At 38.1% G+C, this 72089-nt stretch overlaps 1 protein-coding gene across 2 annotated transcripts; it reads right to left on the reverse strand.

The window, feature by feature from the left end:
• Window positions 1–9778: 9778 nt before the first annotated feature.
• Window positions 9779–59207, reverse strand: LOC101422232 (zinc finger protein 596-like). 2 transcript variants are annotated; one of them, XM_023582638.3, is made up of 6 exons: window positions 58990–59187; window positions 46204–46315; window positions 18149–18233; window positions 13604–13730; window positions 12672–12767; window positions 9779–12151 (listed from the first exon to the last, which is right to left on the reverse strand). In XM_023582638.3, the coding sequence occupies exons 3-6, from the start codon at window positions 18158–18160 to the stop codon at window positions 11196–11198; spliced, it is 1191 nt and encodes a 396-aa protein (XP_023438406.1). In that variant the 5' UTR covers window positions 18161–18233; window positions 46204–46315; window positions 58990–59187; the 3' UTR covers window positions 9779–11195. The 2 variants fall into 2 exon arrangements, with proteins under 2 accessions (XP_023438406.1, XP_012385873.1); XM_012530419.4 differs by lacking the exon at window positions 18149–18233 and having other exon boundaries at window positions 58990–59207.
• Window positions 59208–72089: the final 12882 nt, after the last annotated feature.

A 72089-nucleotide genomic window follows, 5' to 3' on the forward strand; every position in this document is an offset into this window, starting at 1 on the left:
ATTCATGGGAGAAGTGGCCATGGTAGTTACTGAGGGCAGGGAGAGAGAAGAAGAGATGTGATGTGGGGGCATTTTTGAAACTTGGAGTTGTCCTAAATGATATTTCAGTGACAGATGCTAGATATTATATATCCTGCCAAAACCCACTGAATGTACTGGGGGAGAGTGTGAACTACAGTGTAAACTATCATCCATGTGGTGGAGCAGTGCTACAAAATGTGTTCCCTGAGTGTGGTGAATGTGCCACAGTGATGGAGGTTGTTGATGTTGGAGGAGTGGGGGAGGAGATATATGGGAACCTCTTATATTTTTAATGTAACTTTTTTATGATCTATGTATCTTCAAAAATATACAATTTACAAAAATGATAGTGTGGAGTGTGGGGGAGTGGGTTATATGGGATCCTCATGTTTTTCAATACAACATATTGTGTGATCTATTAACTTTTAAAAAAAGATAATTAAAAAATAAAGAAAAAACAACAACAAAATACAGGGAAGCAGATGTAGGTCAAGCATTTGAGCACCTGCTTCCCATGTATGAGGCACCAGATTTAATCCCCAGTACCTCCTAAAAAAAAAAACTACAAATGAGAAAACCAATTCTCTTTGGGGAGTGGATGTAACTCAATGGTTGAGCACCTGATGCCCATGTATGAGGTCCTGGGTTCAAACCCTGGTATCTCAAAAATAAAAGCTAAAATAATATAAAAACAGAAAACAAGTGTTGGGGAGGATATGGAGGAATAGGAATATTTATCCACTTCTGTTGGGAATGTAGAAAGGTGCAGCCACATTTGAAGACTGTTGGTTTTCAGGAAGCTAAGTAATGAATTGCCATATGATTTGGCAACTCCATTACTAGGAATATACCCAGAAGAATTGAAAGAATTATATAAACATATACGTACACACATGTTCATTGTGGCATATTCACAATTGTCAAAATTTGGAAGCAACCCAGGTGTCCATTAATGGATGAATGGCTAACAAAAGGTGTATGTTAAATGGAGTATTACACAGCTGTAAGAAGAAATGAGCTTTTGACACATGGGACAAAAAGGATAAACCTCGAAGACCTTATGTTACGTGAAGTAAGCCTGTCACTAAAAGATAAATACTGCATGATCTCACTGATATGAACAAGAGGTATTGAGCAGACTAAGTGATGTAGAGTGTGGAAGATAGGTTACCAGGAGATAGAAAGGGAGCAGAGAGTAGTCAGCTGATACTAATTTTTGGCAGAACCTATTATAAGGTAGAGGGTGGCAGTTTGGCAGTGAATGGGAGATATTGAAGTGCAGTGTTCTGAGTGGGGTTGATGGTGCTGGAGTTTGAATGTGAGTGGGCTTGAGGGATTGGTTGGCCCATCCATGGAGCTGGGAGAAGGGCTGGAGGAAGGAACAAGTGAACTCTGGGGAGGATGCAGACTGTGACTGAGAATACAATTGTGCAGCTGTTTTATGGTATATATGGCAGGAGACAGTAATCAATGCAGAGTATCAGTGACAAGGGAATGTGTAGGGATGGGCACACCTAGGGCATGTCTCCATGGAATATGAATGTGTTCAAGTTGTCATAGAGTGTTATTCCAGTGGGTGGAGACCCACACAATAACCAAGAAAATATTAAACTTCCATCCTGGGGATGTTCTCAATTTGATGGCAAGAATCTCTAGGCTACATATGCAGTGCTTAAGAAAAGGAAAACAGACCAATATGGCAAAACTATAATATTTAATTGATTGTACTTAAAGACCTTATTCTTGTAAAACTGAAACTTAGCCTAATAATAACTACTGCCTAAGAGTTACTTCCTCAAAACCTAAGCTAAACTCAGAAAATTAACTCATTACCTTCCCTGTGACATGAGCTATGGCTCCTGGCGATGAGCCTCCCTGGCACCAATGGATTAATACCAAACACCAACCAATGATGCATTTGGAAAAAGACCTTGACCAAAAGGGGGAAATCATTAAATACAAAAGTTTCTATGGCTAAGAGGGTCCAAAGCATGTTGGGAAGGTATTTCAGAGGTTACACATATGCACAGCTCAGGTAGATCTCCCTAACTGCCACAGTAAACAAAACCAAAACAGGGGAGCTCCCAAGGGCCCTAGAGACACCCAGATACTATAGGCAAGGCACACAACCCCTTAAAATCAGCACCCCTTGGGTGGGCTTTATAATAATCTATTTCCCCAATGTAGCATTGTTAGACTCCTTTATAATTACCCTGTGATGATTTCTCTACCCCTCTTACTTGAACCTACCATTAGCAGGATACCATTAAATATATATCCCAGAGCCTTACATCATCAGTCTATTCACATGCCATTTGAGCCATGAATCTCAGCAAATTTGCAGCCAACACCCACCCTCCAGTTTATTGGACTCACCCAGCTAACAAAATCAGGATGATGGATAATCCTCATCTCTCCCAAAAAAGAGTATCTAGAACTGCAAGCAAAGCAGTTCCTTCCATCTGCCTCTTAAGATCTAACACCCCTCTCATCTAAAGCAGAGTGGACATCACCATTCCCAAATTCCCAAGTTTTAGAAATGAACAAAATTAAGAGAGTGATATAACCATGGACCAAAATCGACTTACTATTATTGTTGTAATGGAAGAACTTATAACACTGATATAAAGATAGCAGTGACCTGAGTGTATAGAGAGGAAGGAAAGAATAATTTGAATATAGGGCCTTTTTAGGGCATTGGTATTGTTGTTCATGATATTGCAGTGATGGATACAGGGCATGATACATTTTGTCAAATTTTATAAAACTGAACAATCAAAAGTGTTAGTAGTAATATAAACTATAGACCTTAATTAGCAGCAATTTTTCAAAGTTTGTCCATCAAATGAAACAAATATATCACAATGATGTAAGATGCTATGAATAGGTAAAATTGTGTGTGACAGTGGGGTATATGGGAAACACCTATATATTCAATGTAACTATTATGTAACCTAAGAATTTTCTATAAAGTTTATTCTAAGGGAAAAAGTATGATAGCACCATCATTGATTATACTTGCTTGATGGATTTTATTTGTGTAAATATGTCTGTTAAACCACTATTTAAAAATAAGAAAAGAAAGCACAACATGAATGGAATATCCATGCTGAACATCCATATATCGAAGTTACCATGATTGCTGGATCCACCAAAGAACAGGACACAGAAGCCCAACACAAACGCAAGAATGAGCCAAAACATGAGGACTCACTCTAGAAGATGCCTAGGGTAGAGACACAAAGCATTCATGCTATTCCTGACAGTGAGCCAAGACCATACAGCATGGTGTGTTGGGCCATATCAGTTGGGGCTTAGGTTCTGCATGGGAGTGGCAACTTGACCACATTGGACTTCATATCAGTCTTGGGTTCCAACGGTGTCTCATGACACCTTAGACACATACTCCAGATATGAGACACCAATTCATGTGTATCATATAGATGCCAGGATCACTGATGGAGAAACAGCTAGGCTACATGATCTCAAATACAAGACTCCAATCATATAAATGTATCTTGTTTACAGTGCATGATACCCAACAAAGTACATGTTCCCATTGCCTGATATTGGCTGAAATAGTCCTTATGACCTTAAAGTAAATGGAGTGGTAAAACATTGGAACAGATGACTGAAGGAACAACTCTACAAAGTTCTTCAGGAAAAACAATTTATTGGCTGGGGCCCATGTCTTTAAAGTTATTTGGACATTTGAATACTGCATTCTGGTGGAAGAGAAGCATGGCACTGCAACATATGTGGGCAAATACTGAGCTCTGAGTTGGTGGAGTTGCAGGCACTTGCCTGGTTAGGCTACACCATTGGAAAGGAATCCTAATCTCAGTGTACTCTATTGAGAACACAATCCCTGGGCATGATTTGTGATTTAGGCAGTAGTTACTTCAAGGACCTCCCGATTCAAACCTGGAGTTGATATAGGTGCCTCCCTCTGTGCTACATGTGAAACAGGAACAGAATGCCAAGACACTTTGTTCCTCTGGTTGCATATGGGACTTCTGGCCTTTCAGTACAGGTGACAATATCATGGACTATCAAATTTGTTCAAGATATGTCACCCTCCCCCCCAGATTGGATGATTAAGGCTGGAAGGTATGGTTTAAACAAAGGCAATGGATCCTGAGAAATTGTGGTTCCAGAGTTCTGACAGACAGCCTGGGTGAACATATCTTGCCAATCCTCTCCTCAAAATATTGGGCAAGATTATCTTGACCCACAGAAGTTAAGGGGAGATGTGTTAAATGATATTTTCTCTTTCTCTCCCCAGGTTATCTCACTATGATGGGCAACACTCTCACCCACTGGCACCAATGATACAGACTTTTCTGGAGCCACAAACCTAAGCACCTCTCAGTTGTCAGCATTTGGTCGTCATTTCAAACCCTTTCAAGCCAAACTGTCAAATAGGTGGACCACACAGATCTGATGGTACAAACTAGGGTCTCAAGGAAATCTCTCTCTATAAACAGGTTAGACTTCACTGGCCATAGGAGATGTCATCTGAAGACAAACATCTCCCCATTGAGTGCCCCAAACTTGGCGGAGAAATGCTTCCTATAGTGAAACCCTAAATTTTACCAGGGCATCCTTTGGAGAAGTTCCTAATGACTTCGTTAATAAAATGGTGTAGCTTGATCCTGAGAATTGTTTCTTTTGAGCCCACCTATATTTAATGTTACTATGGTCAACAAAACTCTTGCAGGACATACAAAAAGTAGTCAAATATACACTAACTGCTGCCTACAGAAGGTGCATTGGAGAATGCAATATGCTGAAGAAACAAGGACACACTTAGAGGCCATCTCCAGCTCTTAACTACCCATAAACCTACACTGGAACAGAGTTGGCATCCCTGGAAGATGGGCCATAATGGAATTTTTCACATGCTCTTTGGACCCTTTGTGTTGTGCAGATAATAAAGTGTTCATTTACTAGAAGTTAATGTGCCAGAACCTGTGTTTGGTGATGCCCTGGAAAGCAACTTGCTCCACAGAGTGCATGGGGAAATATGAAATAAAGTGGGTTGGTTTTTTCTCTATTCTTTTTATGGCACTTGCATTCCTTTTGTACAGGTGCATCTTGGACAAAACAGTACTGGTGTCTTTGTAGGCTACACAGAAGTTTAACCATGCCCTACAGCCTGGGTAGAGCTAATGGCCTGTGGGAAACTAGGTGGGAAACTAGGGCATGCTCTCTACATCCTTTGGAGGAAGGATGACAATAAATTGGACTTTAAGAATCCCCTCATAAATTACAGGAAGTTGGCTGGCTGGATCATGCTGAAACCAATGAGGGTGATTTTCCACCACCTGGTGTAAACTCTGCTGGTTCATGACTTCTTTTGTCTCTTTTCATTCTGTAACCAGGCATACCTTCATTCATGGCACACAGAATTACTTGTCATTATTCAGCAGATTATTAGAACTGAAGATGGAGATCCAGAGGCAAAAATGAAATCACGTTTTACAGAGGAGACATGGGATATGAAAGATAGGTATGGAGAAAAGCCTCGGGAGGATCTTCCCTCTTATTGTTTTAACTTTACAATATTGGAACCACTACAACCCTTATCAAAGAGATTGAATGGAGGAGCATTGACTGGTTTGCATCTAAGCTATTCCTCCAACAAACTCTCAGACAGTTGAAGTTAAGGGGGGAAGTTGGGGGTGGGAAGGGAGGAAGTCTCTGTGTAGCTGCCATCTCCATTTAACAGTCTTTTAGGGAGTCAAATCAGCATTTACCACTTAGGGTGCCTTCCCCGACTGCAAACCAATACAGGGAATAGTGAGAAGGAAGCTGTTATCGTGATCAGACAACTGGGTTTAGGTCTTGAATATTCAAACTCTGGTAAGGGATTTAGCCCCTACCAGATTCTTAGTTTATGATAGAACACTGATTTTATTAGAAAGAACCCTCCTGAGTGATTGTCAAGATGGTTCTGCATTGCACCCCAGATAGTCCCCTTGGAAGTACTAATGAACAGGGCTATCATGCCCTTCATGCTCCACACTAAGAGTGTGGCCACTGAGGTACCTGAAAAAGAGGATAGATTTGTGGGCAGTAGGATCATGCCTATTAAACCAGCAAGTAATGAGATGTGCAGGATGGGTCAGCAGCAGTCATTTCTTGGGACCTTCAATTACCAATCAATGTTCTTGTAGCTACTAGAGCAAAGGGACCCTACTGCCTACCACTCTAGCTTCTTTTTCAATTATGTCAGTGGCCATACTCTTAGTGTGGAGCAGGGGGAGGCATGATAGATGTGTTCAGTAGTGCTTCCTAGGGGAATCCCTGGGGTGAGGAGAAGAACCATCTTGTCACCATAGCTGTGATCTCCAATGGAGAACTGTGGGAAAAATATCAACTAGAAATAGGGTCATTGGCTCAATAGAAACAATCTTCCCCATGCTGTTCCCTCCTCTCAATCCCTGTATATGAACAGAGGAGGGGGAGAAAATTGGAGATCTCATGCTTCTACCTTCAGTTCTGACTGAGGATTTTGAACCCTGGGAGAGACCTCTCTGCCAGCATTTATAACCAAATCGAAAATAACCTATGGTTGGGGACAGGAATTCCAATCATCCCACAGGGACTCTTGTCTATTTGTCCAAATGCAGTACTATTTAGGCACATCAAACAAGCTTTACAACACTTTTGGATACAGGCCCCCAGGTCACTATTATTCCAGATCCAGAAGGGAGGCACTGTGAGGTTTTGGGCATTTTACAAGGGTACGGGGATGGAAGGTTACTGCTACCCTGTGGGTTTGGTCCCTCTGGCCTGGGGTCACATCTGTGCTATTTCCCACTAGGAAATACATTGTCACAATTAATATCCCACAACATTGCCCATCCAAGTATATGTTCCCTAATCCCAAATAATTCTGGCCAATGGTTGGGGGAGATAGGCCCTGCACCCAAAGTGCTCCCACAATCTTGCACTGCCCATCAGTGGTGATACAGTTTTCCTATGGAGAAAAGGACATTTCAGAACTCATAAAAAAGAACTCCCATCTGCAGCTGTCCTCTACTCCATGATCTCTGCCTAAAATTACCTGGTATGGCCGGCAGAAAAGATTAGTAGAGCATAGTGGCTAATTATAGACTGCTGGTGCTTAATGGAGAAGTTCCACCTTTGGGACCTGTGGTCCCAGACTTTGTGACTCATACGAAAGACATAATGTCCTCCACTGGTGTTTGGTATGCAGTTGATCTGGTGAATACCTTTTTTGTCATCCAACTCCAAGAAGACATGTATCGAATTTCTTTCCAATGTCAAGGCCTATCTGAAAGTCTTCACACTTGTGCCAAATGAGTATTTATCCTTGCCCACTATATACCTTGTAGTAGTCAGGGTTCTCTAGGGAACAGAATCAACAGGAGATACCTGTCAACAGTAAGAGATTTTATCAGGGTCTCTTGTGGAAACATGGAGTTGGACAAGTCCAGGTTCCACAGGCAGACTGCAACAAGCAGCTCCAATGAAAATCTAAGGAAAGTTCTTGACACATTCTAAGAGATGGTGGCTGTCCAAAGATGAGCTGGGAAATTCTCTCAATGTTGGAATCACTTCCCCTTTTAAGGCATTCAACTCATTGGGTTAAGCATCACTCATTGCTGATGGCAATCTTCCTGACTGATGTAACTGTAATCAGCTATCTACGATTTGCCACTGCAGTAAAGTCAATAGTGACTAAAGTTCTATAAATGCCCTTGTATTACAGTTGGCCCAGTGCTTGCTTGACTAAACAATTGGGCACAATTACCTGGCCAAGTTGACACAATAGTCTAACCATCACATGCCCCCAAAGGGTGGGTCAGGATTTGAAAAAGCTACCCATGCCCAAGTGACTCTAAGTGTTCCATCATATTGAGAAAATAATGTTAGTGGGCCTGTGTGATGAAGAAATTGCCCAGGGAATGCATGTTTTGGTAACTGGGCCTCAAAATATGGTTGGGCCATAAATTCCAACAAGATACAAGGCCCTGCCCAGAAGACACTTTCTTAGGTAGTAAGTAGCCAGAATTCAGTACTGGACCCCTGACACAATACAAGAAAAATCAATGTCCCGAAAGTCACTCAACTCCAAAAAGGAACGCTGCAGGTTATTAGGAAACACACTTATTGGTGCCAACATATTCCACATTTTTATATCCTTTTGCCACCTCTTTCAGGTCATTCAGAAAGCAGAGCCTCTGATTTTTGGGCCACAAATTTCCCAGACACATCATAGCACTACTCTGTCAAAAATCAACTTCTGGTGTTATCAGACCTTGGTCTAAATAGAAAGGATTACAAAGAGCTCTCAGGTCTACCTTAGGCTAGGAATCCCCATCATATCCTAGGTGCTGTGTATTCAGAGTACTTCCAAAGGCAGTCCCCAAAGACATAGTAAATTCAGCATCATAACTGCCAAGGACACCAGGAAATGAAACATTTTCATGAGTGGGTGGCAAAGATGCCTGTTTTAGTTTGGTAAATGCTGCCAAGGCAATTCACAAGTGTGTTGGCTCTAAAAACATGAATTTATTAGTTTAAAATCTTATAATTCTGAGGCTGTGAAAATGTCCAAACAATCTATCATTGGAGATGACTGAAGGTCAGCTGCTAGTGAACCTGGACTCCTCCCATGTGGTAAGACAAAACAGAAGCTCCACTGGTGTAGGTCTCTGCCTTTGCCTCCAGGCTTACATTCTAAGTTCAGCTATGGGCAATCAGGCACATGGCTTGTCTCTTCCCTCTCCTCAGACCCCTGTCTCTTTCCAACTCTCATTGTCCTCTTTCTGTACCTCTGTGCTCTGTTGATTTCAGCTTCTTGGGATTACTCTGTCTCTGAGCTATTTCTGCATGCACCCTGTTTTCAGTTCTCTCTATATGAAGGACAATGCCAAGGTGGCCAAGATCTTCCCTGGGGATGCCTCATGAAGTAATGGAGTCAATGGCTGCCCTAACTGGATCCAGTGCATTCAAAGGTCCCAAACCCACAGGAGTGGATTAATCTCAAGGTGATATTTTCTGGGATGAAGAAAAAAACCTTCACATTGTCACAACACCCATCAAGGAAGATCCTAGTGCAATACTAGATGAAAGGCCTTCCCTGGGCATCCTGAAGACCCCTGATACTCAGTGCTGGCTCACTGATGGACCTACCAAACTTAAGCCAAATGGCATTATAAATATAATGGAAATGATGAGAAGATATCTTCTTTCTGTTCTCTAAAGTATAGCATTCTGTCTCGATTTAGAGGTGGAGAGGGCATCACCATCCCAGGATCTTCAGGATGGAGGAATTATAGATTAGAGTAGACGTACTGGTATTCTACTATAGAATTACTGTGATTCTAGCAATGGAAGAAATTATATCACTGATATGGGGACAGTGGCCATAGGAGTTGCTGAAGGCAGGGAGAAGTGTGTTATGAGGGCATATTTGGGACTTGGAGCTGTCGTGAAAGATATTGCAGGACACTACATATCCTGCCATAACCTACTGAATGGACTGGGGGAGAATATAAACTACAATGTAAACTATAATCTATACTGTGTAGTAGTGCTCCAAAATGTATTCATCAAATGCAATGAATGTACCACACTAATAAAAGCAGTGATGTGGAAAAAGTGGGGTTTGGGGGAGGTGGCATATGGGGACCTCCTATATTTTTTAAAGTAACATTTTGTGTGATCTATGTACCTTTTAAAAATAAATAAAAATATATTTTAAAAAAGAAAGAAAACAAAGTTGTAGGTACTTACCCTTCTGGTATTTAATCACTGATCAAAAGAAATGCACATAAATTGACCCACTGAACTCAAACACAGGATCATATTCATTTACCCTAGAAAATTCACAAATCAGAGTTTGCACATTCTCCTATCCCCAAGCTCATAACATTTCCCAAACTGATGTCTATAAGAGCCCACAGATATCCAATCCTTTGCCCAAATGCCTCAAATACAATCACTCACAGAAATACAACAGCTGATTCACACAAGCTCCCTAATCTCCTAATAAATGATTTTCCATGGAATACATTTTCCAATATATATTTTTCTGAAAATCCCCAATGGATTTTCCCTATCCTTTCATGCTTTGTGGTTATTCCCAGACTGAGTTTTCTTTAGCATATCAAGGCATGTGTTTGTCTGAATGATACTGCATAGTGAATATGGACCTGGTGTTGCACTCCTTTTATTTAAATGTTAAAATGAGTTTCAGTCATTTTATTTAAAGGTTAGATTATCAATTTAAGATACTACCTTATTCAATTCAGATATAAAATAATTCAAATGTGATCTCTCTGGTTTGTTTTATAAGTTAGAGTGAGAGATGAGAATTATCCACTTTCATTACAATTATAGTCTGAATTCTCCCATGTGGTATATCATGAAATACTCTACTATAGTCTTTACTACATAGACAACATTCATATGGATTCTCTAATGTATGACTTTACCTAACTTAACTGCAGTAGTATGGATGACTACAAGAAATTCCATATTGATTACAAAGATAGTGTTTCTTCAGTATGTGTGCTCTCTGGGGGAGGTTTAAAGTAAAATCTATGGATGGAGTCTCTTCTATATCCAATACCCTTATAGCCTGAGGTCTCTCATTTCAACTAAGGCCAGAATAATGACTGGTGGCTTTTTTACATTGCTTAAATTCATAGGAATTCTCTCCAGTCTGAGTTCTCACATGTTGTCTAAGGTCACAAAAATTAAGCTTTTGCCATGTAAATAATATTCCAATGGTTCCAGCTGAGCATGTATTATCTCATGTTGCCCGAGGCAGAACTATGAGTGATAGCTTTCCTACAGAGTTGACATTCATAGGGTTTCTCTCCAATATGAGTTCTCTAATCTTGTTGAAGATGGGAATGTGAACTGAAAGCTCTTCTGCATAGATGACACTAGCATGGTTTCTCTATAGTATGAGTTCTCTCATATTCTCAAAGATAATTTTGAAGGCTTTCTCACATAGGTGACATTCATTTTTTTTTTTCTACAGTGTGAGTTCTCTCAAGTCTTCAAAGACTAGAACTTTCACTGATGGCTTTCCCACAGAGATGACTTCATAGGGTTTTTCTCCAGTGTGAGTTCTTGCATGTATTCAAAGACTATAATTTCCAATGAAGGCTTTCCCACATAGATTACATTCATGGGGTTTTTCTCCAATGAGTTCTCTCATGTCTTCGAAGACTAGAATTTGCCCTGAAGGTTTTCCCACATAGATGACATTCATAGGGTTTCTCTTTAGTGTGAGTTCTCTCATGACATCGACGATTAGAACTGCGATTGAAGGCTTTCCCACAGAAATGACATCTATAGGGTTTCTCTTCTGTGTGAGTTATCTCATGTTGTTGAAGTTGGGAATGTTCAAAGAAAGCTTTACCGCATAAATGACATTTATGGGATTTTTCTCCAGAGTGAATTCTCTCATGTCTTCGAAGACAAGAACTTTGACTGAAGCTTTTCCCACATAGATTACATTCATGGGGTTTCTCTCTAGTGTGAACTGTCTTATGTATTTGAAGATGAGACCTATGACTGAAGGCTTTCCCGCAAAGATGGCATTCATGGGGTTTCTCACCAGTGTGATTTCTTTCATGTGTTCGAAGATGAGAACTTTGACTGAACATTTCACCACACATACAGCATTCATAGGGTTTTTCTCCAGTGTGAGTTGTCTCATGTTCTCGAAGACGAGAAATTCGACTGAAGGCTTTCCCACATAGATGACATATGTAGGGTTTCTCTCCAGTATGAGTTGTCTTATGTCGTTGGAGATGGGAATGTCGACTGAAAGTTTTTCCACATAGATGACATTCATGAGGTTTCTCTCCAGTGTGACCTCTCTCATGTCTCTGAAGATTAGAAATTTGACTGAAGGCTTTCCCACAAAGATGACATTCATACGGTTTCTCTCCAGTGTGAGTTCTTTGATGTATTCGAAGGTGAGAAGCTTGACGGAAAGTTTTGCCACACAGATAACATTCATAGGGTTTCTCTCCAGTGTGACCTTTCTCATGTTCTTGCAGATAAGAACTTTGACTGAAGGCTTGGGTGAATATCATTTCTATCATTTCTTGATTTTTAAAGGCATGTTTCCTGCCTATAATAATTGGAAAAAAACAATTATTATAGTAAATAGTTCCAGTAGAAATAAGGGAATGAATATGTAAAAAAGTTTCAAATTTCACTGTCATGTGAAACATTCCCACTTAGCTTGGAAAAAAAATATCAAATATATGAACACTCTGGTAAAAGTAAATGGTATAGGACATAATCAGAAAAGATTTTCAGGACTGAAATATGAGAAAAATAAGAAGAATTTGGGATGTCTGGGAGGCAAAAAAAAAAAGGGAAAATATTCCCAGAGTAGGATCAGCATCAGGATAATTATTGAAAGATTAATTGCATTAGCAAATGAATATTCTTTTCCCAAAGTAAGCACCCTTGAATAGAACTTGAGAGTTATGGAACAATGACCACATATGACGTAAATTTCACCAATATGCTTACCTACAGTTCAGAGATCATAACTCACTTAAGGAAAGCAGAAGGTGATACTTTCAAGCATTTACACAGTGTCTTAGACATTTTCTACTGGTGCCCAGGTACTTAGAACTCACCTGGGCTCTGGTTTGGGGGAAGTCCTATACCTTTTCTCCACACTTCTTCTACTTGATCCAATGGGGAAAGCACATCTGATTTGCAGACCTGATATCCTGTTTATAGGAAAAAAATATACCTGAATCTTGAATTCCATTAATAAGAGAAAACTATCTTCAAGTCCATGACAGGTTACCAAAGAACAAGATAAACATGAAAGTCTATAGTTTAACAACACCTTGATCATGGAATACTGACAATATTTCAACAGGAAAGGCTTTAACCTTGATCTTGTGTCCATTTCATTGGGGATCACTGGTTGTTAATTGCATATGCACAATTTCAAAGAGAGATTGCAGAATGCTCTATATTCTAAAAGGGGAGAAATTCCATTATTAATGTATTATGATAAAAAAGAATTATTACAATTCTAAAAATAATCCAGTCATCATAAATTACACAGAATGATCTAAATTCTATGAGAAAAGATATATGTGTTGTTTTTACTACTGTGTTCTAAAGACTCAGTATCATACATGGAGCAAAATATTTATTTCAAAATACTCATTTATTCATTCAAAAATTCTTCATTGATTTTTCAAAGGTGCACTGAGTGTTGGAAATTGAGATTCAAGAAATAAATTAAGTTCTGGCTGGGAAGATTAATTTCTATTGGGGTAAAACAGATGTAAGTAAAAAAGTGAGAAAACAAATTCTACTTAGGCAGTTGTACGCACTATATAATAATATGAAATATTAAAATAAAAAAATAAAAATTTAATATTAGAGAACAGAAAGATTATATATCAATATGGAGAAACTGAGTTAAATAATTGGATAAATAGATAGAAGATGATATATGCTAAATATATAGGTAGATAGCAGATGAATAATTTAAAAACAAGGTAGAGAGAGATAACTATATATAGATGACAATTTTTAAGAGACTCACCCACTGCGACAAGATGGTTGACATTCTCCACCATCACATCTCTGAAAAGCTTTCTCTGCGATGTGTCTAGGAGGGCCCACTCTTCCTCAGTGAAGTCTAAAGTCACATCTTTGAAGGTCACTAACTTCTGAAACAGCACAGAAATTTTTGGGCTCATACAGGGCCATCTTTATGCATTTCCTAAGTGTGATTCTTAAAATGTCAGAACAGAAGAAGAAACTATGTATATTAAGCACAAAATTTTTAAGTTAACTCTTGATGCTGAACTGCAACCTGCCTTTTTGATACACTTACAGACACACATAAACTCAAAATACATCAAACTCCATTGTAAAGGAATATCACATTGCATGTTGTGTGCTATCCACCTGGAAATTTTCCAGTAATTCTGTAATTATGACTAAATGATATTGATTATACAACTTGAAATTGACCATTCACTACTAAAACACTTTTTTTTCCACCAATTTCAAGTAAATCTACAGACTTGTCATAAGGCAAGCAATATACATATGTCATTTTTAAAAATTGAGTATAGATTATTCCCCTGTATAAATGACTTCATTTCTCTCTCATTTATAAAATCACTTAACAATTACCTATGCATAATTGAAAAATCCAATCAGCTAATGTGTGACATGCTCTCTATCTAAATTCAATTCACAGTGCTGTTAGGAAAGCAGTATTAACACCCAGGATAATGTGGATGAATCTTAAAGAATTTATGTCAAGTGAAAGAATACAGTCCCAGAAGGACAATTATTACATGACCTCACTGATATGACTTCAGCAAATTGAACAGACTTCCAGAGATAAAGTATGAAGATAGGTTAAAGACACAGATGGGAGTAGATGGTGGTGACCCCATACCCATACGGGCAAAATCTATGATAAGTTGAAAGGGTGTGGTTGGGCAGTGGATGGGCATGAGAGTAGTGCTGTGATGTGATTGGGTATGACAGTGCTGCTCTGTGAGAGGGAGAATTGGTAGTTGGGTTGGACTACACTTGGAACTGCAGGGAGGGTTAGAGGAAAGAGCAGGTGAACTCTAGCAAATTGTAGGTGTGGCAACTTGAGATTATTTATGAATTCCAAAAAGAGATTATGTTTTTAAATAGGTCTGTACCTCTGGGTGTGATAACACTTTGATTGAATAGGCTTCAGCTGAGATGTCCTTGATTAAATTTTGTTAAGATTTTTGTTTGAAATGATGAATCCCTACCTTCTTTGTTAGCTGATAAAACAGATTCTCACACAGAAGTAGACACACAAGGAGATACACAGAGGATCCTGCACTTGAAATGAGAGATGAGCCTGATAGTTTAGACCTGACCTTGTGAAGAGAATGGAGCAGCTGAGCCCAGAAAGAAATGAGCCTTGGGAAGAGAGATGAGCCTTATGTCAGCCTACAGCTGAAATTGGAAGATGCTGAGGCCACAGAGCATTAAGAAGGTAGAAGGAATGTGGAACCCTCACAGACATTGCCCACCGTCTTGCTTCAATATGTGGAAAATCACTTTGGGTAAGAAAGTACATCTTATGGTACCTCAATTTGGACTATTAAGGGTCTTGTGATTAAGCTTCTACCCCAAACAAATACCCTTCATAAAAGCCAAGAGTTCTGATATGTTGCATCACACCCCTTTTGCAGACTAATGCAGAATTTGGTACCAAAAGACTGTGGTCATGTTTTTTTAAAAAATACAATGGAAAAAAAAACTACAATGGTGGGATGTTCTTTTGACAAATATGGCAGGGAAGGGCTATTGGTATAGGGCATCCATGTGGGATAAGGCACACATGGGGCAGGTCTTTATGGAATATGTAAGTGTTCTTCTCATAGTGTTTTATCTCAGTGGGTGAAGAACCACACAATAATCAAGAAAGTATCAAAACTCCCATCCTGGGGAGTCCAGTTCAATTAGAGGGACAAGAACTCCTTGAGAATATAGGCACTGCATAATAAAATGAAACAGACAAATATATCAAGCCCTCAATATTACTGAAAGTAACTATGAATCTGATTCTTCAAAAATTGGAACTTAGCAGTTGCCATAGGTTCAGAAGGTGGGGGGGATTAAAATACATGGAAAATAGGGCAAATTTAGTGCAATAGAATTGTTCTGCATAATCTTGCAGTAACAGATACAGGCTGTTTTAAATTTCATCAAAACCTATAAAAGTAAATGGTACAAAATATAAACCATAATGCAAAATTATTGACCATGTTTACTAGCAATGCTTCAATATATGTATATCAATTGTAAGAAACATATCATACACATGTAAAGTGTTATTATTATGGGAGAGTGGAAAATGGTGAAGGTGTTGGATATATGAGAATCTCCTATATTTTCTATGGGACTTTTTTGAAACCTAAAGTTTCTTTGAAGATAAAATGTAAAAAATAAGACACTGGGGAAACATACAGAAGAAAATCTCACTGCACATACAAGATAACAGATCTTATAGTGATGAAAGACACAATGTACTAAAAGTTTTTCTTTCTTTTTTCTTTTTATATTGTTATTAAATTATTGTTTTATTTTGTTTTCTTAATAAAAATGGATGAAAGTGAGACATTATTATTCCATTATAGACTTACTTGTCTAGCAATGGAAGAACTTTTACCAATGATGCAAAACTACCAGAGGTTCTGAGGAAAGGGAGAGAGAAGAATATGTAACATGGGGCACTTTTGGGACTTTGGGGTTGTCATGCATGACACAGCAATGATGGATACAGGCCATTATACATTTTGTAATACCCTTTAAAATTATGTGAGCAGAGTGTAAATTATAATGTAAACAATAGTCCATGGATAGTAGCAATGCCTCAATATGTTTTCATCAATTGTAAGAAATGTACCTCACTAATAAAAGATGTTAATGTAGGAAATGCAGGAGCAGGAGCGTTGGGGCATATCGGAATCTCCTATATATTTTTAAATTAATATTTATGCAATCTAAAGCTTCTTTAAATTAAAATAATTTTTTTAAAAAACTATTATTCATAAAAATTATAGGGAACTTTGAAGAAATATCCAGAATTCTGCAGAATTGAACAGGTTGCATACAGAATCAAGGGCCAATAAGTTCTGTCTCCCTCAAATCTATATAACACGGCATCCATTATCAGGTAGAAATAAAGGTGGTTCAGGTGGCGGACTTGGCCCAGTGGTTAGGGCATCTGTCGACCACATGGGAGATCTGCGGTTCAAACCCTGGGCCTCCTTGACCCGTGTGGAGCTGGCCCATGTGCAGTGCTGATGCACACAAGGAGTTGCCGTACCATACAGGGGTGTCTGCCACATAGGGGAGCCCCACATGCAAGGAGTGCACCCCATGAGGAGGGCCGCCCAGTGCTAAAGAAAGTGCAGCCTGCCTCAAAATGGCGCAGCCCACACGGAGAGCTGACACAATAAGATGATGCAACCAAAAGAAACAAAGACTCCTGTGCCACTGACAACACCAAAAGCAGACAAAGAAGATGCAGCAAATAGACACAGAACAGACAATTGGGGTGGGTAGGGAAGGGGAGAGAAATAAATAAATAAATAAATAAATAAATAAGTCTTAAAAAAATAAAAAAGATGGTTCAGAATCACAGGCCAAGGATCCTAACATCTGATCTATGGAAAAATGTCCTTAGTTCATTACTGTGGTAAGACACCTCCCATTTTCAACATTTTCTGGGGCCAACACACATTTTCATTATATCTCTTGTATCTTCATCTTATCTGTCTATTAAACAATGAAAGAAGCAACTGGAGGGCTTCTAGTCTATCCAAATCTTCAAAACTTTTACTGAGACAAATATTTTATTCTACCTGGTATACTTCTTGATGCACAAGAATAATTAAGATAAAAATAAGTCCTATTCATTGCATCCATTTATGAACCTTCAATAAAGTTGACTTAACAAAAATTGAAGTTGGCAATTGGGAAGAACAGTGTTTAGGAGAACTTCAGATTTTTTTAATATCTCAAAATTTGCAACTATATTCCATCAAAACTATAAGAAAAGGAAAATTGGGGAAAATAAATTATTCTCCATTTTGTTTAATCTATTAACCTTCTTTTTGCTTCGGGCAACAATGCACATCCCTAAACCCTACTACCTGTAATACTGGATTTATGGAATGTACATGCTGAAACCTCAACATCCCTTCTATAAAATTCTATTCTTACTCTTCTCTATCACCTCTATTGACTGCAAGCCAATTTTAGGCACTAACATGATTCAGGAGTATATATTAGTTATCCAATGAGGCCATGGGTTGGGTGAGAAAAAGAAAACATCTCATCTTTTCAGAAAATATAGAGCCTTAAAAGAGGCTTGAACAATCTAATGTAACAGTTGAAGAGAATACTTCTGATAGTCCCTATATTAAAATACTTTTTCTAGAGAGCTGTAATATCAACTGAAGCTCAGATCCTTGAACAGCTCCAGAATACACTTGGAATATCCTTGCCAATAAAAGAAATCTGACTGTTTAATGCCAACAAAGGTGCAATTTCAGTTAAAGAAGAATTCCCTACTCACCTGTGCTTCCATAGTCAATAGCTCAGATGACAACGTTTTTCCTCTTGAGTTTCACTCACAACCAGACAACAGTAGATGACCAAAGCTGAGAAGGTAGAAAGAAGCCTCAGACACAATTCTTGACCTTGAATTTCAGACCCACTTGTCATGAAATCCAAACCCTTCAAACCAGCCAAAAAGAAGATAAAGTATGTTTGAAGAGAGACAGGAAGAAGATCCTCTCCCGGGGTCAAATGTCAGAGGTACTGGCATTTCTGATGCATAAAGATGATATGGATACCTTCATTTTAATGTAAGAATATGAAAAGCATCTAACTGTACTAATTAGACCATGATTTGCATAGATTTTCAATATTGCACCTTATTCGAAACTGTAAGGATTCCTGACCTATGTCACATCTGGAATTAGGTCTCCACCACCAGGGAAAGCAGTCTGGACTTTCTCAGACGTAGTTATCATGATTTTGCACTAGCATTTGTCACGAACATGCATCCCTATCTTTTGGATTCCCACTCTCATCTGACTTTACCCTGAAACTTCCGTTCTGTATACACATTGTTCTAAATCATGTTGGTTCTTCCGTATGTGATGTCTAACAATTTAACCCAATCAATAGCGAGTTATAAATATCACTCCCACGAATTTGGATAGCAATCAAGAAAGATAAGAATATATTTTCCCATGTGGTTGATCAACCAGAAGGGATCAATAGCTCCCATAATGCCAATCTTCATGTGCAAATCCTCTGCATTAAAAATATCAGAACTATATGGGTCATCATAGCATTATTATTTCATACAATCCTCATAGTATTAGGAGGCTCAGAAGATACATAATGAAGGGAGTTTGGGAGAAATCCTATTTAAACAGTCTGATATTTTAGTGAAGGTGTGTGGCAGTTTGAGGTGATTTTATGAATTCAAAAAAGTTAAAGATTATGTTTGTAAACTAATCTATTTTTCTGGGTGTGATATCCTTCCATTGCATTAAATTTAGCTGAGGTCTCTTTGATTACATTACTTCTTAATATTAGGGTTTTGATTTGACTACATCGGTAAGCATGACTCAAGGTGAAACGCTGTCCCCTTGCTGGGTCTGAAATAAGTGGACACTCACTCAAGAGACGCAAGGAAGAAAGAGCTCTGCCATTTTTTTTATCTGGCCATGTGATAGAAAGAAAGCTCAACCAAGTAAAGCCCCAAGGACTGATAAACCATTTTGCCTCACAACTTACAGCTGATCTTGGGAAGAGGGTGAAGACTGATATAGGAAGCCTTGAAAGACAAGTTCTATGCCAGGAAAGAGAGAACTTCAAAGGATGAAGCCTCAAGAGTTGGGACAATGGAGACTCAAAAGGAGAATGAAGCCCACAGAGGAAGAAGAGATCAGCCAGCTATCAATTACTATCTTGTTTCAACATGTGGCAACTGACTCTGGTGAGAAAGCAGTCTTGCATTGGGCTTTATAGAGCCTTGTAACTTAAAGCTTTTACCCCAAATAAATACCCTTTATAAAAGCCCAGATTTCTGGTGCTTTGTATCAGCAGCTCTATGGCAGACTAATACAGAAAATGGTATGAAGATAATGTGGTTGTGTTGCTGCAATTACCAAATGTGCTGGAATGGTTTTATAATCAAATGGTCAAGAGGAGTTGCTTGAAGGAAAATACCTAGATTGCTTTGAAGAGACTGTTGGTAGGAATATGAAGCCTGTAAGTATTTCTGAAAGGTCTTAGAAGGAAATAATGAAACTTATTATTGGAAAGTGGGGTAAGGTGATCTGTGCTTTAAAGTTGCAGACAACTTAGCAAGACTGAATCCTGATATTACATGGAAAACAGAATATGAAAAAAAAAAAAAAAAAACGAACTTAGACATTTAGTGAAGGAGATTTCCAACCAAAATGTGGAAAAAGTGGCCTTGCTTCTCCTTGCTGTTTATAACAAAATGTGAGAGGAAAGCACAATGAAACCAGAGATTGATTTTGGAAATTCCAAGCTTCCAGAAAACAAGCCCCAGAAGATGGTGGCCCATTTGGGGAATTAACTAACTTGGAACTTGTAAGACAGGATTGAAAATGCAGTTAATCCAGGAAAGACTTGTGGAAAGTCTTACTGTTGGATGGGTTAGACCCTTACTTCCTGGTGCTCTGTCAACAAGCTTTTGGAGAGAATTGGATGAATGAAACCACTGTCAGTCTGGACTAAGAGTGACATGGAGGGAAGAGATGGAAGGGAGAATGGCTTTAAGAGGAAAATCATGGAAGCTGAGATCTGGAACAAAGACATCTCCTTGGGCTAAGAGAGGGAGCACACCCATGTATATGGAGAACCCCAACCTAAGATAGCCTTTGCCCTTCCTGTAGATTTTATAACAACTCTACTATTTCCTCAGGTCGCTTATGAAATTTTCATCATATATTTATTTGTTTGTGTATTCTCCCACTGGACTTATTGAATAAAATATCCCTGAATGGTAATATTAGGTGAATTTCCCTTTTGAAATTACTGAAGAATTCTAAATCCAGAGAAATTGTAATTCCACAATAACTTAACCTGACCTCAGATGGCCAAGGTCCAACTGACTACAGAAAAATTAAATATCTTCTGTTAAAAAAAAAACAAAAAGAAAAACAAACATTTACCAAATAAATGTAGACTCTCCTACTGGTTAAAATTCTCCCCCTTATTACGCAGAACCCAAATAGACTGCAAATGCAAAGATCAATGTCTGCATGAGGCTGCTTCACCACACTTGGGGCTTCTGGCCTTCTCTCTCTAGAGAAGGTACCATTTCAATTGTTAAGTCTCTTTTATCCCATTGATAACCTCATCTGTTGTATAATTCAAAAACCACTCCTTTATTAACTCAAATGACTGTCTAGGTAAATTTAATTAGGACTTTGTTTCTTTCACACAATATATTTCCTCAAATTTGGCAAATCATGGATATGTAATTAAGGAAAACAATTTGTGTCACTGAATTCCTTCTACAAGTCTCAAAATCAGCTTTTCTATCTTTTGAAAGAGGTCTCACCATTTTATGGAATTTGGTTGTGCTGGGTAAGTAGTCTAGAATATCTATAGAAGACTTCTAATCTATTTCTAAAAGGAATATAATCTATCAACATTTTGAGGCTGTAGGCATCAGTGTGACTCTACATACGTAGAAACCTTTGTGCTGAAAAAATATATTCAAGGAAAAATGGTTTCACTGTTCTAGATGGTGTATATTTTACTAACAAGTGAGGGAAAGATCGCCCCACATACATTTTTTTCATGTTGGATCTAGCTTGTTCTCAGTACTGTAAAACTGTCCAAATTTTAAAATATTAGGGGTTCAAAAAGTAAAAAATCAAGGTTCATTGCTATTTTCCTATGAATAAGATGGACTTTAGCTAAACTTTAATATTAAAATAATAAAAATCAGACATATTTTGGGGTATAGAAGAGTAAATTATTTCTGTAGTAAAATTCATTTCAATTTTAGGGACAGATATTTATATATAAAGAAATATTTTGTCTTTTTCTTTTAAAATTCATTTCTGAAATTTAAAAATGTTGCAATCTTTATTATTTCTGTAGCACACATTTCAGGAAACTCATTATTCCATTTTCATGGTTTTCTTATATAGCACAATATGCAGCCCTATTTGCCTAACAATATTCTTGAGGCAAGTGATAATCTCTTTTTCTCCATACATATGTTTATGTTGAAAATCAACTTTTTGTTAGACCTGTCCAAGGTCTAGGAGTTATACTACCAGATAAAATGAAGTCTGGCCTTATGGGTTTAAGAGCCACTTTAGAAGAGTCAATTTAAAGGAAATACTGCAAAGTTACTTTGCGTACATGAACTATATTTATTACATTTTTAGATGCAAAAAATCTCTCTTATAAATGCCAATATATTGAATTAAGAATAGCCCCCAAGTTTCTTTAATGAGCCACTGGACAGGTATGTTTATTCATTTTAAAGAATAGAAATGTTTTCAAATAATATGACTCCATTTAAGACATTGATGAGAGAACAATGAAAGTCTCAGTTTAGAAATTTAGTTCAGGTCTGGAATTCATATATTAGATTTTGACTGTAAAGTGTAAATTCTATAAGCATAGATGATAAGAAACCATAAAAGAACCAGGAAAAATTTATAAGCAATTAAAGTGAAAAACTTTTTAAAAAGAAATAAGAATGCAAGTGGAGAAAGAAAAAGAAAAAAGTTGGAATAAAAACATAAAAAAAGAAATGTGAAAAAATAAAATGAACCTGGAAAGATTATAAAAGAAAGAAAATGAAGATGAAACAAGAGAAGGTAAAAGGAAAGAAAACCAAAAGAAGAGGGTAAAATAAAATAAAAGAAAATAAAGAAGAAAAGAAGAAACAAAGAGAAAAAGAAACAAGAAAAAACAGGCCACCCTCTCAGACCACCAGCAACCATCTCAGACTGCCCATACTCAACCTGCAGTCTGCCCTCTGCAGGTAAGATAACCAACTGCAGAGAAAAAAAATAAAGAATAAAGGATAAAAATAAAAACAAAAAAAAGTCTCAGTCTAAGTTTCTTGTCATGAGTCTGCTTGACGCACTCCACCCCCACCCCCAGGGAGCTGGCTGGGTGCCTGACAACTCAATGGATTGCTCCCTGGATCCCTCCTCTTCCAGACTGCTTGAGCAACTGGAGGGCTGCCTCAGCCTGCACCTCTTTCCCTCAGGCTGGTTGAGCTTCTGATAGCTTGCCATCTGCCTCTCCTTGTCCCCTTTTCCCTCATACTAGTATCACTTCTGGCAGTTGTGGGCTGCTTCTCCTGGCTCCCATCTCTTCTGAGCTGTTAGGCACCTGTAAGTCCAAGCCCTAACTGATCCAGTTGCTCTCTGTCTCAGGGCAGGTAGGTACAAGAGACCGCCTGATCAGCTGCCCCCTTCCTTGTCCCTGGGGCCAACTCAGCACCTGCTGGTATTTTTCCTTTACTGAGGAAACACGTGGGATATGGCCTATCCATGCTACCTTCTCTCCCCTCTACTTTTCTCTCCCCCTATGACAACTGGGTATCAGTCCCCACAACTGTTTGCCCCACAGCTCCCCCACCTCAAGAGACTGCTGGGCACTGGGATGCACCCCTTGTGGCCTCGTGCATTTCCTCACTCACAGAGCAGGATGAGTGCTGGTCTTCAAGCCAAATCACTTCCCAGCTTCCTCCCCCTCTGAGCTGGCTGTGTCCTGGCTTGCCTGCCCTATCTCCTCCAGCTTCCCTCTCCCCCAAAAACTAGATCCCCCTTCTCTCTAGCTGCCCTCTGTGACTGACCTATGGTTCCATGTCTTACTTTCTGCCAGGTAAACCTGGGTACATTCCTCCTATTTCTGAAGCAGTGCAGACTGCTCTTCCCTACTCTGCCATCTTGGATCTCTCTATAAATATAGAAAATAAATGGGGTCAAAAGAATGGAATATATTTCCTAGACAGAAAGAAGTAATGGGGCTGAGTTCTGAGCAGTTTTAACATTTAATGCTTCAGAAAGAGCTTACCTAGAAAGCAAAGCCAAAAATAATCCAATAGAGTGTTGTGACCTAAGAGACCAGGACACAGAGGGATTATAGAAGGAGGAAATCAAGGAGTTTTTCTAAGGAATCATGTAAGATGAAGAGGCTTTCAGATGATTCATTGAAGTGGAGGTATGAGACAGTCACGAGCAGTGAATGTATGTGGGGCATATGTAAACCATATCAGAATCCATTCAAAAATGAGTGGAAAGTGTGGATAAGCCTATTAATTGCAGTTCTTTGAAGAAGCTTGGCCTCAATTGGCAAGAAATAAAGTAACTGGGAAAGTAAAACTCACATACCCATAAAATGTATATATTTTAAGATAGTACTTTGATATAAACAATGTATGGAAATTCACAGCATTAATAACTGGTAAGCAGGTAAGGCCAATGCAAATCTCATCTACTGGAGAACTTCCAAGAATCTTAAAAATAAGATGGGACATTGTGGTGAACTCAATTCTGAAGCAAGTTCAACGGAAAAGCAGCAATTTGCTTTTCTGCCAAAGTATGGAACTGTTCATCTTTTGTTTCTATGGGAAAATTCAACCTCTGCATTCACTTTGTTTTTTTAAAAAAGATTTATTTATTTATTTCTCTTCCCTCCCCCACCCCCAGTTGTCTGCTCTCTGTGTCCATTCGCTGTGTGTTCTTTTTGCCCACTTCTATCCTTATCAGCGGCACCAGGAATCTGTGTTTCTTTTTGTTGTGTCATCTTGTTGTGTCAGCTCTTTGTGTGTGCAGCGCCATTCTTGGGCAGGCTGCACTTTTTTTTTCATGCTGGGTGGTTCTCCTTATGGGGCGTACTCCTTAGAGGGCACACTCCTTGCACATGGAGCTCTCCTACGTGGGGGACACACCTGTGTGGCAGGGCACTCCTTATGCGCATCAGCACTGTGTATGGGCCAGCTCCACACGGGTCAAGGAGGCCCGGGGTTTGAACCATGTATGTCCCATGTGGTAGGCAGATGCCCTATTCATTGGGCCAAGTCTGCTTCCCTGTATTCACTTTGGAAAAACAATAAATCTGATGAGTGATCCACTCCCGGGGAACAATCTCTGATTACAAAGTTAGCACAGTTAGTGAACATTATCATGGTGTCAATGAGATGCAATTTGTTGACTGGATTTACAAAATAATTAAAAAGTTAAATTCCTCCTACAATATTGGAAAACAGAGATAAAGCCATTGAGAGGGATGATTGAAAAGCAACTTAATTCAAAAATACTTTGCAGCTCATTCTATGTAACGGGAAATAATCAAAGTCTGGAAATACAATGGGATCCAGATATTCTGTGTCTATATGCACAAAGAATAGAATTTCCTAGGGGAAGGTTGGAATCAAAAATAAAGTGAAGATGAAGAAGTATGAAAAATTTGGGATTAACACTAACGTGACAAAAAAAAAAAAAAAAACCCAGGTTACTGAGATGGAGCATTGGGGACAGATGTGTTGGGGGAGAACAAATGGTGTGTTGGGAGAGAATATGTCTAGGACATGTTAAATTTTACTAATAACTCTCCTAAGATAAAATGAGGAGCCTGTTTTATAACTTTGTTTTGGTAGGGCAAAAATTAATATTTAAATACCTGTCATAGAGTATGGTTTTCTTACTAATAATTTGAATTTATATTTGAGTGGAATTGAAGGATTTTACTTTTTTAATTTCACAATTTTACTGAATTATTTTGTCTGAATATGGTTGCAAATATCACTGGAAAACCTTATGAGATATATAAACCTACACTGAGTGTATGCGTGAGTACTTTTCTTTTTATTAAAAAATATGTAAGGAAGCAGATTTTGCCCAGTGGTTAGGGCGTCTGTCTACCACATGGGAGGTCCGCGGTTCAAATCCTGGGCTTCCTTGACCCATACACAGCTGGCCCATGCGCAGTGATGATGCGCACAAAGAGTGCCGCGCGTGCCGTGCCACGCAGCCGTGTCCCCCGTGGCGGGGAGCCCCATGCACAAGGAGTGTGCCCTGTAAAGAGAGCCGCCCAGTGTGAAAGAAAGTTCAGCCTGCCCAGGAATGGTGCCGCACACACGGAGAGCTGACACAAAAAGATGACGCAACAAAAAGAAACACAGATTCCTGTGCTGCTGACAACGACAGAAGCAGACAAAGAAGAACACGCAGCAAATAGACACAGAGTACAGACAAATTGGGGGGGGGGAAAGGGGAGAGAAATAAAAAATAAATTTAAAAAAATATATGTAATCTTTTTTGCTTATGACTACCTGCACATTTAATGTAGACATTTCTAGAATTGCATTCTGTACTCTAAGGGAATGGATGTCAAAAGATTCTGCACAATGAAATGTCCTGAAAACTTCAACACATTCTAATACCTGAGCCCTATCAACTGAGCTCCTCATTTAATTGTTCCTGGGTGTTCTGTGGCTGTTGTAAGTTTGAAAACTCAAGGCGTAACTTCAATAGGCATCAAAGTTTGAGAACAAGTTTTCTTAGCAACCACAGATCCCAAACGGGACCTTGGTACTCATTTTTCTGTTGTAGGTGGATCTTCAGAATGCACCCGTGTGGGTGCTTTGCCGAGAAGCAAAATCAAAGGACCCATCCCAGACTATAGAATTAGGGTTTATATTTTAAAAAGATGCCAGGGGATTCATAGATACATTGAACAATGGCCAGCACTGGCTCCCAATGTATTTCAAAAATCCATGTCATGTTTCATAAAACCTGTGTCTAATAATGAGGATACTGCCACTGCCTCATACCATTCTTAGCCAAACAAATCTCTGAAGAGAAAACAGACATTTTAAAGAAAGACTACCCTGAATTTCATGCTAAGCCCCCAATTTCCCAAAGTTTTTCCCCTGCTTTGGATTTTAGCTCAGAATAAAATATTACTTGTTGAAAATACTGAATAATAGAGCCAATCAGGGTGACAGACAGGAGCCTGCTGTTTTGTAACTTTTTAAATGTAATAGTTCCTAAATATTTTAACTTTTTGTGTATATCTCCAAGTTTTTATTACATGCATTCATTTTAAATTAATTTTTCAACAAATATTTACAATATTTATATTTTTGGAACACATGCAGTAAATCAGGTAAGCCCAATACTTTGAAATAATTATATCACAATTTTAGGAAAATTATTTGTTTGCATCATTGTCCAAATATTATTTATTGCTAAATTTGCCTGAATACATATTTCTTGCTTGTAAAATTTTTTCTTTCCTTATTTTATACTTTATCACATTTTCTTTGAATCTAACATTTATGATCACTTCCATACCCTGACCCTCCAAATGATCCGGCAATTAACATTTGTGTACAAATATCTGTCCTAGACCATGCTTTCAATTATTTTGGTATATATCTAGAATTGGGGTTGCTGTGTCAATTAGTATTCCATATCCAACTTCCTTAGGAATCACCAATCTATTTCCATAGAGCACCTACACGGTATCTTACTATGGCTATGATTCACACCTCCCCAATGGCCAATGATATTGAAAATCATTTCACATGTACACATGGCCATCTCTATGTCCTTTATGGATAAACATCTATTCAAGTTCTTTGCTCATTTTTATAGTGAACACTTTAGAAATCCTTCTCATTTCTTTCTAGGAATTGTTTCCTCTTTTCGGAGAACTAAAATTTACCATCCTAAATCAATAAAAATCTCATCTGTTTTCATACCAATTTAATTTCAACACTGTACACATGTTATGTCCCTCTATCCCAACACTATTAGGCAATTATAGTCACAATTTACCTATTTATATATTATAAGCCTGAATCAATTGATTTGTCATCACATTTCATACATATGCATTTTAGAACCTATATTATGTAGATTGTGAAACTATAACTCCCACCCTGTGAAAAACAATAGCAACGGCATTTATTTCTATGTATATTATTTCATTTACTGGAGATCTTTATTTCTTCATGCAACTTCAATATATTTTCTACTGTCCTTTCCTTTCAATCTGAGGAACTTCCTTTAGCATTTCTTGTCAGGGTGGAAAAGAAGTGATGAAATCACACAACTTTTACTTTTAGTGGAAATGTATTAATTCTCCCACAACATTTGCCCAATTTTAATTCTTGTAAATTTATTTTTTTTCTTATTAGAGAAGCTGTAGATTTAGAGAACAATCATGCGTAAAATACGGAACTCCCATTTGTGACCCTATTATTAACACCTTGTATTAGTGTAAAATTGTTGCAATTCATTAAAGGACACTTTAAAACTGTACTATTAATTATAGTCCATCATTTACAGAGGTTCCACAATTTTGTTATACAGAGTAATATATATAAAAACTATAATTTTCCTTTTAACACCACACAAATATAAAATTCAGTGCTGTTGGGAAGAACCAGCAAGATGGCGGCAGAGTAAGGCGCTCCTAGGTAGTTAGCAAACACCCAGAGCTCTCTGGAGCTGGCTGAAGCACCTGTTTGGAGGCTCCAGGGGGCCAGAAGAGCATCCTGCAACGTCCCTGGGGGAGTGGAAGGAGGAGACTGCCTGTCTGCAGAGAAGACTCGTAAGTAGAGTGTTCAACACCACAGAGGCCAGTGCCCATCCTCCACTAGAGGCACAAGCCACCTCAGGAGCTGTTCCATGGCTGGAATTGAAAGCTCCACGTCCCCAAAACGGGGGAAGAAGAGACAGTAGGGCACCAATTTCAGCTATGATGAGGAAATTCAGTGGGCTACAGTATAATCCTGAGAACAGCTAAGGTTTGAGCCTGTCCAGGTAAGAAAGAGCCTGGAGCCACCATCTTAACTCCACATCTGGCATAAGGGGAAGCAGGGCAGACTGAAAATCCCAATACTGGTGGAGACCAGCTTCTTCCCATTTGATCATATTGCAGGTCTAGTCTAGGCCCCAGTGCCACCTCCAGCGGGGAGGAAGATGCAGGGAACTGTACCAGCCTCTCCGGGAAATTACCGGCCAAGCCGCGGAGGCCGGTGATTATCCTACTCTGGCAGCACAAGCAGCCGCTGGAGCTGCTCTGTGATAGGAATTGGAAGCTCCATTTCCCAGAAAAAGGGGATGAGAAGACAGTTGGCTGCTGATCAGCTACTGATTGGGAGACTTGGCTGGCTAAGAGATAACTCTGGGAACAGATGGGGTGAGAACCAGCCCAAGTCAGAAAGAAGCCAGAAGCCGCCATTCTGACTCCACCCCCAGCCTGAGGGGAAGCCGGGCTGACAGTTTCTTTCACTCAGATCAGACTGCAGTCGCCTAGGCTTCAGGCCTGCCTCTGGTAGGGAGGAAGCTGAGGAGCCCTGCACCAGCCTATACAGGTAACTGCAGGGAACTTTGGCTGGCATAGACAGAAAATCAGAAGTCTACCAGGGCAACTGTGGTCATCTTAGGACCCACATTGCATAGATTGCTGTCCACACCTGCAGTTCCATTCCTGCCCCAGGCAGGGAACAAAGGGATGTGAAGCTTCATCATTCTCTCTGGGCAACTACAGTCTAGGCCTGCATGTGGATTATTCCACATAGCTGAGACTCTGTCCCTACCCCTGGCAAAGGAGAAAGTTGGAAAAAGCTTCCTTGGTCCGTGGTGCAATGAGGGCAGCTTGAGCCTCCACAGCTTACAGCACGAACTACATGCTTGGCTCCTTCTGCATAACCAGCAAGGGAAAACAATAGGAAGCGCTAAACTAAAGAGAAAAACTGCACCCAGAAAAAATACACTAGTAAGCCAGATGCCAAGACACCAACAAAAAATTACAATCCACACCAAGAAACAGGAAGCTTTGGCCCAGTTAAAGGAAAAAGATAAGTCTCCAGATGACATAGAAGAGTTGACACAACTAATCACTGATGTTCAAATAAATCTCCTTAATAAATTCAATGAGATGGCTAAAGAGATTAAGGATATTAAGAAGACATTGGATGAGCACAAAGAAGAATTTGAAAGCATACATAGAAAAACAGCAGAATTTATGGGAATGAAAGGTGCAATCAATGAAATTTAAAAAAACTTTGGAATCATATAACAGCAGATTTGAGGAGTCCGGAGAAAGGATTGGTGAGCTTGAAGAAATGGCCTCTGAAAGTGAACATACAAAAGAACAGATGAAGAAAAGATTGGAAAAAATTGACCACGGTCTCAGGGAATTGATGACAGCAAGAAACAAGCAAACATACATGTCATGGGTGTCCTAGAAGGAGAAGAGAAGGGAAAAGGGGCAGAAGGAATATTTAAAGAAATAATGGTAGGAAATTTCACAACCCTATTGAAGGACATAGATATCCTTGTCCAAGAAGCACAACATACTTCCATCTGAAAAAATCCAATCAGATCAACTCCAAGACACATACTCATCAGAATGTCAAATGCCAAAGACAAAGAGAATTCTTAGAGCAGAAAGAGAAAAGCAATGCATAATATATAAGGGATATCCAATAAGATTAAGTGCTGATTTCTCACCAGAAACCATGGAGGCAAGAAGACACTCATCTGATATATTTAAGATACCACAAGAGAAAAACTTCCAGCCAAGAATCTTATATCCAGCAAGACTGTCTTTAAAAGATGAGGGCGAAATTAGAATATTCACAGATAAACAGAAACTGAGAGAATTTCTAAGCAAGAGACCAGATTTTCAAGAACTAAAGGGTGTGGTAGAGCTTGAAAAGAAAAGACAGGAGAGAGGGGACTGTCAGAGAGTCTAGAAATAAAGATTATATCAATAAAAGTAACTAAACTTGTCAAAAGAGTAGTGAAAATAAAATATGACAGATAAAACTCAAATAGTCAGAAATAAACTTAACCAATGATGTAAAGCACTTGTATTCAGAAAATTGTAACTCAATGTTAAACAAATCAAAAAAGCCCTAAATAACTGGGAAAATATTCCATGCTCATGGATTGGAAGACTAAGTATCAGTAAGGTGACAATTATACTCAAATTGATACACAGATTTAATGTAATCCCAATAAAAATTCCACCAGCATTAAAGAAAAAAATTGAAAGCACAATCATTAAATTTATTTGGAAGGGTAAGAAGTCCTGAATAGCCAGAAACATCATAAAAAGGAAAAGTGAACCCTCATCTCCAGACTTTAAATCATAATACCTACCTATAGTGGTAAAAACAGCATGGTACTGGACTAAAGACAGGTACAACAGACCAATGGAAACATATTTATGGTTCAGAAATAAACCCTCACAGGTATGGTCAATGATATTTGACTAGCCTGTCAAACTCATAAAGCTCAGGCAGAACAATCTGTTCAACAAATGGGGCTGAAAAAATTGGACATCCATAGTTGAAAGAAGGAAAGAGGACCTCTATCTCACACCTTTTCCAAAAATTAACTCAAAATGGATCAAAAAACTAAAAATAAAAGCAAGAACCATAAAACTTTTAGAAGAAATTATTGGAAAATATCTTCAAGACCTGGTGGTAGGTGGTGGATTCTTAAAGGAGATGAGAGAAGTACTGAGTGGACTACTGATGTTTAATGTACATAGAAGTTTTGATTGGGTTTACTGTGAAGGTGTGGAAATGTAGAGACTGGATGGTAACACACCGTAACAGCTAGTTTATAAATGGGATGTGACTGAAAATGGTAGTCTAGTTACGTAAATGCCAATTGACAGAATGCTTGATAATAATCTAGGAACTGGATAGCACAGTAAACCAAGAAGTGGATGAGAATTGTGGTTGATGGTACAGATGTAAGAGTGTCCTTTGTTAGCTAGACCAAATGTATATCACTACTGCAGGGTGATGGGAATGTGGAGAAGCAGCTGGAGTGACATATGGACTGTGGTTAGTAGTAATAATATAATATTTTTGCATCTATGCAAAAGATGTACAGTGTTGATGCTGAGACAGTATGGAAAATGTGAGCCAAATATACACTATAAACATGGCAATAATCAGATGATATTATTTCATCTGTAGCAAATGACACACCACATTGTGGTGTGTTGATGGAGGGGTGTTGTTTGGGAATTCCGCACATGTGCATGATTGTTTTATAAGTTTACAACTTGTCATAAAAAATATATTTAAAAAATAATAATAGGGTGGGTTGGGGGAAAAATACACCAAATTTAAGATAAGAACTATGAGTAGTAGTAAGATTTTGACAGTATTCTTTCATAGTTTGTAACAAATGTCTCATGACAATGCAAGGTGTTGGTGGAGGGTTGATGTATGGGACCCCTGTATGATGTTATGCATGTTTGCTTTGTAAGTTCACAACTTTTATTATACTCTTAATTGTTTAGTGTATGTCCATATATAAATGATATAAAGATAATAATAATCGGATTGGTTAGGGGAAAATACTTTGTTTAGTACTAATATTTTGATAATGCTATTAATCATTAGTTAAAAAAGTTTAAAAACAACACAAGTTATTGGTGGTAGGGTGAGATGTTATATATGTTTGTTTGATATATGTCTTGTAAGTTCACCATTATACATTTATTGTTTATCTATGTTTGTGTATGAGTGATATATTTTAATAAATTAAAAAAAAACCCAATGCTGTTCATTACATTCACAATGTTTTAATATCTTTACCACTAACCATTACCAAAACTTCACACACAACCCAAATAGAAATGCTGTACAATTTCAGCCATTCCCGACCATTACTCTAACCCATGGTAAACTATATTCTAGTTTCTGACTTACGAGGTTTCTTATTCTAATTATTTCATACCAGTGAAATCACTACAATATTTGTCCTTTGTTGTCTGACTTATTTCACTCAACCTGATGTCTTCAATATTCACCCAATCCATGTTAATGCATATATCATAACTTTGATTCCTTTTTATGTCTGAATATTCCCATGTATATATTTACTGCATTTTAATGATTCATTCATTGCTTGATGGACACTTGGATTGCCTCCATATTTTGGCACTTGAGAATAATGCTGCTATGACTGTTTGTGTGCAAATATCTCTTCAATTCCTGGTTTCAATTTTTTATACATACCCAGCAGTGGGATTGCAGGTCATATAGTAATTCTATACTTAAATTAAATTTCTGAGATACCACCAAACTCACTTCTAAAGAAACTAGACACTTTCACATTCCCACCAATAATGCACGAGTTTTCCTATTTCTCCATATCCTTTCTAACACTTTCAATTTTCTGGATTTTCTTAATAGCACCCATTCTAGTGAGTATGAAATGGTATTACACTGTGGTTTTTATTTGAACTACCCTAATTCTTAATGACGTTGAGCATCTTCCCATGCCTTTTCAGTCATTTGAACATATTCTTTAAAGAAATGACTTTTGCAATATTCTTTCCATATTTCAATTGGGTTGTTTTTGTTTTTCTTGATAAATTGAAGAATTTTAAAAATATATTCTGGATAGTAATCGTTCATTTGTGCGATTGTTTGAGATTAGTTTATGAATCCCAAAAAGGGAAAGATTATGTTTTTAAAGTAATTGATTCCAGAGGGTGTGATATCCTTGGATTGCAATAAATTCTGTTGAGGGGCCTTTGACTGGATTACTTGATAAGATCAGTAAAAGGCTTTTGATTGGACTATGTCAGTGAGGCATGACTCAGGTTTAGTCTCATCCCTCTTACTGGGCCTGATACAAACAGAAACACAGAAAGAGAAGGACACAGACAGATAAAGAAACCACATATTTGATCCTGAATGATGAAAGAAGGGACTCCAATTTCACCCAAAACTGAGCTGAAATGGGAGAATCTCCTGAGAGGCTCAAAGAGCAGAGTCCCAGGGAGAATTGAGCCATACGCCTGATTTGTTTACAGCTGAGCTTGGAAACAGAGCAGCTGAGACTGAGAGGGGAGGCCTGGTAAAAGACAAACCTATGCCAGGTTCACCTACATCTGCAGAAAGGTAGACACCTTGGCTGAGATTGGTGGCCATCTTGCTTCACCATGTGGAACTGACTTTGGTGAGAAAGCACCTCATATGGTGCCTTGAGTTGGACTTTTCACAGTCTTGAAAATGTAACTTTTACCCCAAATAAATCTCTTTGGTATAAGCCAACCCATTTCTGGTACTTTGCATCAACAGCCCTTTGATAAACTAAAATAATTGGATATGTTGTTTCCAAATATTTTCTTTCTTGGATAGGTTGTCTTTCTACTTTCATGATAAAGTCCTTTTGATGCATTCAAGTCTTTAATTTTGATGAGTTCTCCTGTGTCTTTCTTTTTCTTTCATTGCATGGACATTAGGCTTAAAGTCTAAGAAACCATTGCCTAACAAAATCTTAGCTATTTCCCCAAGCAATTTTTCCAACAGTTTCATAGTTCTATCTCTTCTATTTAAGGCATTGATACATTTTGAGTTTATTTTTGTTTAAGGAATAAGATGCAGTTTCCCCAACACCATTTTTTGAAGAGACTATTCTTTCCCCAAGAGTGGGTTTAGACTTCTTGTCAAAAATCAATTGTTCATAAATCTGAGGATTGATTTCTGATCTCTCAATTGAATTCCACTGGTCTATATGTCTGCCACTGTGCCAACACCATACTGTTTTCATTATTCTGCCTTTGTAACAATTTTTCTAATCAGGAGTATAAGTCTTACCAAATTCATTCTTCTTTTTCAAGATGGCTTTGCTATTATGCTCCCCTTGTCTTTTCATATGAATTTGATGATTGGCTTCTCCTTATCTGCAATATTTTTAATGGAACTTTGATTTGGATTACAGTAAATCTGTAAATCACTTGGGATAGAAATGACATCATAACAATAATCAGTCTTCCAGTCTCTATGAATGAAATGTCTTCTATTTATTTAGGACTTTTTTGATTTTTTAAGCAATATTTTGTATTTTTCTATTGTACAAATTTACTCCCAGATATGAAATTCTTTCAGTTGCTATCATAAATGGACTTTTTTTCTTGATATCTACTTCTGATTGTTCACTGCTTGTATATAGAAATACTATTGAATTTTGGATGTGGATCTTCTATGCTGCCACACTGCAGAATTCATTTATTAGCTCTAAGTATTTTGTCATGTAATTTTCAGGATTTTCTGTATATAGTACCATGTCATCTGAAAATAGGGAAGATTTTACTTCTTCCTTTCCAATATGGATGCATTTTTAAATTTTTTAAAATTTTCTTGCCTAATTCTCCTGGTAAAAATTTCTAGTACAATGTTGAATAGCATTGGTGAGCGTGGGCATCCTTGCCTTGATCCTGACAGTAGAGGGAAAGCTTTCAGTTTATCACCACTGGTAGGATATTAGTTGTGGTTATTTCACATATGTGCCTTATCATGTTTAAGATGTTTCCTTCTATTCCTAGATTCCTAAGCATTTTTATATAGAAGGGGTGCTGGGCTATGCCAGATGCCTTTTCTCCATTAATTATTTCCTTCATTCTGTTAATGTGTTATACTGCAAAAACTGAAGTTTTTATGTTGAACCACGCTTGGATACCTGGTACAAATCCTACGTGGTCATGATATATAATTATTTTATTGTGCATTGGATTTGGTTTAATAATATTTTTGTGGAGAAATTTTGCACCTGTATTCAGAAGAGATATTGCTCTGTAATTTTTTTTTTTAACATACTATGCTTATCAGGCCTTGGTATTAGGGTGATATTGGCTTCTTAGAATGAATTCAGTTTTGCCTCCTCTTCAATTTTTTAGAATACTTTCAGCAGGACCTGTGTTAATTCTTCTTTAAATGTTTGTTAAAATTTTCCTGTGAAGCCAAGTGGTTCTAGGCTTTTCTTTGTTGACAGTATTTTGATAACTGATTCAATCCTTCTACTAGTTATGGTTTTTAAAATTCTCCTGTTCTTTTGGAGTCAGTGTAAGGAGTTTGTGTGTTTGTAGGAATAATTTGTTCATTTCATCTAGACTCACTCATTTAGGGGTGTACAGTTAATTATAGTATACTTGCGTCCTTTTTTAGTGAAGTTTGTAATAATGGTACTCCTTTCATTTCAAATTTTAGTCAATATATCTTCTCCTTTCTTCTTCATCAGGCTAGCTGAATTACCTCTATCTTTTGAAAGAAACAATTTATGATTGTGTTGATTTTCTATACTTGTTTTTTCTATTGTATATTTTATTTATCTCTTTTCTAATCTTTATTTTCCTTCAATCTGTTCACAATGGGTTTAATTTTCTCTTCTTTATCTAAGTCTTTCAATGTTGTAGTATCTTATTACAAATCTTCTTTTTCTAATATAGTTATAAATTTCCTTCCCAACATTGCCCTTATTGCATCACACAAATTGTAAAATATTGTGTTTTCAAATTCATTCACATCCAGATATTTTCTAATTTTCCCTGTGATTCCCTTTAATGCATTGGTTGTTTAAGAGTACAAAGTTTTGTTTTCACATATTTTGAATTTTCTAATTGTCCAGATGTTATTGCTTTCTAGCTTCATTTCATTATGGTTGTAGATAAATTGTATGACTAGATATTTTTTTAATTAATTGAGATTTGTTTTGTGACCCAACATAAGATCATTCCTGTAGAATGATCTATGTACATTTCAGAAGAATGTGTATTCTGTTGTGGGGCGAATTGTTCTACACATCTCTTAGGTCTAGTTTGTTTAGGGTATATTATTCAAGCCTAGTATTTCCTGATTGATCTGTCAAGATATTTTATCCATTACTGAAAGTGATATATTAAGGTCTTCTACTATTAACATAGAACCATCAAGTTCTTCCTTCCTATCTGTCAGTATTTGCTTCACATATTTTGGGGCTTGGCTTTTAGGTAGATATATATCTTTTGCTTTTGTTTTTGATTTGGGGATATGTATTTTTAATTGTTACATCTGCTTGTTGAATTGACACTTTTATCAGTATTTACTGGTCCACTTGTCTAGCTATCCTAGCTCTAATTTGGAGAGTAAGTTCACGGCATTCTTTCCCCATCTTTTCACTTTCAAGCTGCATATGTCTTTGAATGAAGGGCGAATTTTTTAAAGAGAGCATAATACAGTTGGGTCACACTTTCTCTCCATTGTACCAATTTCTGCTTTTGCCTGGAGATTTTAATCTATTTACATTTTTCAAATGTATTTTTAAAGGCACTTTAGATTAGAGAAAATATACATCAAAAACATAGGGGATTCCCAGATACCCCACCTCCTCCCACTCTCACATTTTCTCCTATTAATAACATCTTACACAAGTGTGGTATATTTGTTATAATTGGAAAAACAAATATTGAAGTATGGGTACTAACCATGGCCCATAGTTTACATTATGGTTTGGCAATCTGCACCATGCAATTTTATAGGTTTTGACAAAATATGTAATGGCTATATCTATCATTGCAAAATCATAAAGAACATTTCCAATGCCCTAAAAGTGCCCTATATGATACTTGGAAAAATATATATTAAGAAATTTCCCCACAAAAGCAGTATAATATCTCCAATTCCCCTTCCTAGAATTAACTGAGCTGTAAAATGAGATCAGATGGCATCACATGGCACATTATAGTTCATTAAATCAATGATATCCCCCTTAGGACTAAAGGCTGGACATATGTGAGTGGTCAGCAGAAATGGGATTTATGAAAAGCTTGAACTTGGGAGCCTGCACATAAAGATCTAACTCTGAGATGTGATTAACTACTGAAAGTGGGATAACAAGAATAAGGCTGAAGTGCTGGAGGGAAAACAAAATTAAGGAGTGTATCCTGTTCCTCATAACAAGAAATCCTGCATCTTTGCACATCTGGCAAAATTGCCACATAGACTTCACTTGTTGCATTTTTCTGTTTTTTCTTTCCTTGCATATAAAAATCACCATTCACATTCTCACAGAGAACTGCTTTTGGGAAGATTCCCCTAGTTCCTTGCTTGTGCACTCAAAATAAATCACCTTCTCACTGAGAGGCCTGGTTCTCCTTTGTTGTACTGGATCAAGCAGGCCCTTCTATTAGAAAGAGTCATGCTTATAGTATCAGTTTGGCCAAGTCAGCCAGGATCCATGCTGCTCCAGGACTCCCTAATCTGTGTAGTATCAGCTGCAGGGCTTCTCTAGACCCCTCCATGCCTAACAGTAGCCTGGGATTTCCCTGGAGAACCTGGGCTGGAGATCCTGTGTGAGGTTTCTACACACTACGTGGGGTGTGCATAGTAAATTCTTGAACCATGGTAAACTTTACAGCTTGCTGCAGAACATCACAAGTAGTAACCTCAGCCCGAAGGCAAGGTTGCCAACCCTGCATTGCTAAGTTCAGTTTCTTTAAGATTTATGCCATGGATCTTTGGCATCCTCCCAAGGTTTGTGTGAGGACGGCAAATCCTATTCCTTGCCATTCATGAACAAAGAGGTCTGAAGTTCCTGGTGTACTTTATTTGTATTTTATTCAGAGATTATTGTTCTGGAGCCCATTTTTAACCCAAACAAAATGCTTATCTTATAATGATTCAACTGGATGTCCACCCCAGGCTTATTTGAGTCCTTGTAGGATCCAGCTCTGGAACAGTGTCTCTTAGAGCAGAAAAGACAGGGTCCTGGGAGGCCTCTTCTTTCAAGCATGCACCTTCTTGTCTAGCCTTATCTAAAATCATCCAAGAAAGATATGGGAGTCTCTTTTCTCCCAGAAAAACAGTTTGAAGGCTGTGACTAATTGTTGATGATGCTGAGAGGGCTGCCAAAGAGCACTGCCTTCTGGAATTGCACATTAGGAAATTAAAAATAAGAAAGAGATGTTTTTTTCCTGGCCTTTACAGTTCCCTTCCTGAAGTCCTAGGAAGAAAGTCTGCAGCCCAAAATTTGGTTGAGGGACCAGTTTTGAGAAACTAATAGGGACAATCTTAGAGAACCAGAACATGTGGAACCAAGAATCAAGGAATAGCAGTAACACACTGCCTCCTGCCACTAAAACCCTACAAAAGAAACAGAATTTGAGCATCTGAGTAAACTCAATTTCCTAATCAGATATCTAGGCATCAGCAGAAAATTACAAGTCATACTGAGGAAATTGAAAACATGGCCCAGGAAAAGGAATAAATCAAAGATCCAAGAGAGATGCAGAATTAAAGACAACTCAAAGAGATGCATGCAAATTCCAAAATAAAATTAACGAGTTGAAAGACAATATAGCCAAAGAAATAAACAACATCAAGAAGACTTTGAGCAAGCACAAAGAATTTGAATCCTAAATAGAAAAGTAACAGAGGTCATGGGAATGAAAGACATGATAGGTGAGATGAAAAAAAAACGCATTACAGGTATACAACAGCAGGACTCAAATTAAGAGGAAAAAAAAAGTGATAATGAAGACAGAAAAGAACAGAGAGATAAAAGAATAGAATACCTTGAGCAGGGGACTCAGGATGTTGAATTATACATGAAACACAACAACATGCATATTATAGGAGTTCCAGAGGAAAGGAAGGGAAAAGGGGCAGAAAGAGTTAAGAAATAATAGCAGAAAACTTCCCAACTCCCATGAAAGAAATGAACTTACATGTCCAAGAAGTGCTGCAATCACAAAAAATGCAAACAGATCTATACCTAGACACATACTACTCAAAATGTCAAATGTCAAATATAAAGAAAAATTCTGAGAGTAGGAATGGAGGAAAAAACCATCACATTCAAGGAACATGTGGATTTCTCATCAGAAACCATGGAGGCAAGAAGAAAGTGGTATAATAGGAGACTGAAAGAGAAATATTGAAAGATGAACATTCTGTATTTAGCAAAATAGTCCTTCAAATACTAAGGTGAGTCTAAAATGTTCACAAAAAAAAAAAAAAAAAACAGAAAAAAAAGTGTGTAAAAAAAAAAATCTAACTTTGCAGAAAACAGTAAAGAAAGCCTTAAAGCCTGAAAGAAAAAGGAGAGAAAGGCTAGGAGGAGAGTATAGAAGGAATATGAGAAAGGATAACAAAAAGAATAAAAGGAAAAAAACAGGATATAACATATGAGAACAAAAAATAAAGCAGTGTAAGAAAATAAAGCATTTACAGTAATATTATTGAAAGTGAATGAATTAAACTCCCCAGTCAAGAAATATAGAGTGATAGAATCGGTAAAAAAACATGAGCCATCCATATGCTGCTTATAAGAGACTCAAAAGATCATTATATATTAATAAAAGGGACAATCATCAGGAAGGAAAAAGAGTTATAAATATCTCTGCACCTGACCAGGGTGTCCCAAAATACATGAGGCAAATTCTAGCAAGAATGAAGGGAGAAATTGACATCTCTACAATAATAGTTGATGACTTCAACACATCACTGACAGCATTAGATAGAACTAGACAGAAGATCAACAAGGAAACGAAATTTGAGTAACATGATAACCAAGTTAGACCTAAGAGACAATACAGAACATTGTATCCAAACTCACTGGGTTATTCATTCTTCTTCACTGCTCCTGGATCTTTCACCAGAATAGACCAAATAGGATACAATGCAAGTCTCCATAAATATAAAAAGATTAAAATTATACAAAGCCAGTTCTCAGGTGATAATGGAAAGAAACTGGAAATCAATAATAGATTAAAAAAAAAAAGAGGTAAATTCGCATGTGTGGAGGCAGAACAACACACTCCTAAATAATCACTGGGTCAAAAAAGAAAATTTAAGTAAAATCAGTAAATATATTGAGATGAATGAAAACAAGAACACAACTTATCAAAACTAATGGGATGTAACAAAGGGAGTCCTGAGAGTGAAATTTATAACCCTGAATACCAATATTAAAAAAGGAGAGAGAACTAAAATAAAAAAACTACTTGAAGAACTGGAGAAACTAGAAAAACAAAAAACAACAACAACAAAAAAAAAAAACAGGCAAGCTACTCCCAAAGCAAAAAGAAGGAAAGAAATAATAATATTTAGACAAGACATAAATGAAACAACAATAACAATAAAAAAACAATATAGAAAATCAACATCAAAGGCTGGTTCTTTGAGAAGATCTATCAAAAACCTAGAAAGAACAACAAAGAAAAAAAGAATGAAGAAGCAAATAAGTAAAATCAGAAATGAAAAGGGTGAAGTTATGAACAACCTCACAGAAATAATAGGATCATAAGTGGATATTATGAGAAACTGTATGTCAAAAACCAGATGACCTAGATGAAATGGACAAATTCCTAGAAATGAACAAACAACCTACACTGATGTGACAAGAAACAGAAAAACTTACCAAACCAATCACATTTAAAGAGATCAAAACAGTCCTCAAAAATCCCACAACTAAGAAAATCCTGGACAAGATGCCTACACGTGAAATTCAAACAACTATTTTGAAAAAAATTGACATCATCCTCAATAATTCTTGCAAAATTCTGAAGAGGCAAGAATATTACCAACACATTTTATGAAGCCAACATCACCCTAACACCAAAGACAGATAAGGACACTATAAGAACAGAAAATTATAGAACAATCTCTCTAATAAATATAGATGCAAGAATTCTTTTTTTTCCTTTATTTTTTTTAATGTTACATTAAAAAATATGAGGTCCCCATATAGCCCCAAACCCCTCACCCGACTCCTCCCATAACAAAAACCTCTTCCATCATCATGGGACATTCATTGCACTTGGCAAATACATCTCTGAGCACCGCTGCACCACATGAACAATGGTCAACATTATAGTTTACACTCTCCCCAGTCCACCCAGTGGGCCATGGGAGGACATACAATGTCCAGTAACTGTCCCTGCAGTACCACCCAGGACAACTCCAACTCCGGAAAATGCCCCTAAATCACATCTCTTCTTCCCACTCCCTACCCTCAGCAGCTACCATGGCCACTTTCTCCACATCAATGCTACATTTTCTTCAATTACTAATCACAATAGTTTATGAATAGAATATCAGTAAATGCACTCTAATCCATACTATATTCCTCCATCCTGTAGACCCTGGAATGGTTATGTCCACTCTACATCTATATCGAGAGGGGGCTTAGATTCCACATGGATGATGGATGCAATTCTCCTGCTTTCAGTTGTAAGCACTCTTGGCTCCCTGGTGTGGTGGTTGACCTTATTCACCTCAATGTTAGTTGAGTGGGGTAAGTCCAATAAACCAGAGTGAAGGAGTTGCAAGTCTGTTGAGGTTCAGGGCCTGGCTATCACATGGACAGTCAAGAGATTCAGGTCCCCTGGGTATACACTAAACCCCAGTGTCAACCACAGGTCCAGTAAAAGTAACAGGAGAGGCTTGTGAACAAAGGTCACATCTGAGTCCAACTCCATCACACTCATGAATACAAACTCTAAAATTGGGCCAACTGACACAGCACTGAACTCCATCTGCCATTACTATAGAATCTGTGGGTCTCGGTAGCCCTCAGAAGAACCAATACCTGGGGTTGTATCTACTTTATCTGTCTCTGGGACTCTGCTGAGTTGTACAAATGGGCAACCCTTCTGATGCCCTCCTGACTACTTTTTGGAGACTCATAGCCATATAAACTCATTTGTCCTTTCCATTTCCCTCTTTTATTCAAGGTCAAAAAGCATTCTTAACTCCTAATATTGCATGTAGGCTGAGATCTTCTGCTGGTCTGAGTTGACCCTTTTATTCAAGGTCATTTTCTAGCTACATCATCAGCTGGTACTTGGTAGCAATCCCTCAGCACCAGGGAGGCTCAACCCTGGGAGTCATATCCCACGCTGGGGGGAAGGCAGTCCATTTACATGCTGAGTTTAGCTTCAAGACTGGTCACATTTGAGTAACATGGAGGCTCTCAGGAGGTAACTCTTAGGCACCCTGCAGCTCTAGGCCTAGTTCTTATTTCAGGTGCACAGGCTCACAAGCATAGTCATTAGTAACAAGTGCTCATTTTTGGACCATCCTTCTTTTTCGGTCTTTGCCATTGCACTTGGGGGATTGTTGCTATTCCACTGGGGAATGTGATAGAGCTCCCCTGGCTACGAACTCAGCACTCCCTCAGTTGTCTTTTTAAATTGTAACCACTATGAAAACATCCAAACATTTTTATGTACCCTGGATATTTGCCCTGGAGAACTCCTTCCCAACCATGTGTCCCCTATCAATAATATCCCATACCAGTATTCCTCCCCTGCCATTGTTGAACCTCTCTGTGATCCAAACTTCTTCGAAAATGAAGCGTAATATATTGCCAGGTTCCATTAATAGTAAAATGGAATACAGTGATGGGTTTAAAGGTTAGATATAGAATACATACTAACTTAGAAAAATTAAAGTAAAAATAAATTGGGGTATCAAAAAGTTAAAAAATGAAAAAGCTTTGTTTTTAATGTTTTGCCTTCCATCACTGCAATAAGTATTGCCCGTATGCACATTGGCAAGGCAACTTCTTCCATCTCTTCCCCAGTATCTACGTCCTTTTTTTTACTTTTTCTTTTTTTCTAATTATTAACCTTGTCTTCACAAAGGTTTTAGATCACAATAATTTATATATACAATATATGGTACTCCCACATATCCAACATAAGACACTTTATCCCTTTCCCAGCAATAATCTTTTTACATGTTCATACTATATTTACAACAACTGATGTGCAGATATTGAGACAATAGCTTTCAAAAAGGTAACCCTTGGGTTTACAATATGGTTTATATTTCAGATTATACATTTTTTCTAAATTTTTAGTTATCTTATGTTTTACATTATGATTTACATTTTGGCCTATAGGCCCCTATACATTTTTGGTGTAATTTAACATGTCCTATATCCATCCTTGAATAACCTTGTGGAAAAGTTCCATTGCCCCACAGTTACATTGATTCCATCTATTCAATACCTCCTTCCCCCTCCCCTCAGGGCCCACAGTGACAATCAATCTTCATTGCTTGAAGGGCCATGTTCAGAGATACTTGCAACAATGTTGAGGGCTTGATTGCCCTAATGCATTGGGAGTCACCATTTCTCTCAAAAGATACAATTCCCTCTATTTGAGAACATCAGTCCTCCCCAGGATATGGGTATACCTTTACTCTCATTTTATGGGTCTCCATCCAATGGTATAACCCACTATCATAAAATGAGCATTCATACACTCCCTAAAAGCCTGTCCTGTGTCATATTCTTCCCTTTAAGCATTTTAAACAGGTAACCTTCCTTATTAAATTTTTGAAAAAGTTTTCTCAACATTATACTCTCAACCACATACCTGACAATCTCCTATGTTCATATGTCCCCCCACCCTCCCCCCAATTTCTTAGATGCAAGAATTCTAAACAAAATACTTGCAAAGAGAAACAGCTTATCGAAAGTCTTATACATTATGACAAAGTGGGATTTAATCCTGGTATGCAAGGCCAGTTCAATGTTAAAAAAGCAATTAATGAATACATCATATTGAAAAATTCAAGGAATAAAACCACATGATAATCTCAATCAATGCAGAAAAGGCATTCAGCAAAATCCACCATCCTTTCTCGATAAAAACACTTCAAAACATAGGAATAGAAGGAAAATTCCTCAATATGATAAAAGGTATATATGGAAATCCCACAGCCAACATCATACTCAATGGGTAAAGGTTGAAAACTTCCCCTCTAAGATCAGGAACAAGACAAGAATGCCCAAAGTCACCATTGTTATTCAACATTATGCTAGATGTTCCAGCTAGAGCAATTAGACTACGGAACAAAGTAAAAGACACCTAAAAAGGAAAAGAAGAAGTAAAATTCTCTCTATTTGCAGATGACATGATCCTATATTTAGAAAATTCCTAAACGTCTACAACAAAGCTACTTGAGCTAATGAACATGTTCAGCAAAGTGGCAGGATACAAGCTCAACAAGCAAAAATCAGTAATGTTCTTGCACACTAGTACTAAAGAATCTGAAGAGGAAATCAGAGGAAAAATGCCATTTAAATAGCAACAAACAGACTCAGAAACCTAGGAATTAACTGCACCACAGAAGTACAGGAGCTATGTGTAGAAAACTACAAACCAATGCTAAAAGAAATTTAAAAAGACCTAAACAAATGGAAAGACATTCCATGTTTATGGCCTAGAAGAATAAATATCTTGAAGATGTCAATCCTACCCAAACTGATTTATAGATTTAATGTAATACCAATCAAATTGCCAAGAGCCTACTTTACAGAACTAGAAAACGCAACTTCCAAATTCATTTGGAAGGAAAAGTGTACCCAAAATGTCAAAAGCATACTAAAAAAGATGAGCGAGATGGGAGTTATTTCTCTGCCTGACCTTGAAACACATATCAAAGGTATGGTGGTCAAAAGAGCATCATACTTGCATAAAGATAGACGCATCAATCAGTGGAATAGAATCGGGAGTCCAGAAATAAGTCCTTATCTCTATAGCCAACTGGATTTTGACAAACCTACCAAGTCCATATTAATAGGACAAAAGAGTTTCTCCAAAAAATTGTGATAGGAGATGTGGGTATCTATCACCAAAGAATGAAAGGAGATCCTTCACTCCCTATACAAAAATCAACTAAAAATGGATCAAAACCTAAACATAAAAGCCAGAACCACAAAACTAATAGAAAAATATGTAGGGAAATATAATAAGACCTTGGAGTAGGTGCTGGTTTCTCAGACCTTACATCCATAGCATATGTAACAAAATAAAAAATAGGTAAATGGGACCTCCTCAAAATTAAGCACTTCTGAACCTCACAGGAATTGGTCAAAATGGTGGAAAGGCAGCAAACTCAATGGGAGAAAATATTGGAAAATCACATGTCCGATAATGGTTTAATAACCAAGATATAAAAGAGATGATACAACTCAAAAATTAAAAGATAAATGATCCATTTAAAAAATGGCAGAAGACTTGAATAGATATTTGTTCAAAGAAGAAATGCAAACAGCAAAAAATACATGAAAAAATGTTCATCAATGAACTCACAATGGGTGGGAGAGGAGGGCAAAAATATCATATAACAGGTTCCTCACTTCAGTTGCTAGATACTTTCTTTTGGTTCATTAAAACTATCAAGTTACATTTTTTTCAAGGCATCATGGTCATTGTACAATTCTAAGAAAATTTGAACATAAGGTAACTCAACATTTGTGATTTTTTTTTACAAAAAAACCTAATTTCAAAATAGTATTAACATTTATAGTCCCATTCTTAGGCCATTCTTTACCATCATCCAATATATTCTGTGGCCAGGCAGTATTACAACAGAAAATCCTTTTCTTTAGGAGACCCCCTCTAATTTTTGATCTATCGTCTAAAACACATATCAAGGAAGACCCAGGAAGCACATTCTACAGTTTCCCATGGCTAGAAACACCAACTGAAGTCACAAACACAGAACATCAAGAAGAGGAGTTCCTCAAAATTAATAGATTCCCATTTTCAAAGAAAAAATTGTGAAATCAACAGGGGAACCCCAAATCTAAGACGACAGATAATGGGACTCAAAACCACCAGGTCTGTATTCATGACTTCAGATCAACTCAAATTTCAGCAGTCTTCTCTGCATGAATGGACCAACAAAACCAATTCAGATGTCCCCTCAGCATGAGCAGACTGATCAAGTTAAAGCAAGCACAGATCAGAACAGAACAAAGAATTTGACACACTTACCAGCATATGTGAAGACTCAGCTTCAGAATCACCTTCACGGAATGGATGTAGCTCAAGTGGTTGAGTGCATGCTTTCCAGGAACAAGGTCCTAGGTTCAATCCCTGGTACCTCCTGAAACAAAGGAAAAAGAGTCACCTTAACCAGAAGCATCTACTGTTCAGCTATGGTAGAAATTTTGCCCAGAACCTTTAGCCTTGGTCCTCCAGGAACATTACTGGGCAGCTGCTAGGCACAGAGCTAAGCATTCTGGGGAAGCCCCATGGATGATGAGACCCAGGGCCCATCCCTAGAGCAAGAGGGCTCCTGCTGGCTCACCAAAATCTGTTACCATGAGCATGGCTATGTCCAATAGATGGGTGGGAAGGATCTGGCACCACAAAAGAGAAACAAGTCTAGGTATGAAGGTGATTTATTGTGAGTGCACAAGCAAGGACCTGGGGTAATGTTCCCAAAATAATTCAAAGTGAGAAGGGGGGCTAAGGTTTTTATAGGAGAAATAGAGGTTGAGGATCAAGTGATATATGCCATATGGATAATGACTCTAGAATGTTTTCACTGGGTCTCACGAGAGGGATTTGAGCAAATTTCTTAATCCTGTGTTATCTCCTGTATGCAAAACTCTTGATTGATGTCCCAATTCACCACCTTTTGTCCCAGGGAAGTTATAGATATCCATGGCTAGAAGGTGCTCCTGGCACCATTCTGTGGTTTTGCTGAGATGCCATCTTATTCCCGGCATTCCTGGAAGTAGAACTGGGAAGGTCTGATTATTGTCCTTCTAGTCACTAAGAACAAAGAATAAACTACTAAGATTAGGTTAATGAGTGGGTGGATGTAGCTCAGTGGTTGAGCACCTCCTCCCCCTGTATGAGGTCCTGGATTCAATCCCTTAAAAAATTAAGTTAATAGAAAACCAGTTTAACTAAAGCTGATAAAGGTATTTGAATCTTCCAGGGCGGCTAAAGGAAAGAAATTTTTAATAAGCCCATTTTCCAGCTATCAAATGCACCCAGGGTCTGCCCATGGATGACACCTTGCCTGTAACCTTCCAGCCCAGTCCTCCAGGGAAATCCCCAGGCAGCTGATAGGCATGGAACTCAGGGATCCAGGGAAGCCCCATGACTGATGAGACATGGATTGGGCTGCTCCGGAGGGCTGAGTCCTAGGGCAGCACAGCTCCTACTGGCTCACTCAAAATTGTAAGTATGGCCATTTCCAACAGGGTCTGCTCGATCCAGTACTACAAAGGAGAACCAGGTTGCTCAGTGAAAAGATGATTTACTGTAAGTGCACAAGCAAGGGATTAGAGGAATCTTCCCAAAACTAGCTCCATGTGGGAATGTAAATTGGAGTTTCATATGCAGGGAAAGAAGTGTAAGGAAAAATAAATTGAAGGCTACGTGGCACAGTTTTGCCAGATCAGCAAAGATGCAGGATTTCTTCAAGGGTCTTGTAATGAGGAACAGGATTCATGCCTTAATTTTGGTTTCCCTCTAGCATATCAGCCTTATCCTTGTGGATAATTAATCACAGTTCAGAGTTAGATCTTGATGTGTAGGCTCCTAAATTCAGGGCTTACATAACTCCCCTTTCTACTGACCACTCTGGCATGTCTGACTTTTGGATTTAAGTGGGAAGTTACTGATTTAGTGAGCAACAGGATACCACCTGATGCCATCTGGTCTGCTTTTACAATGAGATGTTATCTTTTTCCTGTCAGTGGAACTGAGAAATTCTGGCTCATGTCTTAAGTACAAGATGCTAACAAGCTGCTGAGGGAAGATTAGTGGACAGCCAGATCAGCTACTTCTAGGAAGAAGTATTAGGGATTTTATAGCTGCTTATGTGGGGAAAATTCTTAACAGACAATTCTCACATTATCAGGGACATAGTGCCAATTATAAGTTCAAATAAAAGGGGTTAAAGAATCGTGTGAGAGAAATTGTCATCATATATTCCAAGGTAAGGGTCACCAATGGGGATCTGATCATGGAGTTGTGTACCTTGCCTATAGTGTCTACATTTCTCTAGAGCCATCTCTCCTGCTGTTTTGTTATTTAGTCTTTGTGAATGTTATATCCTTGTTTGACCCTCAATTCTTCAACTAATGCCTATTTATTTATTTGTGTTCTTTGTATTGTTCCATTTTGAGTCCGTTTTCATTTATATCTGGATATACTTAACATATATTTTCTTTGTGCTTACAATGGGGAAAATATACAATTTAAAAAAATGATGGGGTGAGAGGATGGGAAATGGGGTATATGGGAACCTCTTATATTTTTTACTGTAACACTATGTGTGATCTATTAACTTTAAAAAAAGACATTAAAAAAAAACATTTTAAAATGCATTTTAAATAGCAACAGAAAGACTCAGACCTAGGAATTAACTGCACCATAGAAATACAGGAGCTATGTATAGAAAACTACAAAACAATGCTAAAAGAAAATTTAAAAGACCTAAACAAATGGAAAGACATTCCATGTTTATGGCCTAGAAGAATAAATATCTTGAAGATAACAATCCTACCCAAACTGATTTACAGATTTAATGCAATACCAATCAAAAGTCTACCTTACAGAACTAGAAAAGGCAATTTCGAAATTCATTTGGAAGGGAATGTGCACCCAAAATGCCAAAAGCATACTAAAAGAAGAAAAGCAACATGGGAGGTATTTCCCTGTCTGACCTTGTAACATATACCAAAGCTATGGTGTCAAAAGAGCATCATACTGGCATAAAGATAGACATAACAATCAGTGGAATAGAATTGAGAGTTCAGCAATAATTTGTCATTTCTATAGCCAACTAGATTTTGACAAACCTACTAAGTCCATGTTAACAGGACAAAAGAATTTCATCAAAAAATGGTGATAGGAGACCTGGGTATCTATAACCAAATGAATGAAAGAGGACCCTTATCTCACTCCCTATACAAGAATCAACTCAAACTGGATCAAAGACCTAAATATAAAAACCAGGACCATGAAACTAATAGAAGAAAATGTAGGGAAATATCATCAGACCTTGGTTTCTTGGACCCAAAACATACCCAACAAAATAAACAATAGGCAAATGGTACTTCCTCAAAATTAAACACTTGTGAACCTCACAGGACTCTCAAAAAGGTGATAAGGCAGCAAACTCGATGAGAGAAAATATTGGAAAATCGCATGTCCAATAAGGGTTTAATAATCAAGATATAAAAAGAGATGATAAAACTCAACAATGAAAAGAAAAAATGATCCACTTAAAAAATGGCAAAAGACTTGAATAGACATTTGTCCAAAGAAGAAACACAAACGGCAAAAAAACACATGAAAAAATGCTCATCACTGAACCCACAAGGGATGGGAGAGGAAGGGCAAAAATATCATCGAACAGTCCCTCATCTTAGCTGCTAGATACTTTCTTTTGGTTCTTTATTAGTCTAAACATTCTTTTATTTGTGTAAACATTTCAGCAATTATATAAAGTTCTTAGAGACTTATCAATAGCCTCACTTTCCATCAATTGCCTAAGCAATAATATGTCTGATATTGTACAATGGTATTATTGGTCATGAATTCAGATAATGTTTCATGAACTCTCACCTGATTGATCACTTTTGTAAAACAACAATCAGTTAACTATGGTCATTTTAAGTTTTCTGTCATCTACAGATAGATTATATTCTGATGCTTCATGAAAATATTGTTATCAGCTATACCCAGAGTGCTTCATCTTCAACAAAAAAAGACTGTCTCAGAGACCTATGGAAAGAACTATGGCAAGTCACAGAGGCACTAGCTTTGAATGACATTCCTTAATGAACTTTGAAAGAATACAACAGTACTGAGTCATGATCTCCAGAATTCTAATGAAGAAACTGATAGGTTCATGATATTGAAAACAGAATATCTAATGAAACAAGGATTAATTACCTAGGGCAAAATGAACTGATAAAGAATGATTATAGTTCTCTTGTGATTATTGCTAATATTTTCTTGTTGTATTTTCTAGATAAAAGGGATCCTTTACAGAATTTAGTGATCTATAATTCATGAAACATTCACTTTAGCTCCTTGCCTGACTACCCAGAATTTGAAAACTCTTACTGAATATGCTTATACTTACAGTACTATAATTATTTGCATGTGTTCAATCACGATCTGTCCTCCTTGTTAAAAATAAAGAATTGGAGTTAATGGCTATATAAGCAAGTCTTGGGAATATTAAATCAAGAAGAAATTCCAAATCTACCGTATATTAGAGGCCTCACCTTGCTGCAGTTACCTGTGCTCACCCAAACTGTGTTAAAGTGATAGAAGGAGCTGCCAAATGAAAGCCTCAGCCAACTTAACTCTGTGCAGTCCTAATTTTTTTATCCAGAAAACTGATTTCTTATGAGATCCTGCTATTTCACCAAAATGCTGCAATGCTCTTAACCCCATTATTCTGCAACCTTTACCCAAAGAGAGGATACCTCCTGACTGTAAACTGTTAAAACTTCAAAATTAATGTCTCCATACGTGCCCTTATGAGCAACCCAGATGTCATCCTATTTCTAAATGCTTCTTATGCTAGACATTTCAAAGCTTCATTCCAAAAAGGCTATGTGGTTACCACATACTGAATGAATTAGGTAGCTTTCCACAATTTTCTTTGGTCAAAAAGGCTGAACTCTGTGCTCTTATACAAGCCTACTTTGTATCTGCAGGAAATTCTGTTAACATCTGTATTGACAGATATGCTTTTACTTCAATTCATGATTTCAACATGTAATGGAAACAAAGAGGATTTCTCACTTTTTCTGGAATGCTTATTGAAAATTGTGGACAGGGAAGTAGGTGTAGCTCAGTGGCTGAGCGCCTGCTTCCATGTGTCAGGTCCTGGGTTCAATCCCCAAGACCTCCTAAAAAATTGTGGACAAGTTAATTATGTCCTCTCTGCCATTTTACTTGCATCAGTGGTTGCCGTGATTAAGATAGAGGCCCACACAAAAAGAACTGGTCCTGAATATTTTCAAAAACTGCTCACGCATATTTTCATGTCATAGTAACCACAATTAAAACAGCTGTAATTATAAACTTGTTAAATTTGTCTAAATACCCTGAAGAGTCAGCCCTCGAAACAAGGATTTGGAAAAGAAAAAAAAAAAGAAAAATAAATGAATACACTGAAGAATCTGGCCTTCCCTGGCCCAGAATTTGAAATTTCACCCTCATGTTTATTCATAGCATTCCCTTTAGAAACAAACTCTTCCCATATGAAATTGCTACTAATAGACCTGTCCCTGTGAATAAAATTGAGAACTTATAACTTACTGTCACAACATAATATGACCCAATTTGTAAATCCTTAGTGCATATGCCAAACATTATCTTCAAAAGGTAAAGGATGCTTTTCCTTTACCACATGACAGATACCCCATTAATCATAATCTGACAGCAGGAAAATGGGTCTACTGGAAATGACACGGGTAAAAATAGCCCGAGAGCCTCATTAAAATGAACCCTGCCAAGTACTCCTAACTTTTGACACTGCAACTTAATTACACGTATTGATCCATGGGTTTGTATCACTCAACAAAAAAATACCCATCACACTCCTGGACTTAAACATAACTCTGGAGAGTTAAAAATCGAACTAGCCAAGAACTGAAGTAGACCATGTCACACATAAGGGTGTTTATTCCCAAGGTGATGAATCAAGTCATCACATAAAGAAGTCTTCATGTGCAATTTACTTTAATAATACTTAAAAGGAATGAAATCTTTATATTTCCCTACGCTCTGTCCTTGCTCTGGCCTGGAAACACAATGCCATTGTCTGTTTCTCCCAGGACATTTCAAAGAGAGGTAACCTCATACACTGTTGGATTTGTCACCATAGTTTCTGGTCTACACACATTGCAGCACATCCAGTTTTTCTGATGATAACAAATTTCTTTCTAGTCCCAAATGCTTCAGTTTCTTTGGCTCAAACTGCACCGTTTGTTTCATATCAAATATGAATAATAAAGCCAAGGTCCTCTTTACTCTGCTTTAAGCTTCCTTGGACCTGGAACATTGTAACAAAATTAGAATTAACAAGTAGTGGGGTGTAGCTCAGTGGTTGAGCACCTGCTCCACAAGTACAAGGTACAGGTTCTATTCCTGGAATCTTCTAAAAAAAATTTAAGAAAAGTTTATGAATACTAAATTGTTATATTGATAATATTTTCTCTTATTTTTTCAGTATATTATAGTGTGGGAAGCTGCCTCTGGCACTGGTATTGTATCGGTCATTTTGTTACCGAATGCCATCTCAGATACTAACCCAGTTAAGTTTCTATTTCCCCATCCTCGCTGAAGTAGTTAAGTTTCTATTTCTCCATCCTCTCGCCACTCCCCCAGGTCCCGATTGGGCACTCCCTAAAGCGCGCGAAAGTCTTTCCGCGGACGTTGCCAAACAACCATCTGCGCATGCGTGTGGCGCGAAAATCGAAAATCTAGTTACCCAATCATTTACCGACGCATGCGCTGTCATCAGTACGTACCACCTCCTTCATTCCTGGCTATAAATACCCCTGATTGACCCTCAATAAACGAGACTTGATCAGAATCCTGTCTTTCTCCATTCTTTGTGTCTCTTATCCCTGTCTCTGCGTTATTTGCTTTGTTTCAGGTCCACGTGTTGCCTCAACCTGCTGGCGGACTGGGGCATTATAGAAAAGTCAAAAGCTAATACATGAACTTAATGAAACTGCCTACATCAACCTCACCCTTCTTTAGTTATTTCAAACTAGGCTGAATCTTGTGTATACTTACTCTTCTGATGGTTGTTCTACTCTGATCTTACATTTGTTTATGATTATTTCAATGTGAGGCCTACACTTGTGTATACGTAGTATTGGGATGGTAACCAGTCCACCCTTCCCTGCTTGAATCCATAAAAACCCTAATCTCAAACCAGCAAGATGGCAGCAGAGTAAGGAGCAACTAGTCAGCTCCTGCTACAGGGCAGTTAGCAAACACCCAGAGCTCTCTCGAGCTAGTGGAAGCACCTATTTGGGGGCTCCAGGAGACCAGAAGGGCGTTCTGCACCATCCTTGAAGGAGGAGACCACACATCTGCAGAGAAGACTCAAAAGTAGAGTGCTCCATGCTGCGGAGGCTGGTGCCCATCCTCCACTGGAGCCACAAGCCGCCTCAGGAGCTGTTCCGTGGCTGGAATTGCAAGCTCCACTTTCCCAAAATGGGGGAGGAAGAGACGGTAGGGTGCCAATTTCAGCTATGATGAGGAAATTCAGTGGGCTACAGTATGATCCTGAGAACAGCTAAGGTTTGAGCCTGTCCAGGTAAGAAAGGCTGGGAGCCGCCATCTTAACTCCCACCTGGCAGGAGGGGAAGCAGGGCAGACTGAGAATCCCACTGCTGCGGGGGACCAGCTTCTTCCCATCCAGATCATATTGCAGGTCTAGCCTTGGCCCCAGTGCCACCTCTAGTAGGGAGGAGCTGCGGGGTCCCACGCCAGCCTCTCCAGGAAATTACCGGCCAAGCCACGGAGGCCAGTGATTGACCTACTCTGGCAGCACAAGCCGCCCCAGGAGCTACTCTGTGACGGGAATTGGAAGCTCCATTTCCCAGAAAACAGGGGAGGAGGAGACGGTTGGCTGCCAATTTCAGCTACTGATTGGTAGACTTGGCTGGCTAAGAGATAAACCTGGAACAGAGGTGTGTGAAACAGCCCAAGTCAGAAAGAGGCCAGTAGCCACCATTTTGACTCTGCCCCCAGCCTGAGGGGACGCCAGGCTGACTGAAACTCAGTGTAGGCAGGAACCAGTTTCTTTCACTCAGGTCAGCTCTACAGCCTACCTAGGCTTCAGTCCCACCTCTGGCAGGGAGGAGGCTGAGGAGCCTTGCACAAGCCTATATAGGTAACTGCAGGTAACTCTGACTGCCATAAACTGAAAAACAGAAGTGTACCAGGGCAACTGTGTTATCTTGGACCCGCACTGCATAGATTGCTGCCCATACCTGCAGCTCCATTCCTGCCCCAGGCAGGGGACAAAGGGATGTGAAACTTCATCAGCCTCTCTGGGCAACTACAGTCTAGTCCTGCATGTGGATTATTCCACATAGCTGTGACTCTGTCCCTACCCCTGAAAAGGAGAAAGTTGGAAGAAGCTTCATTGGTTCCTGATGCCATGAGGACAGCTTGAGCCTCCACAGCTTACAGCACCAACTATATGTTTGGCTTCTACTAAACAACCAGCAAAGGAGAAACGATAGGAATCCCTAAACTAAAGAGAAATACTGTACCCAGAATAAATACTCTAGTAGGCCAGATGCCAAGACACCAACAAAATATTACAATCCACACCAAGAAACAGGAAGCTATGGCCCAATTAAAGGAACAAGATAAGCCTCCAGATGACATAAAAGAGTTGAGACAACTAATTATAGATGTTCAAATAAATCTCCTTAATGAATTCAATGAGATGGCTAAAGAGATTAAGGATATTAAGAAGACATTGGATGTGCACAAAGAAGAATTTGAAAGCATATATAGAAATATAGAAGATCTTATGAGAATGAAAGGTGCAATCAATGAAATTTTAAAAACTTTGGAATCATATAATAGCAGATTTGAGGAGTCGGAAGAAAGAATTGTTGAGCTTGAAGAAATGGCCTCTAAAAGTGAACATACAAAAGAACAGATGAAGAAAAGATTGGAAAAAATTGAACACGGTCTCAGGGAATTAATGACAGCAAAAGATGTGCAAATATACGTGTCATGGGTGTCCCAGGAGAAGAAAAGGGAAAAGGGGCAGAAGGAATATTTAAAGAAATAATGGTAGGAAATTTCACAACCCTACTGAAGAACATAGATATCCTTGTCCAAGAAGCACAACATACTCCCATCTGAAAAATCCAAACAGATCAACTCCAAGACACATACTCATCAGAATGTCAAATGCTAAAGACAAAGAGAGAATTCTGAGAGCAGAAAGAGAAAAGCAATGCATAACATATAAGGGATATCCAATAAGATTAAGTGCTGATTTCTCACCAGAAACCACGGAGGCAAGAAGACAGTCGTCTGATATATTTAAGATACTACGGGAGAAAACCTTCCAGCCACGAATCTTATATCCACCAAGACTGTCTTTCAAAAATGAGGGTGAGATTAAAATATTCACAGATAAACAGAAAATGAGAGAATTTCTAAGCAAGAGACCAGAATTTCAGGAAATACTAAAGGGTGTGCTAGAGCCTGAAAAAAAAAAGACAGGAGAAAGAGGCTTGGAATAGAATCTAGAAATGAAGATTATATCAATCAAAGTAACTAAAATGTCAAAAGAATGGTGAAAATAAAATATGACAGATAAAACTCAAATAGTCAGGAATAAACTTAATGAAGGATACAGCACTTGTATTCAGAAAAGTGCAACTCAATGTTAAAAAAAATTTAAAAACCCTAACCCCTAGATGAGTGGAAGAATATTCCATGCTCATGGATTGGAGGACTGAATATCATTAGGATGTCAGTTCTATGCAAACTGGTGTACAGATTTAATGCAATTTCGATAAAAATAACACCAGCACTAAAGAAAAAATTGAAAACATGATCATTAGGTTTGTTGGGAAGGGTGGGGAGTCCTGAATGGCCAGAAGCATCATAAAAAGGAAAAGTGAACTCTCATCTCCAGACTTTAAATCATGATACCTACCTCTAGTAGTAAAAACAACATGGTACTGGCCTAAAGACAGACACAAAAGACCAATGGAACTAAATTATTGGTTCAGAAACAGACCCTCACAGGTATGGTCAAGTGATTTTTGACTAGCCTGTCAAACTCACAAAGCTCAGGCAGAATAACCCACTCAACAAATGGGGCTGAAAAAATTGGACATCCATAGCTGAAAGAAGGAAAGAGGACCCCTATCTCACACCTTTTCCAAAAATTAACTCAAAATGGATTAAAAAACACTAAAAATAAAAGCAAGAACCATAAAACTTCTAGAAGAAATTATTGGAAAATATCTTCAAGACCTGGTGGTAGGTGGTAGATTCTTAAAGGAGATGAGAGAAGGACTGAGTGGACTACTGATGTTTAATGTATGTATAAGTTTTGACTGGCTTTACTGTGAAGGTGTGGAAATGTATAGAGTGGATGGTAACACACAGTGAGTAACAGCTAGTTTATAAATGGGGATGTGACTGAGAATGGTGGTCTAGTTATGTAGATGGCAACTGACAGAAAGCTGGAGAATGATCTAGGAATTGGATAGCACAGTAAAACACTAGGTGGGTGAGAATTGTGGTTGGTGGTGCAGATGCACGAATGTCCTTTGTTAGCTAGGGCAGATGTATATCACTACTGTGGGGTGATGGGAATGCAGAGGAGCATGGGAAATATACAGCTGGAGTGACCTATGGATTGTGGTTGGTAGTAATGGTATAATATTCTTGCATCTATGCAAAGGATGTGCTGTGATGACCCTGAGCAGTATGAAAAATGTGAGCCAAATGTACACTGTGGACATGGTAACAATCAGATGATATTATTTTATCAGTAGCAAATGACATACCACATTGTGGTGTGTTAATGGAGGGGTGTTGTTTGGGAATTCTGCACATAGATGACTATTTTGTAAATTTACAACTTCTGTCATAAAAAATATATATTTTAAAAATAATAATAAGGTGGGTTGGGGAAAAAACACACCAGATGTAAGATGGGGACTATGATTAGTAGTAGGATTTTGACAGTCTTCTTTCACAGTTTGTGATGGGTGTTTCTTGACGATACAGGGTGTTGGTGGAGGGTTGATGTGTGGACCCCTGTGTGATGTTGTGCATGTTTGCTTTGTGGGTTCACAACTTTTACTGTACACTTAATTGTTTAGTGTATGTTCATATATAAATGATGTAAAGATAATAACAATCGGATTGGTTAGGGGAAAACGACTGTTTAGTAGTAATATTTTGACAGTGCTCTTTAAGCATTAGTTTAAAAAGTTTAAAAACAATGCAAGCTATTGGTGGTAGGGTGAGATGTTATATACGTTTGTTTGATGTTATAAATGTTTGTTTTGTAAGTTCACAACTATTATACACTTATTGTTTATGTATGTTTATGTATGAGTGATATATTTCAATAAATTAAAAAAAAAAACAAACCCTAATCTCCTCAAAGTCAGGGAGGCAGATTTTTGGGCAAAAAAATTCTTTCTCTCTTGAAATCACAGTATCTCAGGAATTGGTCTTTAAAGTTCATTAGGAGAAAAGAACCTGCTTTTGCTCAGTTTCAATCACAGTGTAGTCCTAACTAAAGAATTATACAGTTATCATAGAAAAGCTTGGAAACATTTCTATAATTAATCCATATGCCTCCATGAAGTACAAGTTACCTTAAAAATGCATGCCCACTTTCAGGGTTAACAAACTAGATTTGCAAGATATTCACAACACAAATAAATCTTAGCTCTTCATTTGTATCCTCAAAACCACAGACACTAGGATACAAGGACAAATGATAATATTCCTAGCAATAATTCTGTAAACATCACCTTATTTGTAGTTACATTGTTCTCCAGGCAATATTTTTATTGTGGAAATTACATAAAATAGTTTCCTTGACAGTAAATGCCCTTAAGAGCTGGTACATGTCTGGGCAATGTGCACATCATGGATTCGCAGCCCATTAGGAGTGTATAATCAGTCTAAACCTTCTCACTGGACAACTACCCTTACATTTTTTTCCTATCTCTTGTAAGTGCTCCTTTCCCCAGAACCTGAAACATAACAATCTGCCACAACTTGCCAGTTTCCCTCCTCTCTTTCTTTAGCAGGAATCTTGATCTGATCTGTTTCTATTTGTGCAGAATATATTCCCCAACTTCTATGGTGTGTTTAAATTCTCTTCTTCACTCAGTGCCCCATTTTCCTTACATTTTGCATTTCTGGGACCCTGGAATCTTAGAGCAGTTCAGTTTAATCCTCCCCACTTTTTTTTTCCTCCCTGAGGCTTTCTGCCTCAAGTTTCTTCCCTGCTAGGTTATCCTGCCTCTGGAGTCTTATGGGGTCATTCCAGAAATTCGAGTCCATCCACTAAAGTTCTTTTCTGCATTTAGGGAGTCCCGCTTACAGCAACTGGAATAAGTGAGTGCACCTCTCAGCCACTGCCATTCTGCAGCAGTTTTACTCCCCAACCCCGGTTCAGGTGCCCTTCTGTTTTCCTCATTCCTCAGCAGACACTTTTTCACCCTGGATCTCCGTGCACTAGGATCTCTGTGCCTGGAAATGCGTGTGATACTAATTCACTCCTGCGAGTTAGTCTAATTGCATTTCTGTGGTGAGACGAGCCGAGGCTGCTTGCTGCCTCAGGAGAACTCCCAAGCTCTGCACAAGACCTACTGAGAGGGAAGGGAAGAGGACTAGCAGGTCCTGGAGAGAAGTTTCCTACCTGCTATTTCTCTTTCTTCAGTTCAGCATTTGTGGAGTCCTTCTCCAGTCTCTACCATTCTCCATAGCTCTGGTAATCTCCCCTTAAATTATTCTTAGTGGGAACTAAGCCCGGGCTCCCCCTACTTACTGGAAACAAAGCCTGTAACACTGGCTGCCTGCGTCACCTACAGAGTACTTAAAGATTAACCGCCCTCCCCGGAGGGAAAAGAACGTACAGATGGTGTCATAAACTATAATCTTCTCCAGGCGGAAACTCCCTTCCTACTATAACACCACTAGACCCCATCTGTGTGCTTCATGTGACCCTAGCTGAGACCCTTCATATTGCCCCTCATTCTTTCCTACCTTTTTCGCAAAGCGCGACCTCCATTCTTCAGACCGCCTTCTCCCGACACTCCCTCCTGTTAGTAAGTCCAAATAAAGCCCATTTTTTCTGATTCACTGCATGGTGCAGCTGTTTGGCAGTCAGACAGTAACCTTCAGGAGTTGGGTTAGAACACTTATTGAATAATTGGGGCGGTTTCTTTTTCAGGGATGTCTTCTGTCGCTCTGTTGATGACGTCATCCATAGATTTGTGTGTGGGGGGGTTGTTTGTTTGTTTTACTCTTTATCTAAACTTCAAAAAATAAAATAACAGACGCCAATGGCAGCTTAACAAATTTTGGAGCATTACCTTAAAAATTTCTGTGCAAGTCTGTGCAGGCATATTTATCTTCTTTTTATCCTAAAATCTAACTCAATACTTTTTCTACTGTTCTTCTAGAAAGATAAATTAACACAGATTGCTTAAATGACATGACCAATGTCTCCTTGTTAATGAAGAAAATGAAGAAAAATGCTTAATTATTTTTATGTCTCATAAATATAAACCACATGTAATATTTTTTTACCTTCAGTATTGATTTAGTACCATTTTTGCTGTTGCTACAAAAATATTGCAATATCACTAGTAACTAGAGTCTAGAAGTTACATCATTTATATTTTCCCCATGTATCACCATATTCTTAACACCTGGTAGTAGAAGAACCTTCTTCTATTCATTTTATCCAAAATCCTCATCTATCACCAAAATCACTGTTATACAATCCCCTAGATTAACCTTTAGCTGTCTTTCATTTAATATTAACCTCCCTAGATTACCCTTTTAAACCACAATTCCATTTGTAAATTAGCAGTTTTTGTTATACTCATAGTGTGATACCATCAACTCTATTCATTACAGCATATTTACATTCGTCCTTATTATACATTTTATATGCATTAATTATCATCTCCCCCTTCATAACCAACATTCTTTCTCCTAGTAACCTATACTCCATAGTTTAACTCCATAAGCTTCCTTAATCATATTTAGTAGGTGTCAGTGAGAACATACAATATTTCTCCTTTTTTGTGGCTGTATTATTTAACTAATTGGAATATCTTCAAAGTTCAACCATGTTGACATGTGCTTCTCTGAGTGTTTCTTCTACAGTTAAATAGTGTTCCAACATATGTATATACAACATGTTGTTTATTCATTCATCAGATAATGGGCACTTAGGTAGTTTCCATACTTTAGCAATTGTGAGTAATGCCACTACGACTATCAATGTGCAAATATGTGTTAACATCCTTGCTTACATTCCATTTGAATATATTCCTCGTAGCAGGATGCTGGATCATACAGCAGTTCCATATTTAGCTTCCTGAACAAATGTCAAACCACCCTCCACAGAAACTACACCATTTTACACTCCCACCAATAGTGAAGGTATGTTTCTGTTTCTCCAGAACCTCTCCAGCCCACATAGTTTTCTATTTTTTTTCAAATAACTGCCATTCTGCAAGACATGAAGTGGTGTCTCACTGTAGTTTTATCTGCATTTCCCTAAAAGCTAGTGAGGTTGAGCATCATTTCATGTGCTTTAGGCCACTTGGGTTTCCGCTTTGGAAAAAATGTCATTCAAATCTTTTGCTGATTATTAATTAGGTTGCTTCTCTTTCTATAGTTGAGTTAATTGACTTCTGTATATAATATAGAATAAACCCTTTGTTGGAGATGTGGTTTCTGAAGATTTTCTCCCATTGAGTAGGATGACTTCTCACCTTCTTAACAAAGGCTGATGAGGACCAAAATTGTTGAATTTTCAAAAAGTCCCATTTATGTCTTTTTTTTCATTGCCTGTGCTTTGGGTGTAAGGTCCAAGAAATCACCAAATACCGAAAGATCTTGAAGTGGTTTCTCAAAATTTTCTTCTAGGATTTTTATAGTACTAGTTTATATATTTAGGTCTTTGTTCTAGTTTGATTTAACTTTTCTATATGGTGTTAGATAAGGATCTTCTTTCTTTTAGATCTGGAAATCAGTTTTCCCAGCATCACTTGTTGAATAAACTGTCTAACTCAGCTGGTTTGCTTTGACAGCCTTAGCAAAAATCACTTGACCATATATGAGAGAGAGTATTTCTGAACTCTTGATTTTATTTTACTCATCCGTCTATCTATTTTCATGCCGGTACAGGCTCTTTTACCACTGTAGCTAAATAATTTCTTTATAGTCCTGGATAGTCCTACAAATTCATTCTTCTTTTTAAAGGTATTTTTGGCCCTCAGGTACAAGTGCCCACCAAGATATATTTGATCATTTTCTTTTCAAATTCTACAAAGAAGGCTATTAGAAACTTTATCAGGATTGCATTAAATCTATAGATCAGTTGGGTACAGTTGACATCTTAATGATATTTGGAGTTCCAAACCATGGACACAGAGAGTTCTTCTATTTTTTTAAGTCTTCTTTGGTTTCCCTTAACAATACACTGTAGTCCTCTGAATACAGGCCCTTTCTCTGAATACAGGCCCTTTATGTCCTTGGTTAAGTTTATTTTGATATATCTGTTTTTTAAATCACTATTTATTTCAATCCAACTTTGAAGGGCACAAGTTGGGGCAACCATAAGACGAAAGAATATACCAGGCAATTTGTCCACATCATTAACATTGTTGTTTGTTGGCATATAGTTGTTAATAGTATCCTCTTCTGATCTCTTTTAATTCTTCTGGATAAGCAGAAATATTCCCCTTCTCATTTCTTAATTTATTTATTTGCATCGTCTCTCTTTGTTTCTTTGTTAGTCTGAAGATTTGTTAATTTTGTTGATCTTTTCAAAGAACCTACTTTGGTTCTGTTGGTCTTCTGGTTTTTAAAAAAAATTATTATTCATTTATTTATTTCTGCTCTGCTCTAATCTTTATTGTTTCTTTCCTCCTGCTTACCATGGCATTGGTTTGCTGTTCTTATTCTAGTTCTTCCAGGTATACAGTTAGGTCATTGATTTTATTAATAGCTCTTTTTTCTTTTTTAATGTAAGCATTGAGAGCTATAAATTTCCTTCTCAGGGCTACCTTAGTTGTATCTCACAATTTTGATATGCTCTCTCCTCATTTTCATTTGTCTGGAAATATTTATTGATTTCTCTTGTAATTTATTATTTGAACCAGTGATAATTTAAGAACATGTGCTTTAATCTCCATATATTTGTGAATTTTTTTCATTTTCTGCTTTCTTCATTTCTAGCTTTATTCTTCTATGATCCGACAATGTTTTCTATAATTTCAACCTCTTAAAATTTATTGAGCTTTGACTTATGTCCCAACATAAGGTCTATCCTGAAAAATGATTCATGACTACTTGAGCAGAATGTATATGCTGCTGTTTTGGGTTATAATAGTCTTTAAATGTCTATTAGGTCTAGTTCATTTATATTATTCAAACTCTCTATTTACTTACTTAGCCTATGTCCAAATGTTTTATCCAATGCTGAATAGTATGTTGAAGTCTCCAACTATTATTGTACAGATTTCTATTTCTTCCTTCAGTTTCACCAGGATGTGCCTCATGTATTTTGGGGAACCTAAGTTAGGTGAATAATAAATATTTCTTCATGGTGAATTTTCCCTTTTATTGATATATCATGCCTTCTACCACTCGTGTGATAGTTTTGCATTTAAAATCTATTTTGTTTGGTTTTAGTATCTATCACTACTCCAGATTTTTTACATTACTGTTTGCATGGAATAACTTTTACCAGTATTTCACTTTCAGCCTGATATTGTTCTTGTGTCTAAGGTGAGTCTCTTATGTACATCAAACATATGGCTCATTTTTTAAAATCCATTCTGCATTTGATATCTTTTGATTGGAGAATCCAAGCCAGTCAATGTTATTACTAGATGGATTACCAACTTTGTTTTGTTCCTTGGCTTTCTGTTGTCATAGCTTACTATTTTCTGTACTTTCATGATTCCAGTTATCCTTATTTATAATACTCATTTCTATACTCTTCTTCAAACGTTTTGCCTTTGTCTTTTCCTTTCAGCTTGTAGCTCACACTTTAGTATCCACTATAGATTCATTCAATTGGTGACACATTCTCTCAGTTTTTGTCTGTGAAGACTTTAAACTCTCCTTTATTTCTCAAGGATAGGTTTTCTTGATAAAGAATTCTTTTTGGAAGTATTTTTTCTTTAAGTGTCTTAAATATATTGTACCAATGTCTTTTGCCTCCATGGTTTCTCATGAGAGATAGGCACTTAAACTTATTGAGACTCCTTTGTAAGTGATACATTTCTTTCCTCATTCTGCCCTCAGTAACCTCTCTTTATCTCTGACATTTCACATTCTGTTTAGCAGATGTCTCAGAATAAGTGTGTTGAGATTTGTTTTGTTTGGGGTTGTTATTTTTCTTGAATAGTGATATTGTTGTCATTCATAAGGATTGCAATATTTTCAGTCATTATTTCCTTAGATATTCTTTCTGCCCCTTTTCCATTGTCTTCTCCTTTCTGGAACACCTGTCATGCATATGATTGTGTGTTTTCCACTGTCATCCAATCATCTGAGAACCTGTTCCATTTGTTCCATTCTTTTCTCTTTTTGTTCTGTATTTTCCGCTTCAGTATTCTGTCCTTGAAATTGCTTATTATGTCTTTGACCAATTCAAATCTGCTCTTATGTACTTCTAATGTATTTTTGAGGTCATCCATTGTGGCTCTCATTCCTATGAGCTCTGTTACTTTCCTTTGCAGGCTTTCACATTGTTCCTTATGTGAACACAGTGTCATCTTACTATTTTTTTTTTATCTCATTAATCATATTTTCCTTCAACTTCTTGAATTGATTAGGGAAGTTTGTGTAAACATCATTGAACCAAAACCTGAGGCAAATGACCCATAATAGTTGAATAAATTGGAAGGGCTGACTACATTCTAATATTGGAAGCCCATCCTCAGTCATAAATATTTTAATTACCAAAAAACCTGACACGTTATTTGCAACATTTACCCAAATCAGGCCATATAATTTAAAAACTATTTGCAAAAGATTCCTTCTCATCACCTAACTGGGTAAAACCTTGGGCCATTGGGAGCTTTTATATTCTGCAACCATTAATTGGGACTTTAATTATGCTAGTCAGGTACTGGCTCTTTGTTCAAATTACAGCAGTATCAACTTTGCTAGCTGTGCACCCACAAACCACTTGATTTAAGAGATATTTGCAAGTCAGAACCATGGCCTAATGTTGCTTTCAAATTCTACAAACAGCTCAGCCTCATTTTAATGCCACTGAGGTAAAAACTATGACCCTCATAAATCCAAATGGGTCTACTTTTGGGAAGAATACCCCTGTCCTATATCTCAGAGGACATCATCCCAGCCCAGGAGCTCAGTGCTGCAGATGATATCACCTCAGAAAACAGTTCCTCAGCCCAAGGGTTCACTGCTGGAGGTCATTCACCCCTGCTTTCTATGAAATTCAATGATAAATGATTTTACTAACTATCTTGATTTGCCTGAGCTTCCATTTTATCCAGGGAATAATAGAGAAGAAACAGACATTAAATGAAGCAGATTGACATACCAGTACTCCTCTGTGGTGCTTATGAAAACCCTGCCCTGGCTTGGGAGGAAGAACTCCAACAAAGCTTTCAGGCTGATACCATACAAGCCTCCTGATCTTCAGCAGACAGCCACAACCTTCTACCAACCTCTTGCTTGCTGATTAATGAACTGCTCCTCAAGGACAACACAGCCTCTGTAATCCATGTAGTTCATGGAGCGCATGTACTAACCATAATTCATGTCCCCTTTATCCCTCCCCATTCCCCCACACCTTTCCTCTGTTTCAAGCAGTCATATAAGCATCAACCCCACTTCACGCCTTGAGCAGAAAACCTCTTTTGTGCTGCTCCTGAATTAATACAACTCTAGCTCAATAAACATGCTCTGCACCCTATTTTAATTCTGTTTATTTTATTTTCAACATAACAGTACTCAGTGTATAGAAGTGGACTCCAAAGGTTGCTCTGAGGATGACCCCTCAGATGACCAGGAGAGGAGCATGGTGCCTACAGGAATTCTTTGTGTTCCATCCTGTCTGGGGTCATCTTCAGGCTCACTTGGCTAGCCCCTCCCAGATTTTCAAGTTCCCAACACGTTGAAATTGAGGTCAAAATATGTTTGTTGAGCTAAAGTCTGGCTGGGCTTTCTATCATGGCTTCTATTTTCACCATTAAGTAAGAGAATTCTGTTTTTGTCTCTTTACTGTTTCTCTACAGTTACTGTGGGAAACAGTAAGTTCTATATTTTCAGTGCTTTTATGTTTCCTTGGTTTGTGTCTGTTTGTTTTATGTATATTTTCCTACCTTCACATGGTTTACTAAGTTAATAAATAAAAATTCTTAAGAGAGATTCTATTCAAATTGTTTAAAGATACATTAATACTCCTAGAGTCCCAGAAATTGGAAAAGCTGAACTTCTAGTAATCTTTAAAATCCTTCTTCTTCTCCCTCTGGGTTCTAAATTAGTTTAACTCCCCTTGTATATCAATAAGATTACCTAAATCCTTATGAAGATTCAGTGGGCCTTGTGAAGAATTCAGTCTTATCATTCAGATTTATGGGACTGGATTCTCAAACCTTTGCCTATTAATTTACAGGATAGCTGGTAAGAGTCATGCAAAAATTTAGATATATCTATTTGAAAAACAAAAGTATAGGTGCTTTTCAATACACTGCAATCTCAGAATCTTACAAATAAAAATAGAGGACAATTTTTAAAAAATGTTTTAAATGTTTATTATTTATGTCCTAATAAATAAAAGTAATTCATTTAGGGGGAAAAAATTCTCTCCAAATTTTGCATAAATTAAATTTGTATGTTTATAAATTCAATGTGTTACAAAGGATTAAGCAAAACTGTAAAGACAAAGTACCTTCATAAGTTTCAAAACTCATATAGAATTAAATTGTATACACTACATTGTTTTTCTTGCACTGTTATTCCTATTTGTGCCATTAATCCTTGTTTAAAAAATTATGTGGAGAAGCAGACTTGACCCAGTGGTGAGGGCGTCTGCCTACCACATGGAAGGTCTACGGTTCAAACCCCAGGCCTCCTTGCCAGTACTGATGCACGCAAGGAGTGCCGTGCCAGGCAGGGGTGTCCCCCGCATAGGGGAGCCCCATGCACAAGGAGTGCGCCCTGTAAGGAGAGCCGCCCAGTGCGAAAGAAAGTGCAGCCTGCCTAAGAATGGCACTGCCCACACGGAGAGCTGACACAACAAGATGACCCAATGAAAAGAAACAGATTCCCATGCCACTGACAACAACAGAAGCGGACAAAGCAGACACAGCAAATAGACACAGAGAACAGACAACTGGGGTGGGGGAGAGGGGAGAGAAATAAATAAATAAATCATAAAAAAAATTATGTATACTGTTTATAAGTTAAATAAGATGTTTTAAAGTACATTTGAAAAGCATTTTAATATTTCAACAAATCTGCTAGTACAAAATGTGCTACTGAGGTAGGAGAATAGGGAACCTGGGGCATGTGGAGAAATATGAATTTAGAAACCTGGGACAGGTGGAGAGTCACATATCTAGATACTGAGGCATGTGGAAAGTTACATATTTAGAGAACCCTATATGCAGAAAGACCAGCAGCTGAAAACAGGTTACAAGATTTTGAGGAAAGACACCTGCTTGCAAGAGATAGAAGCTTAAGGTTATGAAACAATGACTTCACTCATCTAGTAACCCACCCCTTGCCCATGGATTTATAAGGTGTCAGCTAACAACCCTTCAAGGTAGCTCTCTGCTCAGAGGCTACCATGTGCCCCACCCAGGAGCTCCCACTGTCTTTCCTTTAACACTGTTCTTCAATAAAGCATTTTGTTACCTAGTTTGGTCCTTGAATTCTTTCCTGCAATCAAACAAGAACCCTCTCCATCAACAGTTTTGGCAACCATGAAAGGACCTGAACATATAGTATCAAAACATCGGTTTGGTATTTAAGTCCCCTTCTCTTTCTCTTTTTTTTTTTTTCCTTTTTATTTAACTTATTTCCCCCCCCTCCACTTTGCCCAGATGATTTGCTGTCTGTCTGTTCATTTGCTTGCTGTATTAGTCAGTCAAAGGGGTGCTGATGCACAATACCAGAAATCTGCTGTCTTTTATAAAGGGTATTTATTTGGGGTAGGAGCTTACAGTTACCAGGCTATAAAGCATAGGTTACTTCCCTCACCAAAGTCTATTTCCACATGTTGGAGTAAGACAGCTGCTGATGTCTTTAACGGTTCAAACTTCCCAGGTTCCTCTGGGTGTAGCTACTCTGTTTTCTCTACAAGGTCAGCTATAGACTGTCAGGCGAATGGCTCTGTCTCTCTGCCTGGAGTTTCTGCTGTGCCTAAGGAGCCATCTCTATTCCTCTGGGTTCTTCTCCTGACTCAGGTCCTCTCTTCCCAGGGCTTGCTTAAGCCTTCAGCATCAAACTCCAATATAAAAACTCCAACGTCAAAAGCCCTCAACTCTGTCCTTTGCCAGGCCTTTTATCTGTGAGTCCCCACCCAACAAGGGGTGGGGACTCATTGGGTGGGGGCTCAACACCTTAATGACATTACCAATCAAAGCCCTTGTCACAACTTAATCATGCCCAGGTACAGACCAGATTACAAACATAATCCAATATCTATTTTTGGAATTCATAACCATATTAAACGGATACACTCCACCCTCTTAATTCCAAAAAGACATTACAATATTCGGGAAAAAAAATCAGTTATAATGCAAGTAATAAATCATATCAAAATCAATTTAAAGAAACACAGTTTGTCTTGGGCCGAAGTCCTGTTGGCTATAGACCTCTGAAACTTACAAAACAATTTATCTGTTTCCAATACACAAATGGACAAAGGATAAACATTTTCATTACAATTAGGAGAAAATGGAAGGGAAACACGAGTCACAGATGTACTCTACAGTTGAGTTAACCTGCATGGCATCCTCCATTCGATTTCAGTCTGAAGGTTATTTTTAAGATGAGGGTCTCCTATCCTTGATGCCTTATGGGAACCCACCCTTTCCACATGCTTGCCCAATGGCCCTTTTCTTGGTTCCACCCTCATCAAGCATCTGGGTGTTGACCAAGCTCCATACCTCACCCTCCAAGGTGTTGGGGTGATTGCTACACCTTACACAATCTTTGGGTTAGAATTTTAACCCCCTTGTACAGTGACATGAAGACAACATTCTCCCTAAACTTTGGCATGCAGGCTCAACCCTCTCAAAGCAAAGAGTTGACCACCTGGCCTCCCCTAACCTTTGCCATACAGGCTCAACCTTCTCAGAGCAACGAGTTGACCACCTGGCCTTCCCTAATTCATGGGGGACAGGTACACCCCTACTAGACCTGTGGGGTGCTGAGCTTAGCCACCATAATCCTTGGAGAATGTGTTCCACCTACTCGGTACCCCAGAGTGGCAAAACTCTCCCAGAAAATTGAGTGGGAACATCCACTCTCTTCAACTACTGGTGCAAACTCACGCTCTCTGTACACATGGGTGGGGTTCCTCTCTTGGTCCAAGGTGATGTCTTAATTCCAGATCTCAGCTTCCATGGTTTTCCTCCCAAAGCTGTTTCTCCTTCAATCTCTCCTTTCCATTCACTTTTAGTCTAAGCTGACAGTTGTTTTATTTGTACAGCTATCTCAAAAATCTTGTTGTTTTAGGATGCAATAAGCAGGCATTCAAGCATTTAGTCAGTAAGACTTTCCACAAGTCTTTCCAATATAACTGCATCTTCAATCCTGATTTGCAAGTTCCAAGTTTAGTTAAGTACTCCAATGGGGCACTTTCATCTGGGAGCTTGATTTCCAGAGGTTTGAAATTTCCAGAATTAGTTTCTGTTTTCTTTCTGCCTGACATGTCAGTCCTTACTGTATCTCTCTTGTCTAGAATTTTGCCATAAGCTGCAAGCAGCAGCCAAGCTGTATTCTCTGGATTTACTTTGGAAATTTCATCAGCTAAATGCCAAGGCTCACCATTTTCAAATTCTGCCATCCATAAAAGACCAGGAGTTAAACTTGCTAAGTTCTCTGAAACTTTAAAACATGGATTGCCTTTCCTCCAGTTTCCAATAATTGTTTCATCATTTACTTCTAAGGCTTCATAAGAAAGTCTCTTTAGCATCCATATTGCTATCAACAGTCTCTCAAAACGATCTAGGCCTTTTCCATCAAGCATCTCACAATTCCTCCAAAAAATACCCCTTACCCATTTATAAAACTTTTCCAGCATTTTGGTAATTGCAAAAGCACTTCCCCACTCCTTGGTACCAAATTCTGTATTAGTCAGCTAAAGGGATGCTAATGCAAATACTAGAAATCTGCTGGCTTTTATAAAAGGTATTTATTTTTGGTAGGAGTTTTCAGTTACCAGGCCGTAAAGCATGAGTAACTTCCCTCACCAAAGTCCATTTCCACGTGTTGGAGCAAAATGGCTGCTGACGTCTGTGAGGGTTCAAGCTTGCTGGGCTCCTCTGGGCTCAGCTCCTCTATTTCTCCACAAGGTCAGCTGTAGATGATCAGGTGAACAGCTCTGTCACTCTCCCTGGGATTTCTATTCTGTCTAAGGAGCCATCTCTATTCCTCTGTGTTCTTCTCCTGGCTCAGGTCCTCTCTTCCCAGGGCTTGCTTAAGGCTTCAGTATCAAACTCCAACATCAAAACTCCAACATCAAAAGCCCTCAACTCTGTGCTTTGCCAGGCCTTTTATATGTGAGTCCCCACACACCAAGGGGTGGGGAATCAACACTTTAATGACTGGGCCCAATCAAAGCCCTAGTCATAACTAATTACACCAAGGTGCAGACTAGATTATAAATATAATCCAAAATCCATTTTTGGAATTTATAGCCATATCAAACTGATACACTTGCCTTCTCCAGGAGGCACTGGGAAGCAAACCCAGGACCTCCCACATGAGAGGGGAGTGCCCAACAGACTGAGACACATCTGTTACCTGCAGGCTGCAGTGGGGTCCCCTGGCCTGTGGCCTTACCTGTTGCAGCAGAGGTGTGTCTAGCTCTGTTGCTGCAGGGGCAGAATCTTGCTCTGCTGCACTGGTGTCTAAGTCTGTTATAGCAGGAGGCTGCATCCTCTCGTCTTCCCTTTAGGAGGCACAGGACACAAACGCGGGACCCCCATGTGGTAATGAAGCAGGTTAGTAAGGTAGGAAAACAGTAGACACATTTGGAACTTGTGGGTGATACTGGGTTGGTGTATGCCCAGGAGACTTTAATCTCTGGACTGTCCACATGCCAGCCGGTCTCTGAGCCTCAGAAGAGTTGCAACACCTACTCTTAAGTTCGTTGGACTTACACAGGTCAGCTAATGAGGAGATGAGGGCAGTCAACCACCATACCAGGGACCTGAGTTTGCCTACAATTGTAAACAGGAGAATCTCATCCATCAGCCACGTGGGATCTAAGCCCCCTCTCAATTTAGAGGTAGAGTGGGTATCACCATCCCAGAGTCCTTAGGATTGGGGAATAAAATATGGACTGGAAGGGAAACTCTTATGTTTTTTAGTGTAACAGTTTGTGTAATCTATTTATCTTATAAAAAAAGACAATAATTTAAAAAAATTAGGAGAAGGAAAAAATGTGGACTGCTGTGTGGACTTACTGGTATTCTACTACAGAACTTTTGTGACTGTAGCAATGGAAGAAATTGTATCAGTGATGGGGAGACAGTGGCCACAGGAATTGCTAAAGGGAGAGGGAAAAAGAGGTGTGATATGGGGACATTACTAGGATTTGGAGTTGTACTGAATGATATTGCAGGGACAAATGCAAGACATTATAGCCAAAAGAATAAAAAGACAGACAAAAATATGATATAACATATGAAAATAAGGAATAAAACAGTGTAAGAAAATTATGCATTTACAGTAATAACACTGAAAATGAATGGTTTAAACTCCCCAATGAACAGATATAGGATGACAGAAATGGTAAAAAAAAAAAAAAAAAAAAAAAAAACTTTAAAAAGCTATTTATATGCTGCTTATAAGAGACTCAGAAGGTCTTTATATATTAATAAAAGAAACAATCATCAGAAAGAAATAAGAATCATAAATATCTCTGAACCTAACCAGGGTGCCCCAAAATACATGACGCAAATTCTGGCAAAAATGAAGGGAGAAATCGACATCTCTACAATAATAGTTGATGACTTCAACACCCACTCACAGCGTTAGATAGAACAACTAGAAAGAAGGTCTACAAGGAAACAGAGAACTTGAATAGCATAATAACCAAAGTAGACCTAAGAGACAATACGACAATACAGAACATTGCACCCAAACTCACTGGGTTTTACATTCTTCTTAACTGTTCTGAATCTTTCACTAGGATAGACAAAATAGGTCATAGTGCAAGTCTCCATAAAAATAAAAAGATTAAAATTATACAAAGCCAGTTCTCAGATGATAATGGAAAGAAACTGAAAATCAATAATAGACCAAAAAAAAGAGGCAAATTCCCATGTGTGGAAGCTGAACAACAAACTCCTAAATAATCACTAGGTCAAAGAAGAAATTTTATGTAAAATCAGTAAATATATTGAGGTGAATGAAAACAAGAACACAACTTACCAAAACTAATAGGATGCAACAAAGGAAGTTCTGAGAGGGAAATTTAGAACCCTGAACACCTATTGTAGAGCTAAAATAAAAAAGATACTTGAAGAACTGGAGAAGCTAGAAAACCAACAGCAAGCCACACCCAAAGCAAAATGAAGGAAAGAAATAATAATGAATAGACAAGAAATAAATGAAACAGAAGAAAAAAATAATAGAGAAAATCAGCAAAATCAGAAGCTCGTACTTTGAGAAGATCTATCAAACACCTAGATAGAATAACAAAGGAAAAAGAGAAGATGCAAATAAATAAAACCAGAAATGAAAGGGGTGAAGTTATGAATGACCCCACGGAAATAATAAAATTATAAGAGGATGTTATGAGAAACAATGTCAAAAACCAGACAACCAAGAAGAAATGGACAAATTCCTAGAAATGAACAAAAAACCTACACTGTTGCTAAAAGAAATAGAAGAACTTACCA

This window comes from Dasypus novemcinctus, chromosome 16 (assembly GCF_030445035.2).
Source record: "Dasypus novemcinctus isolate mDasNov1 chromosome 16, mDasNov1.1.hap2, whole genome shotgun sequence".
NCBI lineage: Eukaryota > Metazoa > Chordata > Mammalia > Cingulata > Dasypodidae > Dasypus > Dasypus novemcinctus.

Excerpts from the sequence above, each read along its gene's own strand:
- LOC101422232 (XM_023582638.3), bottom strand. Across the intron at positions 12,768-13,603 it reads CAACCATCTTGTCGCAGTGG|GATATCAGGTCTGCAAATCA; the intron begins GTGAGTCTCTTA and ends TCCTATAAACAG. Across the intron at positions 12,152-12,671 it reads TCCCCCAAACCAGAGCCCAG|GCAGGAAACATGCCTTTAAA; the intron begins GTGAGTTCTAAG and ends CAATTATTATAG.